The sequence below is a fragment of the Nicotiana tabacum genome, chromosome 17 (assembly GCF_000715075.1).
Source record: "Nicotiana tabacum cultivar K326 chromosome 17, ASM71507v2, whole genome shotgun sequence".
Lineage (NCBI taxonomy): Eukaryota > Viridiplantae > Streptophyta > Magnoliopsida > Solanales > Solanaceae > Nicotiana > Nicotiana tabacum.
In genome coordinates this window covers 57,666,543-57,738,631 of record NC_134096.1, presented here as the reverse complement: position 1 = coordinate 57,738,631, position 72,089 = coordinate 57,666,543, and the positions used below count along the sequence as shown (strand labels likewise).

The 72,089-nt window shown below is 37.6% G+C and overlaps 2 protein-coding genes across 2 annotated transcripts; both read left to right on the top strand.

Annotated features, from left to right (window-relative positions):
- The first annotated feature begins 13,201 nt into the window (after nt 1–13,201).
- Nucleotides 13,202–14,705, top strand: LOC107817539 (mitogen-activated protein kinase kinase kinase 20-like). The gene has a single exon (XM_016643390.2). It carries the CDS (start codon nt 13,363–13,365, stop codon nt 14,431–14,433), a length of 1,071 nt encoding a protein of 356 aa, XP_016498876.2. The 5' UTR covers nt 13,202–13,362; the 3' UTR covers nt 14,434–14,705.
- Nucleotides 14,706–60,893: 46,188 nt separating this feature from the next.
- On the top strand, nt 60,894–62,948 carry LOC107763843 (uncharacterized). Its single transcript, XM_075235570.1, has 3 exons — nt 60,894–61,117; nt 61,906–62,053; nt 62,688–62,948. The coding sequence occupies exons 1-3, from the start codon at nt 60,894–60,896 to the stop codon at nt 62,946–62,948; spliced, it is 633 nt and encodes a 210-aa protein (XP_075091671.1).
- Nucleotides 62,949–72,089: the final 9,141 nt, after the last annotated feature.

The window sequence follows — 72,089 nt, the reverse complement described above, 5'->3', positions numbered from 1 at the left end:
TTAATTTTATTATGTGTGGAACTACTCTCTATCTTTGGTGTGTGGGCACATGATTTGCGAAGGAAATGTATGTCTTTGGCCTCTGTGTTAGATTAAGTGAGCAGGCTTTTGGAAAATACGTGATGCTTTTGAGTCGAGTCTTAAGGCTAGGATGTTATGATAGGGGTGCTTAGTCTGCTTTAAATATTCTTGGCATGAAGCGTTAGGGAAGTTGTCTTATGGGAAGGTCGTCTCTATGTGAAGTGCAGTTTTATTGCTCGAGGACGAGCAATGGTTTAAGTGTGGGGTGTTGATGGTAGGCTAGAAACCTGTATTTTAGTCATAGTTTGCACTCTAATTACTGCATTTTACTTGCGTTTGAGCTTAAATGATAGTGAATTGCACGCATTATGTATTTTATGTCTTGCAGGAAGTGATTCCAAGTTAAAAAGATAATTAGGAGCTAAGTCGAACAAGTTGAACTTTGAAGTTTGAGTAAAAGCCCAATAAATTAAACCGGAATCGCGTTAGGGGGTCGAATACCAAGTCTGGATATCAAAAATTGAAGAAACAAAAATACTCTATAAAAAATACACAGCCACGCTACATGGGGCGCCACTGGGCAAGGCGCGGCTGTGTAAGCTTGCCAACTTTGTCAGAAACTAGCCTCTGTAAAAGTCCACTGGCGTGGCGCCTCATGGGGCGACGCGCCCTACGCCGTGCTAGTGTGTCTTTCTCAGAGTATTGTCCTAGTTCGTCTTGGAAAGGATAGTTTCGTCCGTGCCTGTTCCTACATGGTATAAATATATCAAAAACATGATTTTTAGAGGACTTTTGACCTACGGAAGATTGGAATAGCATTGGAGACTCAAAGCACAAAGATTCATCATTCTTTCCTCAACTCAACACCCGAGTTTGATTGAATTCATATTTTCTTATTATTCAACTTTATTTGTGATGACTTCCTCCATGATTATGGAATAGTTTCCCTTAGGGTTTGATACCCTAGGGTGTTTTTATTAATATTTGTGAATTTTAACTCTAGTTCTTTGCTTGAATTCTTTTATGGAGCTTTGAATTATTTGCAACTTTATTCACTAATTTATTTAATCGAAAGGGGAATATCGTGGTAAGTATCTTGCATTATTTTGTTTGGTTTAATTCAGTGATTTTGTTAAGTAACCGAAAAATCATGATGATTTGTTGATTAAATAAAGTTAGGAGAATATTCGAGAGACGTTTTCCTGAAGACTAATCCATTAACGTATGCTTGCATATTTTTACAATACTATATCATTTCACCTCGTAGAGTTAAGATTTAATCGAGAGAGGAGTCTTAACTATACGTTTGAACTAATCATCGAGTGAATTCGTGAGAATCATTAGAATATTAGAGTGAATTGAACTAGAGTTAGGTCTTAAATAACTATTTTGCACCTATATTGTCAACCCTTATTTCTCCCATTGATATTTCAGTGTTGCTCAACTCTTTTCTTCTACTGATCAATTGTCAATTGCTTTAGTTTCATAGTTAATGTTAGATATAAATCATCCCAACCAATGTGTTAATCATCCTGAATACTGTTAAGCTAGAAATTACTTGAACATTGCTTAAATCCAATCCTTGTGGAGACGATAATCATAACTATACTATCTTTGGCTAGCGAGCATAAAATTCGTGTTGTATTTGCGCTCGTCAGTTATGTTTTGGTACTGATTGGTGTGATTGGACGAGGTCCCGGTGACCTCGGTTGTGTTTCAAATGGGTTGCGAGCCATTTCCTCGTGTTTAGAACTGCTGGTTCTGATATCGGATTTTCTTCATCGTGCGTAGTGTACCTTGGTGGCTGGCAGCTTCTCTTCTTCACGTTCGCAGAGGTTTGGTCATTATCGCGGACCCGCGGAGTACTGACTCATCGAGTTCACATTTAGAGGTCGTGATCGCGGAGTGGTTGGTCATGCTGTATAGGCCAGGTTCTTTGGTTTTCACATTCGCGGTATAGCCATGCGTTCGCCTAAGCTTAGATGCCTGATTCATCACATTCCCGTCCTTGATATCACATTCGCGAAGTTCATTTTACAGGGCAGTGTTGTTTCTTCATCGCGACCGCGATGTAATTTCAACGATCGCGATGTGTTTCACTAGGCGGAATGTATAAAGCACTCTATTTCGAGGGCTTTTGTTATTTTTTCATATTTTGAGTTAGAGAGCTCGATTTTAGGCAATTTTGGAGGGAATTTTCACGATTTGGATCGGGGTAAGTGTTTTTTACTCAGATTTGTCCATTATTCATGATTCCGTTTTTATTTTTATCATTTAATTGGTGATTTTAATTGGAAAAATTAGGAATTTACTAAAAACTTTTCTAAAACATAAATTGATGATTTAAAGGACAGAATTAGATGATTTTGGTATGGTTGGACTCGTATCAGAATGGGTGTTCGAATTTTGTGAGTTTTGTTGGGTTTTAAAGTGCGAGCCCGGGGTTGACTTTTTGATTCTTTTTCAAGATCGAAGCTTTATTATCCAAAATTATTTCATATAGCTTTTATTTATGATATTAAGTTATTTTGGCTAGATTCGAGCCGTCCAGAGGTTGTTTCACGCGAGTAAGACTTCATAAAATATTGATTTAGCTTCTTTGAGGTAAGTATCTTGCCTACCTTTGTGTGAGAGAACTATTCCTTAGGATTGAATTTGATTGCACTATTTGAATTATGTGAAATATGTGTACATGAGGTGACGAGTATGTACACGGGCTTATATGTGAAACTGACCAGTTTAGACTCTTAGGTTACTTATAAATATTTAATTGAAGTTATTATTAATTGTTCTATCTTTCGTTGCCAGGTTTATTCTTACATGCTTTGATTGAAGTTGTTATTTTATGTTCTAGTTTTCATTTTCGAGTTTTCCCTTATATGAATTTATTAGTAGTTGTTGTTATATGCTAGTATTTTCATTGTTGAGTTATTCTCATGCAATTAGTCGTAGTTGCTAATTCATGCTACCTCTTTTATTGTTAAGCTTATGTTATGCATTATAATTTAAAAGATGTCATTTCACGGAAATACCTTCATTGTTGAGTTATTGGAGTTGTAATTGTTAAAAGCTATTAACACAGTTGTGGTTGAAATTGTTGGTTATCAGAGTGCCTTTCCTTGTTGAGCTATTTCTCGTTCATTTTGTTGTTATTGAGATTCTGCACATATTTTGATTGAGCTCTGGGCTATGGATTGTGGTAATATTGGTATTGTTGATTTTGGCAATATTGTGGCATATGGGCACGTGTGGTACGAGTTGATATGTCGTGTTGTTGTGATGTTGGCATGTGTGGATTTGTTATGTGAATTGATTGGTGATATGCGGAGCATAAGGGTGGCATTTCACTGTTGTTGATTGTGTGGAGTGATAGGGGTGGCTACTGATATATTCTTTGGGCAGAGCGATACGGGTAGCTATTGTATTTATTGTCTGGGCAGAGCGATACAGATGGCTATTATGATATTGTCAGTGTGGTGGGATAAGAATGGCTATGTTAGGGATGATATGTTATGGCCTAGGGGCATATTATTGATAATATTCGTGTGATGGTGTGATTTTCCTTGTGTGTGTCATACACATTACGTAACTTGTTGTGTTGTTTTCAATGAGCTACTCGACGTCTTTGATAGTACTTGTTGACTTAGACTGTAATAGTACACTTGTACATACATACACTCTAACATGTAATTTATACCAGTTTAGGAGATATGAAACTTGATATTCATTGATCATGCACATGTATCATTGTATATCTGCTTTCATTATGATATTGAGTCAGTGACCATACCGGGTGAATTGTGATATCGAGCTTGTGACCACGTCAGGTGGATTGTGATAGAGAGCGTGCGATCATGCCGGACGGATTGTGGTGTACTTATGATACGCTTCTACATATTTGTTTTGTGCAGATCCAGGTGTTGGAGGCTGTGGGCCCAAGCAATATTTGCTTCTTTGATCGCGAGAATTCAAGGTAGAGCAGCTCGATCACCGCATTCCTTTGGAGTCCTTTCCTTACATTATTACTGTCAATTCTTTATCCGAACAATATTATATTTTGAGTAATTTTTATGTATTCAGTAGATTTTGTGACTCTATACTAACTAGTCTTGGGAGGATTATTATGATTATTGTCGCGCAGGCTTGTATCACCTATATTTCAGTATTTATATTAAACTCTAATTTAAAAACATCATGTTAATTAGTTTAACTGTTGTAAGTGACCGGCTTACCTAATTTTGGAGATTAGGTGTCATCGCGATCTTTAAGGTGGGATTTTGGGTCGTGACAAGACTCAAGAAGAACACTGACTTTTAGTACACATTAATGATCAACTTGAGTGTTAAATGGAAATACGGTGTTCTTCAGTTGATATGCAAAAGGATAATCTTCTCAGTCCATAAGGAAAGTATTTAACTTCCCAGTATTTCATATCTTTGAGAGTCCTACACGTAGTCAACTTCTTGTTTGGCAGCAATCCTAAAGTTTCACGAACTTCACAAATCTTGTGACTCTTGTCTATCAACTATGCATGCATATATTCTTGGCAACAGTCCTTATCGCATCAAAAGTCCTCTCCATCAATATCGGACTACAGTAACTCTGTGTAAAAGTTACTGCCTTGTAAGAATCTTCAGCAGCTACCTTGAGGACCTGGTTCTTAACACACGTTCACTGAACGCATGTTCACTGAACACACTTGTTAATCATCAAAACCACAATTCTCAACAAGAGGAAAATTGGGATTCTGTGGGCGGCCTCATCTTTAAAATGAGAAATCAACCAGACTCTTTTTCAGCAAGATTCTGAGTTTGGTTAGGATTTGAGGACCAAACTTAAAACATACATGTAAGAGAAATATTGGTTCTTGTGATGTTTTATTGCTTCTAATTAATTTCAAACAATTGACATAATTCTATTATCATTGTTACTATTAGGCCGAATAGCCTAACTGATACATATGATTTTGGGTTTTGATATTTCGGTCTCTTTACTAATTCAATGGGTTTTCTAAAAACTGAAAAAAATAAAAATATTTTTTTTTCAAGTTTTTACCAAAAATTGCTTTAAAAAAACTAAAAAATATTTTCTAAAACAATATTTTTGTAAAAACTGGAAAAAAATACTGAAAAGAAATTTTCTAAAATAATTAAAAATTTAAAAAAACTAAAATATTTTTATTTAAAAACTGAAAAAAAAATTGTTTTTTCAGTTTTTACAAAAACACTTTTTTTAGAAATTTGCTTTTTAGTTTTTTTTCAGTTTTTACAAAAATATTATTTTAGAAAATATTTTTTAGATTTTTTTAAAGCAGTTTTTTTGTAAAAACTCGAAAAAAAATATTTTTGTTTTTTTTCAATTTTTAGTAAAAATATTTCAGTTTTTACAAAAAATATTGCTTTAGAAAATTGATTTTCAGCTTTTTGTTTCAGTTTTTTCAAAAATATTGTTTTAGAAAATATTTTTCAGTTTTTTCTAAAGCAACTTTTTTGTAAAAACTGAAAAAAAAAAAATCATTTTTTTCAGTTTTTAGTAAAAATAATTTCAGTTTTTTTCAGTTTTTACAAAAAAATTGCTTTAAAAAATTATTTTTCGGGTATTATTAATGGGTCTTTTTAATTAATTAGAAGATATTTAGAATTGACCAACAGGACGATGACACGTGTCCCTCCGTTTAAATGAGGGGTATATTTGAACCCAAAGTATGACAGCAGGGGTATAGATTACCCAATAGTATAACGAGGGATATTTTTAAACCATTTTCGAAAATAAAAAGGTATATTTGACCATTTGCCGTTTATATCAGTTGCATAATCATTGGCCATGATCTATGGTCCCACTTTCATCTTTTCCACATCCTTTACTCTTTTTATAATTTTCTGTTTTGCTTCTCTGCGTCAAATTTATATGTTCGAAATTCTAGTACTTTTAAGTTATTGAGTTTTAAATTAGATAAAATGGCCTCCGGGACACTTAAACTTGTATCCGTTTGTCAACCCGGTAAATTAACTTACAAGTTTTCCATTTAAACACTTGTACTTGACGGAATGAGTACCATAAATACCTCTGACCATTGACCAAGCATATGTGACAATAATACGTGTGATGTGGCAGTAGTATGTGCATATCACGCAAATTAGACGTGTGAAAGCAATTTATTTGAGTAATTAAAAATTTAAAGAAAAGATAAAAAGTAAAAAAAAAATCACAAAAACCCACCCGACACCCCATCTCCCATCCCCTTTCCCTTTTTTTTTCTTTCTTTCCCCTGAAATGAAAAATCCTTCTGTTTCTCTTTCTTCTTTTTTTCCATCTCCATTAGAGGCTTTGAAGCTCTTCACTGTATAGTAATGGTGGATCTATGCTCCAAAACAATACCTCAAAAAAATCAATGGTCTGACTTTCCAAACATCACAATTTCTCTTAGACCTACTAACTTTTGTCTCCTTCCCCATTAAAACTGCTTGAAAAATACCCCAAAAACACATCATCCTTAGGAATCAAAATCGACAGCCATTTCTTTTCACTAAAAGTTTCACTGTAAAAAATTAAAATGAATATCATCTTTAATTTTTTCTTGTTTGAGGGATTGTCCATGGAAAAATCACAACTTAAATGGGTTTGATCTTGAAATGGAGAGATGAGAGAGAACATAAAACACTTGAGGTCCTGAACAAGATAATAGAAGATACGAAGTCCGACAGGATCTTTACTGGTCTGCACATCCATCAGTAAACCAATCTTAGATGTAGTGAATGATATGTGCTCATTCCCCGTCACTATCTCAAGCTCATGCCTCCCAACTCTATCAGGTTCAGGCCAGATGTTATGATATAAAAGGTCTTTTGAGATGAAGATTTTTAAGATGAAGAGAATAAAAATAAATATTAATGATGGCCGAGTATTGAATATGGTGGAAAGGTGATGGATTGGCAGGAGTTTTGACAAAAAATAATTTTTTAAAGAGGAGGAGAATAAAAATTTAGTAAAATGATTTTTCTTTTAAAGTAAGACCCACAAATTATACATGTCAAAGAATAAAAGGCTTAGTATATGACATGTCAGTCATGTCACAGCTAGTAAAGAGCATGTTAAGTCGGACGTATTTATTAGTATTCAGTTCATCAAGTAGAGATGTCCAAATAAAAAAAATAAAAGTTTATATACCGTGTTAACAAACGGGTACAAGTTTAAGTGGTCCGGAGGCCATTTTGCTTTAATAGTATAACTTTTAAGTATTGACTCATCGATAAAAAATAAATACTCCATCAGATTCAATTTATGTGAACTCATTTGACTGGATACGGAATTTAAGAAAAAAGAAAAGACTTTTGAACTTGTGATGTAAAATGAGGCACATATTTTGTGTGACTGTAAATCATTACATAAAAATAAATTATTTTCAAATAAAGAAATGAGTCATTTTTTTGACACGGACTAAAAAAAAATTACATAAATTAAAACGAAAAAAATATATAATTTAGACTAAAGTTACTAATTCGACCAAACCTGGTGCCACAAGGCTAACTCCTCCCCTGTTAAAAAGGAAAAGGAAAATATGAGCCACAACATTTAAACAATACTATTTGCTTTTAATTGGAACGTGAATATTTGATGCTAAAATCGAAAAAGGATACAATTTAGTACTGTAACCTCTTGATTAACCTTGCTTCATCCTATTCCCGATTTATCTTATGTTATTTGCTACTCCCTCCGTTTTAATTTATTTGAACATGTTTGACTTGACACGAAATTTAAGAAAAAATGAAATTTTTGGAACTTGTGGTCCTAAATAAGTCAAAAAGGGGTTCAGAGTATTTGTGTGGTTATAAAAATATCTCATTAAGGATATAATTAAAAATTTAAGCTAAATTGTTTCCAAATTTAGAAAAAGGATCGTTCTTTTTGGAACGGATAAAAAAAAAATAAGTTCACATAAACTGAAACGGATGGAATATATTGTATCTGGTAGGAACGAAAGAACCATAATCCAAACAAAGGTATTTACTAAAACGAAGTCTTTAAACTAGCATGAAGTTAAATCTAATCAATCTCTGTATTTCAGAACACACGAAAATGACCATTTCTTATATCAAGAAAACGAATTCTATTTCCTTTTTTCTTTTTTTTGAATGAAAACAAGGTAAACCAAAATCTAGAATGAGGACGACCAAATTATTTGCCTACAACACCTTTCACAACGCGTTCACTGGCTTCATCAAATTAAGGTGTTGCTGTTACGCGCTAAAAATTAGTCCAACTTTAAATGAGTTGAGATAGATTGGATTAAAATGAACATTCAATAAATGAGCGGGTTAATAACTAGATCAATCTTGGGTTGGGCTTGGGTCAAATGTAACAGCCCTAGCGCTAAGCGTGGCCTACATACACTTCACTCTTTTTCTTTACTTTTGCTGGGTTGGTATCCTTGTATAAGCAACGTTAATAAATTAACAATGCTTAAGTATACGCATCCAATTAAAGATGTGTTCTATTAACCGATAGATTGAGATTAAAATTATTGGAGACCACAGTAGAGTAGAGATAAAAAAATATTGGGCAATTTGTTTTTATCTGCCTCAATTGAACCACGGGAGCAGTATTTTGTGCTGATAGGAGGCTAGAGTATCAAATAGTATTCAATAAAACAGGCGAAATATGGATAAAGTATATGGTAACACTACAATTACCGAGCAAACGTATCCAACTCCATTATACACTAAAAATTAAAATAAGAATATACCCACTATACTCCAAACACAAGTTATTCCTAATATCAATAACAAACCCCACAGCAAATCAAAGCTCCTCGATTAATGCACTCACACGGGTTCCTTGCTTTTATTTTCGTTGAAGACAAGCAATCCCGCGGTGTTTTAAAAGCGTAAGCGTAAAGTTGAGAAACGTTTTACATATGCCTCGGCGAGGCATAAGCCCCGTAGATATTTAATTTTTAATATTTCATAAGCTCCGTGGATCTTTAAAATTTTTAATTTATAAATTAATAAAATAATATAATAACACAAAAAATATAAAATATAAATTAAAAGTTAAAAATTAAAGAAATTCATAGAAAAAAAATATCTAGCATGATTCTTAAGTATAACTAATGCATACAAATCACGTATAACGTCTTAACTTTCAAATAATTAAAAACATACAATTTTTTAAAAAATGAATGATCAAACTCCACATTTTATCTTCCTAAAAGTAAATAATTAATAAAATCTTATTAGTACGATAATTAAAATATTACTCCTTCATGAATAAATACCAATTAGTTTAAGATATCAAATTAATAAAAGTGTATAACAAGGAGGGACAAATGAACTAAGACACGACCAATAACAAGTGAAGATATAAATTCGCAATAATATGTCTCATTATTAGAGTTATGCTCAATCTTCATATTTCTATCGATGAATAGAACTTTTATCATTAATTTGTTAAAATTTTTTGAAGGTAAACGATATTAATTAGGAAATTCGACATGTTATTTGCATTAGAACTGTTAGGCGAGCCCCGAGGGTTGGGCGTTAGACGTGTTTAGGGCTGACGGCCGGGCGCTTGGGACGTAATCCTCACAGAACTAAGCCTCATACATGAGCCCCAAGGCGTTTTGCAAGTGTCCCGGAGTCTCATAAATGCCTTTTAAAACACAATCCCATTTACGTTTGTTTCGCACCATTGCATGTTTTCCCTTTATTGCTTTCCTTCTCCATCCATGGAATTCATTATTCTTATCATAATTGCAATACCATCAAAAAGTTTGGTTGGATTTATGTGATCCCAAATATCTGAGCTTTAAAATTTGAGAAACCCCCGGTAGGAGCACTTCCTCATTAAATAAAAAAACAGAATTACAACAGATCATTCAATCACGGCTGTGGCTGTATCCTCTTCCCTCTGTCCAAGTCATCTTTAGTTTCCTTATAATCTGGTTAAACTTCGCTCATCCAACCTACAACCGGGCCCCATGTTTTATTCTCTTCTTTTTGTCTATATTGCTTCAAAAATCTTCCAAGAGATTTACAGAATACAATATGCCAAGTAGTTTTGTCATAACAAGGTCCCCATTTGAAATGGATTTATTATTTGATTTTATTATACTAACATATATATAGTCAGATCCGTATAGAGTTGTTTTATTTTCAAAATATTAGAATTTTATTTAAAATTTCTACTTTTCTTTTTATGTGAAAGGTGTATGATCTGGTTACGATTCTGACAGTAACTAGTATTATTCGTTAATCTAAATTCTAAATGAAGCTACTTTTATAATAAGCTGTAGGTGTGAGTCAAATCCAATAATACTTTAGTCAATATAAAGGTATTAGGTATCAATTGTTTAATCAAAAACAGATTATGGACTAGGTATTAGGTACTGGAAGAAAATGTGCTCCATCAGAGACAAATTTGCTGGAGGTTTTGTGAATAATGGTTGGTTGAAACAAGATGGCAAATACTATGTGAGAAGTGGATACCAATGGAGCAAAGGAGATGTAGAGGAAAAACCATGGTATCGAGGAGTATGGTGTAGGCTTGCCATGCCTACAAATGCTATTGAAGTGGGTGCAGAGAGGTACAACAAGACATGATCTCAAGGGAATTTGGCGAAGGTCAATAGGAGAGATCAAAGGGAAGAAATGCAGAGAGTTCATCACAGCAATGACAGCAGCTCTAATATGGTGGGCAAGAAATGAAGCACTATGGAACCAAAGAGTGCCTACACCAAGGGTCATCTGCGCACAAGTCCAAGAATGCAAGATTAGAGTAATTCATTCTTTAAACAGGAAATGTAGTAGGAATTACAGGGAATGGATAGACCATTTCTATAGGAAACAATAACAACAACAACAATCCAGTAAAATTTTACTAATGGGGTCTGGGGAGGGTAGTGTGTACGCAGACCTTACCCCTACTCCGAAGGAGTAGAGAGTTTGTTTCCGAAAGACCCTCGGCTCAAGAAAACAAAAAGACAAAAGGACAAAAAGAGACAATATTAGTAACACCACAACAATCATAGGAAAAATAGGAACACCATGAAATCCAGAAGAAAGATGCAAAGCAAAGGAAGACAATATTAGTATCATCACAGCAATCATAAGAAAAATAGGAATATCATGAAATCCAGAAGAAAGATGCAAAGCAAAAGCGATAGCTAGTAAATAGGACCTGCACTGAAAAGCGAAATAGTAAGACATAACATTTCCACTAGCTATCTTAGATAAAAACCCTACATGACTAGTCCTACAATGGTACAAAGTAAGGCACGCCTCAACTACCTCATAACATACAACCCTAATACTCAACCTCCACATCTTCCTATCAAGTGTCATGTCCTCGAAAATCTAGAGTCTCGCCATATCCTGCCTGATCACCTTTCCCCAATACTTCTTAGGCTGCCCTCAACCTCTTCTCGTGCCCTCCACAACCAGCCGCTCATACCTCCGTACCGGAGCATCTGGGCTTCTCTTCTGAACATGTCCAAACCATCTAAGCCTCGCTTAACGTATCTTGTCATCAATGGGAGCCACATGCACCTTCTCCCGAATATCATCATTCCTAATCTTATCTATCCTAGTGTGCCCGCACATCCACCGCAACATCTTCATTTATGCTACTTTCATCTTCTGGATATGAGAGTTCTTAACGGGCCAACACTCAGCCCCATACATCATGGCCGGTCTAACCACCGCTTTATAGAACTTACCTTTGAGTATCGGTGGCATTCTTTTGTCACACATGACTCCATATGATAACCTCCACTTCATCCATCCTACTCCAATACGGTGTGTCATCCTCATCAATCTCCCCTCCCCCCACCCTCTAGATAACCGAACCAAGGTACTTGAAACTGCCTCTACTCAGGATGACCTGCGAATCAAGCCTCACATCCACACCCACTTCCCTTGGCTCGATGCTGAACTTACACTCCAGGTATTCCGTCTTCGTCCTGCTCAGCTTGAAACCCTTAGACTCAAGAGCATGTCTCCAAACCTCTAACCTCTCGTTAATACCGGCTCGCGACTCATCAATCAGAACTATGTCATCGACGAGTAGCATGCACCATGGCACATCCCCTTGAATATGGTGTGTTAACGTGTCCATCACCAGGGCGAATAAGAATGGACTGAGCGCAGAACCTTGGTGTAACCCCATTACAATCGGAAAATGCTCAGAGTCGCCTCCTACTGTCCTAACCCGAGTCTTAGCCCCATCATACATGTCCTTAATCACCATAATGTAGGGAACCGACACACCTTTTGCCTTCAGGCATCTCCAGAGAACTTCTCTAGGAACCTTGCCATACGTTTCTCTAGGTCAATAAACACCATGTGCAGATCCTTTTTTCTCTCTCTGTATAGTTCCACCAACCTTCTAACAAGGTGTATGTATCTTGTTAGAAGGTATAGGAACAAGCATAATTCAGAAAAAAATTTAAATAAATATTTCTTCAGAAATGGAGCTGCTGAAGAACATTTAAATAAATTTTTAATATTACTAAAAAAAGTAATACAAGAATATATTCATAATAATTAGAACTATTTACCTCGAAAATAAAGCATACAACCTGCTAGCTATAGTATGTTAAAACATAATTCAGAAAATTCACTCTTGAAAAAATATAGTGAAGGTAAGAATCTCAATTTATAAGTATCCAAAATATTTTCCTCAAAAAAATGATTAGCCAAATATATATAGCAAGAAAAATATTAATTATGATAAATGGGTTACCTTTTCTTCAAGAAAGAAAAAAAATGAAATATGGTAACAACTAATAACTCGCGTCGATTAGTTTTTTTTTTTTACTTATAAAAGAAATTAGAAAGCAAATTGTAAAATTGGAACCACGGAACAAGCAGGAGAATCCTAATTCACGTAGGAGTGATTATAAGGAAATTTACCATATTTTTTGAGAATATTTTAGGAAAGTTCCCCGCGTGGGTCCTTCCAAGTTCTTTTTTCAATTTTCTTTTATTTAATGCATTCCCACCTTAACAGCCACGTTTCTATAAACTTAGGTACGCCGTTTCTATTCAGCCAATTTAGGAAGTAGTATGTATTTGCAAAAAACACGTGCTTTTTTTATAACATTACTGCCACTTCCGCACTCAACACCCACATATTTATTTCATCACGACTCATGGGAACATTATTAATTGGCCTATAAACTAAAACCAAACAAAAATAGGAAAACTATCCCATTCCCAACCCCTATATATATAAATAACATGGATTAAACAGAGTTCGTTGTGAGTTGCGGCCTACTCTGTTCTCTCACATTCTTCTTCCTATTCTACCCAAACAAAAGCCTAAAATTTTACCAAATTTCATCTCATGGATTGGGTTCGTGGTGAAGCTGTTGGTCAAGGAAGTTTTGGAAAAGTCAGTTTTGCAATACCCACAAAGCAGACTACTCAAATTCTTCCATTGATGGTAGTAAAGTCATCTTGGGTTTCCCACTCTGCTACCCTCAGGAATGAGAAGAAAATTTTGGATGAACTTAAAAGTTTTCCTGAAATCATCCGCTGCTTTGGTGATAGTTATTCATGCGAAAACGGCGAAAATTTGTACAATGTTTTGTTAGAGTATGCTTCTGGAGGATCCTTAGCAGATAAACTCAAGAATTCAGAAAATCAAAGGTTGTCTGAATTTGAAGTTAAAGGATACACAAAGGGTATGCTCAGAGGGCTAAATTATATTCATAAAAGTGCCTATGTGCATTGCGATATAAAGCTTCAAAATATTCTTTTAGGTCAAGATGGTAAAGTGAAAATTGCTGATTTTGGATTAGCAAAGAGAGTTGGAACCAAGAAAGAGGATAATTTGCGATGTGAATTGAGAGGTACCCCATTGTACATGTCGCCGGAGATGGTCACTGGCGGCGAACAGGGTACGGCGGCGGACATATGGGCACTTGGGTGTGTGGTGGCTGAGATGGTTACCGGAGTTCCAGCGTGGAGATGCACTGATGTTACAGAATTGTTAATGGCAATTGGAGTTAAAAATCAGTTGCCTCAAATCCCAGAGAAATTATCAGAAGAAGGAAAAGATTTTTTAGAAAAGTGCTTTGTGAAAGATCCGAGTAAGAGATGGACGGCTGAGATGCTTTTAAATCATCCCTTTGTGGCTGATCATGATTATTATGGCACTGTTACATTGAATGAAGAAAATAAGAGTGAAATTCCATCAACATCTCCTAAATGTCCATTTGATTTCCCAGATTGGGTTTCTGATCAATTACCGGAAACATGTTCAATTACTTGTCTGCCTTCGTCGGAAAATCAAGAAAAGCTGAATTTGAGCAGTGGGTCATGGTACAATTCAACGGCGGAGAGGCTCCGAGGACTAGTGAGTGAAATTAGACCTGAATGGTCGTCTGCTGATGATTGGGTCAATGTTAGGTGATTTTTTATATAAGAGAAAAGCCAGAGGCAGAGGCAGTTTTTCCAAATTTTTTGAGGATATGTTTAGGCCTCTGGTTTTATTTTTATTTTTTACCCTTTAGTGATTAGTCAGTTAGGCTAGTCCAATTCTTTTTTATTTTTATTGTACATGAAATTGGTTTCCACATACAATACAATAGGTTCTGAATTTTTATCAAGACAACTGATTTGCACTCGACAAAGTGTACAGTGTTGGATTATAATCGTATTGAATAGTGACTGATTTTTCGGAATGGGAATTGCAGAATGGCAGTGGTGCATTTGTGATTTGTGCTTTGGATTTGATTGGATATTTGTATGTGTTTGTATTTTTTGGTGCGGCAATCATAAACTATGGCATACGCAATGATTCCGATTATCTCTTGCAAGTAAATCAAGGCTCAGAACTCCAAAAATGAATAAAAAAATTGGTATCTCCTTAATCAGTGGATCCTAATATCTGCAAACTAGCTTTATCCAGTAGGGTATCCCAGGGGATCCGGACACTAAACATCCTGTATTTACGTAGGATCCTAAAAACGGAAAAAGATCGCTTCCCAAGATAGTGTGATATTGGCAGTCTATGCTGATAGAAGCATGGTTGATTCCACCTTCATTTGCACAAAGAAAAAGTATTGAAAAATGGTAGAAGTGAATCCATTATTTTAGGTTAAGAGGTATGAGTATATATGTATGATTTTTGTGCAAGCAATATTAGTGTTGTCACAATTCAGCTTGTAAGAGGATTTAGGTCTACTATTACGATGATTTAGATATTTTACTTCCTCTTCAAAATTAATCTTTACCTTGTACTACTTTCGAACAGTGTCAATCTATAGTATACATACCTAATTTTCATTTTTAGACAAATTTCAATGTCCGCCACTAGTATCACCACATTTATCATGTATTTGTGACAATAGTATTAGTATGCCTATTCAAGGCAGTGTGAGCTATCCTCAACTATATCAAAAATCTCTTTTGATATTCCCACGGGTATTAAGGACAAAATATATCAAATTCCTAAGCCTCTAAAAAATGGAAATAATGATACACCAATCTGGAACCTGAACACCAATGGTTGTTTCACCAGCAAATCTTGTCTCACAATCATCAATACTACCACAAAAGCTCAATACGACTTCATGTGGATATGGAAACTGAAATGCCCCAACAAAATTAAATATTTCCTTTGGCAATGTCTCCACAACAGACTATCTTGCCGAAAATACCTTCACCACATTGGCATCAATATTGACAGCAAATGCCCTATGTGCCACAAAGAAGAAGAATCCATAGTTCATATCTTTATTCAATGTCCACCAGTACAACCTCTATGGGAAAAAGTAGGAATCATAAACCTACCCTCAACTGTGACACACCACTGGCTCATCCACATCAAAAGTTTGAGTCCCAAAATTGAGTCACCCTACATGGAATGGTCTGATCTCTGCCCTTTTTAATTTGGGGAATCTGGATCAACAGAAATTATAATAACACCAACAATACCAATCTACACCCATCCTTGAAAAACGTTTTTAATCATGCACTAGAATTTCACTTCATGACATCTAGAAACACTCCCTTACAGACCAGCAAAACCATTCAAATTAATTGGCATGCCCCACAAAAAGGATGGACAAAGCTTAATATAGATGGAGCATCTGATAATGCAAAAGGAGGTATAGGAGGAGTGTTTAGGGACAGTACGGGGAAATGGATTTTAGGCTTCCACAAATACTATAATGCTCTATTTCCGTTACACATTGAATTGCAGGCTCTCCAAGAGGGGCTACAGTTGGCTTCAAGATTTGATCTATACCCATTGGAAGTGGAAACAGACTCAACAGAAGTGACCAACGCTATTAACAATGGCCATACAATACTAGCTTATTTGATCTACTCTTGCAGGTCATTAATGCACCAGGAGAGGGGCCTTCTACTGCGACATAATTTCAGGCAAGGGAATGCAGTAGCTGATGTTGAAATTGTCAAAAGTCTCACATCGGTGGATGACAATTTTGAATGGGAATTTCACCCTATAAAAGGAGGCCTAATGTTTAGAATTTAAGTACACCTCTCATTTACCTTTTTTATCTTCTTAAGGCATTTGTATCTTCTCTCTTTAGTATTATTTCACTTGTCATTTTGGAGTGGAATAAAATATTGATTATGTCCGAGGAAGTAGGCAAAATTGGCTGAACCTCGTAAATTCTGGTGTTCTTTTATTGTTGTTTTATTGTCTTGTTTATTATTTAGTGGTTGTCATAATTTTAATATAGTAGTTGTGACTCATTCACACTATATACATTTGGCTTCCGCAATAGCTGGCAAGGAAGCAAAAAACAAAAAACAACAATCAATATAATCCCGGAAGAACAAAACTGTTTGCTCAACCGCCGATTTTTGTGCAACAACTTCTAACCAACGACATGAGCGGGAAATGCAACTCGTCAAAACAACTACCTATCTCTTTATGTAATATGTTTCGAACTCTAGGAAATCAAAATATTGTGAGTGACAATAGTTGTTTGTCTGAGGGGATACACAACCCCAATGTCACTTTGCCATGTAATATGCAAAACTCTATCTAGTACGTAATATATAAATCCTTTTTACTACTCAAAAAAAAAAAAGGCAGTGTGAGCTGAATAAGAGAAAAGAAGGAAAGTCTAAATGCACGGATTTATCAACCGAATTTGTTGCCAGTGGGAAATGCAATTCTGCCGAAAGGTTTTTATTCTTTTATCTAAATGCATAGATTTACTGGATAAAGCTAGTAGTTTTTAGAATTTAGATATCAGGATCCGCAGACTATATTATCTAATCTTTGGAAGGGAAATTCATTACTTTATGGGCATAGGCCAGGCAATGGGAGATGCAAGTGGCTGAGGATCTTTATCAACTTTTGGTCTTATATGGTTTTATCTTTTAGGTGCAAAGCAAGTTACGTGATTTAAGGTTTGTATAGCTCATCAATCCATATTCCATAATTCTAAGTCTCGCACTGGCCCATAGCCATAAGTATCCAAAAATTGTGATAGCTAAACAAGTGGTTGAAACCGTTATTAGTCAGATTTTATCTCTTAATAAAGACTAAGCTAATTTAAAACCAAGTGAACTCACCGCTTTCCAAGTTGCACCACCTCCCTTAACCTTGGCTATGAGCATCCTTTCACATGCCTAACTCCCTATAAAACTTTTACTCTTTTTGAACGTCCCAACTGGCTAAGCCCCATAGCCTAAAAGAAAGCTAAATCGAATCGGAATAGGATAAAGAACGCACGAAGGATCAGAGAGAAAGAGCATTCTATTTGGAAGTAGCAGTAAGATCTCTATCTTCAACCTGGGACCTGTACTCCCCAACTTGGGAACTCAGCTTATAGCGAAGGGAAGGAGCCGCTTTTTATGCGACACTACTATGGTGAAGAGTGAACCGAGACTCTTTTTATTAAAATTTCTCCCGGGTTTCTGCTTCAATCAAGTCTTAATTCAAGGAAAGACAAGTTCTTATCATCCCGATCGGGATAGACGAGCCTGCCTCTCTGCGGGTCTGCACCTCGACTCTCTTTCTGCTTTCTATCACACCAGAAAGCTGACACCCACAGCACCAACAAAACTGGACGACATACGATCGGTTAGAGTTTATTAGGTTTTATAGATTTAAACCATTACATCACTTAATGGGTTAAACCGTTAAAGTACATTGACCGTAAACAATCTCCTAATATAATACTTCATCAATTTATGTTGACCTGTTTGACTAGGCACGAAATTTAAAAAAAAATAAGATTTTTGAAATTTATGGTCCTAAACAAGTAAAAAATGAGTCTAGATTATTTGTGTGGTTATAAAAGCTTCTCATTAAGAATAAAATTGGAAGTTTAAGCTAAATTGTTTCCAAATTTAGAAGGAAATTATTTTTTTTGTAACGGATAAAAAAAAAAACAAGTTCACATAAATTGAAACGGAGGGAGTAATACTCCTAACTTAGATAAGAATAAGATACTCGATCTGTCGATCATTACAACGGCTTGAAAGAGAAAGTACTTCACTCAACTATTATTTGAAAGCATTACAAAAATTATTCCTCAAGTACAATGTGGATTCTTGTAGAACTGACCCTTAACATGGGCTTTAGGCATGGACCTAACTGACCAACTCAAACAAGTAAAAATTAAACGGGACGCCATATTTGGTCGCCCTCATTTAACTCGTACCCACTTTTTAAAATTATTTAAATTAGTACCCTAACTTTAAACAACTTCAAGCATTTTCTCCTCTTTCTTCTTCTTCTTGCGATAATTATTTTATATAGTATTTATGAATATATTTTAAGGTAGTTTATGATATTTTACAGTAGTGAGCTGATGTAACGCTTTATTTTTTACTATTTCTTAGGGTTTCTTCTTCTTCTTCTTAATTGCAAAATGCGTTCGTTAGATTTATTGTTGTTTTGATAAATTGATGATTGGGGTTTATTCTTGATGATATTTGGAGGTTATGCTTCAAATTTGAGCTTATTTGGAGTAGATTTAGGTGTTAAATTGTATATTGGATTGTTAAAATTCGAAGAACAAATTTCTGTTTTTGTGCAATTTGCACTTCAGGCCAATTTGGCCTTAAGTGCATGAAAACGCTGGTTGCACTTCAGACCTAATTGGCCTTAAGTGCATATGAAGTATAATTTTTTCACTTCAGACTTATTGGCCTTAAGTGCATGAAACCATTGGTTGCACTTCAGACTTATTTCGCTTTAAATGCATCTGAAGTGTGATGGTAGGCTAGAAACCCGTGTTTTAATCATAGTTTGCACTCCAATTACTGTATTTTGCTTGTGTTTGAGCTTAAATGTTAGTGTATTACACTTATTATGCGTTTTATACCTTGCAGAAAGTAATTCCGAGCTATTAAGATAATTTGGAGCTAATTTGAACAAGTTGAAGTTTTGAAGTCTGAGTAAAAGCTCAAGAAATTCGGGGGTCGAGGACCAAGTATGGATATCAAAAAGTGATAAAGAAAAAAAGATTACTCTAAGAAAAATACACTACCGTGACTGGGGGCTCAGGGCGCTAGTGCAAAATTCCTGCAGAGTAAAAAAAATCAACTCTCTGAAGATCCTCACTAATGCGGCGCATGGGGCGTCGCTTCAGTGTATTTTTGTGTTTCAATTGTCCAACATCGGCTTGAAAAGGGTAGTTTCGTTCAAGCTCGTTCCTATATGGTATAAATACACCAAAAATATAATTTTAGAGGACTTTTGACCAACGGAATATTGAAAGAGCATGGGAGACTCAAGGCACAAAGATTCATCATTCTTTCCTCAACTCAACACCCGAGTTTGGATTGAATTCATATTTTCTTCTTATTCAAATTTATTTGCGATGAATTTCTCCATAAATATGGAGTAGTTTCCCTTAGGTTTTTACGGATATGGTATTTTGATTGATATTTGTGGATTTTAATTCTAGTTCTTTGCTTGAATTCGTTTATGGAGCTTTGAATTGTTTGCAACTTTATTCATCAGTTTATTTAATCGAAAAAGAAATATTGTGGTGATTATCTTGCATTATTTTATTTGGTTTAATTCAGTGATTCTCTTAAATAATCGAAAGAAATTGTTGAATTGTTGCTTAAATCAAGTTAGGAGAATATTCGAGAGATATTTTTCTGAAGACTAATCCATAAACGCATGCTTGCATATTTTCACAGTGCATGTATTAGTGTAACGACCCGACCGGTCGTTTTGAGTATCACAATCTCGTTCCCCATTTACTACTCAATTAATGCCTTACAATTGATTTATGACTTATCGGGTTAGTTGGTTCAGATCCGGAAGGATTTCGGAGTGAAATGAGACACTTAGTCTCATAATTAAAACCTTAAGTTGGAAAAGTCGACTGGATGTCGAGTATATATAAACGACCTCGAATTCAAATTCTGGTGATTCCAATAGCTCCGTATGGTGATTTTGGACTTAGAAGCATGTCCGAAAAATTATTTGGATGGTCTGTAGTGGAATTAGGCTTGAAATGACGAAAGTCAAATTTTTGGAAAGTTTGACCAGGGAGTTGACTTTTTGATGTCGGGGTTGAAATATGATTCTGATAGGTTTGATAGGTTTCGGCGTTGTTTGTGGAAATTTAAAATTTCAAAGTTCGTTAGGCTTGAATTGGGGTATGATTCGTGTTTTTAGTGTTGTTGGATGTGATTTGAAGACTCGACTAAGTTAGTATGATATTTTAGGAATTTTTAATGTATTTGTTGAGGTCCCGAGGGCCTCAGGTGAGTTTCGGATGGTTAACAGATCAATTTTTAGACTTGGAATTTTGTTGGAATTTTCTGATATCTGTATCTAGTTTCCTTCTACGCGATCGCGTGAGAAGGTCTGCGATCGCGTAGGGTTAATTGGGGGATAATGAGTTTTGTTGTATGTGATCGCGTCGAGACGACCGCGATCACGTAGCTCAAAAGAAGGAATACATCGCTAGCACGTGGATCAAGTCGCGTTCTCGAAGAGGAGATGACGCAACTGGGGTTCTCTAGCATTGTTCTATGCGAACTCGTGGGCTGTCCGTGATCGCGTAGGCCTGGGAAACTCGTGCTTCGCGTTCGCATGTGTTATGATGCGGTCGCGTAGAGAAATTTTGGGGGCAGTGTATTTTGGTCTTCGCGATCGCATAGCTTTGTACGCGATCGCATATGTTATTTTGGGCAGTGAAAATATTATGCTTCGCGATCGCGGAACTTGGACCGCGATCATATAGAAGAAATGACTGGGGAGAGAGTTTAAGTTTTGAACATTTTTACCGATTTGGAGCTCGGGAAGAGGCGATTTTTGGGAGATTTTCAAGAAAAATAACGGGGTAAGTGTTCTTAACTTAATATTGGTCAAATTACCCGAATCCATGGTTGTTTTTAACATTTAATTGGTGAATTAAGTTGAAAGATTGTGAAAACTATCTTGGTTTAATTTGGAGATTTGAGGGTCGAGTTGATGTCGAATTTGATTAAAATTTTTATGGTTGGACTTGTGGTTGAATGGGCGTTCATATTTTATAACTTTTGTCGGGTTCCGAGATGTGGGCCCCACGGGCAATTTTTTAGTATAATTTCAGATTTTGTGGAAAAATTAGTATTGTAATATGGAATTAATTCATATAATTGTGTGGACTGAATCAAATTTATTGTGGCTAGATTCGAGCCATTCGGAAGTTGTTACGCGCAAAATGGAATCTCTGGAGCATTGTTTAGCTTGCTCGGCATTGGATTCGTCTTGTTCGAGGTAAGTAACTCTTCTAATCTTGGAGCTAAGGGTATGTATCCTGAATATATGTATTATGTGAATCGTTTGGAGGTGACGCACATGCTAGGTAATGGGAGTGTGGGCGTGCACTATAGAAATTGTGACGTAATTGGTTCCATGAAATTTTGTAGTCAAATAATCTTGGCATTTTCTATGTAGTTTTATGTGTTAAAGAAATTAAGTTGAGAATCATGCTGAGGCTATGTGCCAGTATTATTGAGACCCACAGAGGTCATATTGTTGTTAAATTATTTGTTAAAAATGAAATTTCATATTCAGTCATGTTCATTCATTTCATATCATCACTTAATCTTTGTTGCTATTTATTGATACATCATATCATCATTTTTGGGCTGATTTTTATGACATTGTGAGCCCGAGAGACTGGAGAGATTGATGACTGAGTGAGGCCGAGGGCTTGATTGTGAGGATAATTATGAGATGGGTTGCACGTCGCAGCAGGCCAGATTGGCTTATTATAGCACGTGAGTTTTTCGTGCAGTACGTGAGTTATCGTGCGAATCCAGATATACGTGAGTTGTCCTTGCAACACGTGAGTTATCCATGCGGATCTAGATATTGATATTATAACACGTGATTTGTCCGTGCAGATTATAGCGCTTGGCCTGAAGGAGTCCCTCTGGAGTCTGTACACACCCACAGTGAGCGCATATACCTACTTAGCGCGAGTGCCGAGTGATTTGGGAGGATTGAGTGGCTGGGAGTAATGAGTGATTGGGAGGACTAAGTAAAATGATACTATGAGAGTATGTATATGATTTTATCACTAAGTTGCATCGTATTGACATGCACACATGACATACATGCATATATATGGATTTTTCCTCATGATGTACGATATTACATCATTCATGATTTCTTACACATGTTGACAGATGGGCATAGTGATGCATTTGTTTTACACAGGTTATCTGAAAAGAAAATGAAACATATCATTTATTATTGAAAGGACTTCGGGAAAATTATTGTTTCCAAACTTATTCATATTTTTGGTAACTTCGGTAAACGATTTGGGTTTTTACTGATGTACTTGAAAGGAAGAATTATTATTTTTGAAATCATGATTTAGCTAAGCATTTTATCTCTGAGTTACTTCTTGTATTATTTGCTTTACGTGGTTATGGACTGCTTTTAACCAAAGATTAGGTTTGTTACTTACTTAGTACATAGGGTCGGTTGTACTGCTACTACACTTATGCACCTTGTAGGCAGATGTTGGTTGTTGATGTTGTTGTGTTCGATGGGAGCTGAATTTGAAGATGTATCTGCGTTCCGGTTGTAGCTGCCTCTTGTTCATGGTAGCCTTAGATTCATAAAACTCTGTTTATGTACTTTTCAAACAGATGATGTATTTATTTCATACCAGTTTTGTATACTCTATTCTTAGAAGCTCATGATTTGTACTACCAGTTCTTGGGGAATGTATAAGATTTAGTTATTTTCTTTTACTTGATTATTTTGTTAAATTACATTGGAATTGGATAGTGAATAGTTGGCTTACCTAACAGATTAGGTTAGGTGCCATCACGACTAGTTGAATTTTGGGTCGTGACAATTAGTCACCTCGTAGAGTTAAGATTTAATCGAGAAATGAGTCTTGACTACACGTTTGAACTAATCATCGAGTGAATTCGTGAGAATCATTAGAACATTAGAGTGAATTGAACTGGAGTTGGATCTCAATTAGCTATCTTTCACCTATCCTGTCACGGCCCTTATTTCTCCCATTGATATTTCAATGTTGCTCAACTCTTGTCTTCTAGTGATTAATTGTTTATTATTTTAGTTTCATAGTTAATTTTAGTTATTAATTATCCCAACCAACATGCTTATCATCCTGAATAGCGTTAAGTTAGAAATTACTTGAACATTGTTTAAATCTAATCCATGTGGAGGCGATAATTTAACTATACTATATTTGGGTAGCGAGCATTAATTTTGGTATTTTATTTTGCGCTCGTCAAAGTGTAATTTTTTCACTTCAGACTTTTTTTCCTTAAGTGTATGAAACCATTGGTTGCACTTCAGACCTATTTGGCCTTAAGTGCATCTGAAGTGCAATTTTTCACTTCAGACGTTTTGGCCTTAAGTTCATGAAACCATTGGTTGCACTCAAACCTATTTGACTTTAAGTGCATCTTAAGTATAATTTTTGTACGTTTGACTTAATTAGCCTTAAGTGCATTGCACTTTAGACTAAGTTTTTTAACTTCAGACCTGATAAGTTTGAAATTGATCGTAAAGTGGGTAGGCTTGCAAATATTTTAGTAAAGTAAGTATAACGTCAGTTGTGACCCCAAAACTGGGTATAGATACAAAAAAACCCTCAAACAAGGGCTACATGCTAGAAAATGGGCCATTGACTCGTCATTATTACTTCTATGAAGCAGGAAATTATGCTAGGTGGACATCTTTAAGACCACCATTTATATTTTGACTCCATTAAGAAAATTTTAGCTTTTTTAGTCTTCTGATGTCCTTTATAACATCTCGTTGCTGGAAATAATGGTTTTTCTGACGCCACTTCCTCCTCCTTCTAATTCAAACACCGCCTCTTCTCCTCCTTTTTCTCTTCCTCCTCCTCTTCTTCTTCATTAGATTCAAATGCCACAAAAAATTCCCTTTCCATATATATATTTAATGTAAAAATATTAAAGATTCATTACTTATTTGTGGTTAGAATTGAGTAGATAATATTTTATTGAGGTTAAATTGTCTATCTTTAATGATTTGGATTGGATTAATTAGAGATAAAAAAACACCCTTATTTTTGTTTGAGCTTGAAAAAAGGTTATTAAAATAGACAAGCTGGGTCTATTGATTGATGAAGGTTTAAGTTGAATTGAACAACTAAATATTATTGAAATTGATATTAAAATATTGTATATCAAATTTGAAGTCATTTAGAGTTGATTTAGGTCAATTTTAGAAGTAGAACATGATGGTAAAAAAATCGTAATAGTTATGGCAATGGTCAGAATTGGTCAATTATGATGATTTGCCTGAATTGTTGTAATTCAGTTATCATAGTTGTTAGAATTTATTGTCAATCATGACCATTTCCAGGATTTTTGCAAATCAATTTTGTCGATGTTCAGAATTTGTGGCCAGTTATGATATTGTCACGATCCAAAATCCCACTAAGTCAAGATGATACCTAACACAACTCGTTAGATAAGTCAAACAATATAAGTTACAACTAAACTGTGAAATCAATAATATATGTATATATATATATAATAGAAATCACAACTGAATACAATACAACTACCCCATGAACTGATAGTACAAGTCATGAGCCTCTATGATATATATTTACAAACTGAAATGAAGAATAAGAACAATATTTGTTTGAAATTTACATAAACAGAGTTTAAGTTCTAAACTACCATGAACTAGAGGTAGCTTGAATCTGGAACGCTGGAATGTCTGCAGTGCAGGGTTCCGTCTTCCACATCTACACAACTCCAAGATCTGCATACAAGGTGCAAAAGTATAGCATGAGTATAACCGACCTCGTGTATTCAGTAATTATCTCAACTAACCTCGGTGAAGTAGTGACGATACTTTTTAGTTAAACTATACTCACTAATATAGCCTATGCAGTAGATTTGCAATAGAAACCATACTAGAACTAACGGAGAAGAGTACAAGAACAAATATGCGAAGTAGTAAATGTTTACTAAAGGAAACCACTATCAGTTTTCGCAATATCACAACCAATCCTTTTCTTTAAGCGATAATCACCAAACAACATAGTAAATCCATGAATCTTCATAGTATGAGGAATGTATTCAAGATATCAAGTCAAAATGGCATGGCAACACCTTCATGCATTTATTTGTTCCTCACCAAATATATGAATGTATGTCAAATTAATTGGCACGGCAACACCCTTCGTGTATTTATCTCATCCTCACCAAGCATATGTATAACAGTACTAACCTGGTAAAAGAAATGCCATTAACAGTAAAGTTGAAAATACACAGGTAGAAATAACGAACAAGGCAAAGCATATGGACAACAATAACATACATAGTGGGAAGCAAAGAAGTAATAATAGCAATTAAGGTAGGAGAACATAAATTTCACTATCTAGTAAAGTAGAAGGTTTAGATGAGAGAACAACAAACGAGGAAGTGCATAGAAGTAAATATAACAACTAAGAAGGTAGACATGAACGTAACAATAATTAACAAATAGAAGGCACAGATAGTACAATAGCAAATAAGAAAAAGGCAAAGACGGGACAACCACGAGCATCATAGAAAATATAGGTTCAACAGTAGCAACTTAAGATAAAGACATAAATATATATGCAAGGAAACGATATCACAATATAATTCATGTATCTCATCCTCACCTGCATGGAAACACCATTCATGCCATGAACACATGATAATATAAAAGTAATGGCACGACATCACTCTTCGTACTTTTACTCTTGTCCTCACATGATATTGTAAATGCAATGGCACGGCATCACCCTTCGTGCTTTTACTCTCGTCCTCACATGATAATGTCCTTGAAATGGCACGACATTATCCTTCGTGCATAATAATGTATATGAAATGGCACGACATCACCCTCGTATTTTACACTCTTCCTCACATGATAATGTATAACAATAACATGACATCACCCTTCGTGCTTTACACTCTTCTTCATCGAGCATATATACATCAACAACAAGCAAGGTAGGAAGCATAGATAACTTCAAGAAAAGTGGATAAGCAAAATATACCACGTGAATGGGCATCACAATTCTTGCACAATTAAGCAATTCAATAGACTTCAAGAACCTCATTGCTCAAGTATCTGAACAAATCCCAAAAGTAATCTTCATCTCCAATATGGAACCCAAGTATTTCAAGAATAATGGTTTCAAGCTTTGAAATTCGTACTCATATTATCACACGAATCAAGTAAAACCTAAGGCAATAGAATCACAAAGTTCATCAATGCACAAATGAGCATACAAAATTTCCCCCTCCCGAGTATAAAAACCCCGATATATGCATATACGCTCATCACCTCGCATATACATCACCCCCCATGTAGCAAACAATATCATTTTATTTGAAAACATAACCTCAACAAAGCTAGATAAGACACTTACCTCAAAGAAGTAAATCAATACTTAAGAAGCTTTTCCCGCGTGAAAAAACCTCCGGATGACTAATCTAGCCAAAATAACTTAATATCTTAAATAAAATCCATAAAAAGCGATTTCGAATAATAGAGCTTCGATCTTTAACTAAAATATAAATAAATAAATAAAAAGTCAACCCCGGGACCGCACCTCGAAATCCTACAAAACTTAAAAATTCCAAACACTCGTTCCGATACGAGGCCTACTATATTAATTTCATCTAATTTCGACCTCAAATCGGCCTTCAAACTATCAATTTATATTTTAAATTTTGTTTTACTAATATTCTCAATTTCTTCAATTTGATTCATAAAAAATCGCTAAATTCAAGGTTGGAATCATGAAATATAAATAAATCCGAGTAAAAAATACTTACCCTAATCCATATTGGAAACTCCCCTCCAAAATCGACAAATCCGAGCTCCAAAATCAAGCGAGATAAAGAGACTAAATTTTGGAACAAGAAACAAATGCAGCAGCTATTATAGCTCGAATCAGATCCAAGATGATCCATAAACTCATATTTGAAAAGCCTAACATAATCGTTTTGAGATTACACCCAAGATTAACTTTTAAATCACCCCATTTGGCCTTAAAATGAGGGAGCTATGATCTTTTAAAGTTTTAAAGGAAGTTTGAAAATTTCAGGGACATAAATGGCATTTTCATAATTATTTACACCAGAAAATAAAACCAGCAATAAGAAAATCTTCGTTTTAGCACCAAAAACTCATTCGGAACCTCCCGGACGCAAATCATATATGCATTTCAATCATAAAATACGTTATGAACCTGCTCGTGCACTCAAAACACCGAAAAGATATCATATTGACCCGATATTAACCATGGTCAAACTCCAAATTCTTAACTTAACTAGTTTCTCAACCAATGATCCAAAACACAGCTGAGCCCCTCGGGACCCCACCCAATCATACCAACACATACAAATACATTATCCAAACTTATCCAAAGCCTGAAAACAACCACGGGAATATCACAACAAAGAATCAAGACTCAAGCCGAATAGAATTTCTCATAAGTTGTTAAATCTTCATTCTTTCAAAAGAGTGTCCGAAACATATTTAAACACTTCGGATTACATTCAAATTCTCCACACAATTTCAATTAAATTGTATAGACCTATCCAAAGTCTCAGAACACTAATTAGAGTTCAATAACATCAAAGTCAACTATTGGTCAAACTTATGAACTCTTAAGTTCTTCAAATTGCCAACATTCGACGAATAGTGTTGAATCCTTCTAGAAACCTATAAAGTCAAATAAAACACACGTACAAGTCCAAAATTATCATACAAACCTAACAGAACCATAAAACTCAATTTCGAGTCCGTTTACCCAAAAGTTAAACATTGATCAACTCTTCCAACTTAAAGTTTCCAAATCGAGAATCATTCTTCCAAATCAATCATGAAACACTCAAAAACCAAAACCGACCATACACGCAAGTCATAATACATCATATAAAGCTACTCAAAGTCTCAATCCATTAATGGAACGCTAAATCTCAAAACGACTGATCGGGTCGTTACAGATTTCTGACCGTGGAAAAAGATTAGAAATTCTAACTAGCATACTTCAAAATTCTAACTTGTCATGACCTCAATTCCCTTTCGTAGGATGTCATGACGACACCTAATCTCTAACACTAGGTAATCTTAACAATATGCGAAAACATTAAATAAGAGATTAAAACTTGAACATCCCAACATTTTCATAAATAGAATCTACCAAATTATAATACGTAAAATCTCAAAACCTAGTGAGATATAAATCACAAGCTCTAGATACAGTACCGAACAATCAGATACATCATTGTCTATCATATGTAAGGAAATAAGACAAGAACAGGATAGAAGGGGACTCTAAGGCCTGCATATGCGGACAGGTATACCTTGAAGTCTCCGATAAGCAAGTCACTCCATAAACTAACACCAAGGCTCATAAGATGTACCTAGATCTGTACAAAACATGTGCAGAAGCATAATATGACTACACCGCAACAGTACCCAGTAAGTGTCAAGCCTAACCTCGATAGAGTAGTGACGAGATCGGGTCAAGGCCCTATTAGAGATAAGAACAAACAAGACAGACATAATATGATATAATGAAAATGACTAAGTGAACAATAAAGAATTTATGAAAAATAACAACAACGAACCAAGGAAAAATTAATACAACACGAAAAGAAATCATGAATTTTACATGTTAAAGAAAACAAGAACCAAACAATATAGCAAATAAAGAATATCAATAGGGGCACTCCCGAGGTACCACCTCATAGTCCCAAATCGTAAAAACAAATCATAGTCTTTCCTTATATCACCACGAGAGCCTTTATATTCTGTTTTTGAAAATTATTTTTTAGAAATAGCATCCCGCGTTTTAGCCCACCTTATCACACCGCATTGCTTCTACTAGTTCCCCTACTAGCCACGCGTATTAAACTCACATTATCTCACCACATGCGTTTCAACACCCATACTTTATACCAAAGCATGCGTATCAATAATCAAAATGGAACGGCAGAAACCTCGTGCAACAATAATAACCGCACGGTAGAAACCTCTTACAAACAATAACAACCGCACGACAGAAACCTCGTGCAAACAACCAAACAATCACCTCAATAATAACACGAAAGCCAAAACACAACAATGAAATAAATGATATTCCAAGGATAGCAATTTCAAGTAAAGAATTTATATAGCTAAGTAATGAACACGGAAATCAAGAAAAATAAGTAATTCAACTAAACATGTGATACAAGTTGCAAATAGGAGATACGACAAACAAACATGTGAAATTAGGCTAAACATGATGACTATAATGTGCTAAAGCAACTCAATTAAGGCATGAAAAGGAAACTACATAGCAAAACCCGAAATTTTAACATTTAGCTCGTGTACGCACTCGTCACCTTGCGTACACGACCTTCACATATCACAAGTTATCACCAAAATACCAAATCCTAAGGAGATTTTCCCCCACACAAGGTTAGACAAGTCACTTACCTTAAACCACACTCAATCAATCAATTAGAAGGCCTTTCCCTCGATTTTCCAACTCCGAACGGCTCGAATCTAGCCAAAACAATTTCATACTATAAATATAACTATAGAAAACTAATTTAAATAATGAAATAATGATTTTAGCTAAGAATTAAAAAATCGCTCCAAAAAGTCGACTCGGACCCACATCTCGGAACTCAACAAAAGTCATAAAATATGAAAGCCCATTCAACCACGAATCTAACCATACCAAATTCATAAAAATCTGACACCAAATCGTCACTTAAATCCCCAATTTAAACTCTCCAAATCCCTAACCTCAAACTCTAAAATTATACCTCAAAACCACACAATCTAGGTGGGAAACATCAATATGGAAACATAATTATTGAGTAAAAATAACCACAAGTGACTTACCTCAAGAATCCCTTTAAAAAATTGCATAATCTGAGCTTGAAATGTCCAAAATGATGAAAAATCACAAAACCCTCGATTTTAATACACTGCCCAGTCTTACTCACACTACAGCTTCTGTGGAGCCAGCTCCCTTTTCGCAGGTGCGGACAAAGATCTTAGCACCTGCGAGCACTACCCAGTTCCACTCCTGGCCGCTTCTGCGATGGCTGGTGCGCACATGCGGCTTCGCATCTGCTATCAAAACCTTCGCAGGAGCGATTGCACCAGACCTAATGCTTCAGCAATCTCCCAAACTCCAAATGAGGTCCGCTAAGTATCTGAAACCACCCTGAGTCCCCCAGGATCTCAACTGAATATACCAACAACTCCTAAAACACGATACGAACTTAGTCAAACCTTCAAATCACATCAAACAACGCCAAAACCACGAATTGTGTATCGATTCAAGCCTAATGAACTTTTGAACTTCTAACTTCCACATCCGATGCTAAAACGTATCAAATCATGTCCGATTGACCTCAAATTTTACACACAAGTAATTAAATTACATTACAGACCTATTCCAACTTCCGAAAACAAAGTCCGACTTTCCAACTTCTACCAATTTATGCTGAAACGGCCTACGGGCCTCCAAATCTACATCCGGACATGCTCGTAAGACCAAAATCACCATACAAAGCTATTGTAATCGTCAAAACTCCATTCCAGAGTCGTCTTCAGTCAAGTCAAACTACAGTCAACTCCTACGACTTAAACTTCCATTTTAGGGACTATATGCCCCATTTCATCTGAAACCAAAGAATAAACCTCCCGGTAAGTCACGTAACCACAGTATAACACATAGAAAGAAAGAAATAGGGGGGTTGGGGCTAATAGACTCAAAACAACTGGCCGGGTCATTACATCCTCCCCCCCTTAAAACAAACGTTCGTCCTCAAACATGTATATTGACATACCTGAAGTGGTAAAAAGATGAGGATAATGGATGTGCATATCATACTCGGTCTCCCAAGTCGCCTCCTCGACTAGCTTACCCCTCCACTAGACCTTAATTGAAGCAATGTTCTTCTACCTCAAGTTTCGGACCTGCCTGTCCAAAATGGCCATCGGCTCCTCAACATAAGATAGATCCTTGTCCAACTGAACTGATCTGAAGTCTAACACATGAGTCGGATCGCCGTGATAATTCCTGAGCATAGAAACATGGAACACTTGATGAACTGCAGCTAGACTAGGTGGTAGTGAAAGTTTGTACGCCACCTCTCCAACCCTCTCAAGAATCTCAAAAGGTTCGATATATCTAGGTCTCAGCTTGCCCTTCTTCCCGAACCTCATAACACCCTTCATGGGCAAAACTCAGAGCAAGATCCGCTCCCCAACCATGAATGTAACGTCGCGAACCTTTCGATCCGCATAACTCTTCTTTCTAGATTGGGATGTACGAAGTCGATCCTAAATTAGTTTACCCTTTTACAATGCATCCTGAACCAAGTTTGTACCCAATAGCCTAGCCTCACCTAGCTCATACCAACCCACCGGAGACCGGAATCACCTACCATACAAAGCCTCATACGGGGCCATTTGAATGCTCGACTGATAATTTTTGGTGTGGGCAAACTGTGCAAGCAGCAAGAACTAATCCCAAGAACCCCTAAATTCTATCACACACGCACGAAATATATCCTCCAATATCTAATAGTGTGCTGGGATTGTCTGTCTGTCTGAGGGTGAAATAATGTACTCAACTCCACCCGAGTACCTAACTCATGTTATACGGCTCTCTAGAACCGCGATGTAAACTTCATACCCCGATTAGAGATGATAGATACCGGCATACCATGAAGCATGACAATCTCGCGAATCTAAATCTGAGCCAGCTGCTCCGAAGAGTAAGTAGTCACCATTGGAATGAAATGAGCCGACTTGGTCAGCCTCTCCACAATCACCCAAAGAGCATCAAACTTTCTCTAAGTCTGTGGGAGTCCAACAACAAAATCCATAGTGATCCGCTCCCATTTCCACTCTGGGATCTCTAGCTTCTGAAGCAATCCACCTGGCCGCTGATGCTCATACTTCACCTACTGGAAATTTAGGCACCGAGATACAAACACCACTATGCCCTTCTTTATTTTCCTCTACCAATAATGCTTCCCCAGGTCCTGATACATCTTCGTAGAACCTGGATGAATGGAGTACCGTGAACTGTGAGCCTCCTAGAGAATCAACTCATGCAAACCATCTACATTAGGCACACATAACATGCCATGCATACGTAATACACCGTCATCTCTAATAGTGACCTCATTGGCATCACTGTGCTGAACCGTGTCCTTGAGGACAAGCAGATGGGGGTCATTATACTGACGCTCTCTGATATGATCATAAAGAGAGGACCAAGAAACAACACAAGCCAAAACTCGGCTCGGCTCAGAAACATCCAATCTAACAAACTGGTTGGCCAAGGCCTGAACATCCAAGGCTAATGGCCACTCTTCTACCAGTAGATATGCTTAGATGCCCAAACTCTCCGCCTTGCGACTCAAGGCATCGACCACCACATTGGACTTCTCGGGATAATATAGAATGATGATATCATAGTCCTTAAGCAAATCTAATTACCGCCGCTGCTGCAAGTTAAGATCCTTCTATTTGAACAGATGTTGTAGACTCCGATGATCGGTATAGACCTCACAAGGGACATTGTACATATAGTGTTGCCAAATCTTCATGTCATAAACAATAGCTGCTAACTCGAGGTCATTGACAAGATAGTTCTTCTCATGTACCTTCAGTTGTCTAGACGTGTAGGCAATCACCATACCATCCTGAATCAACATCGTGTCGAGACCAATGCGCGATACATCATAATATACAGTATAAGACTCTGAACCTGTAGGCAATACCAACATTGGGGATGTAGTCAAAGTAGTCTTGAGCTTTTGAAAGCTCTCCTCACACTCCTCGGTCCACCTGAATGGAGCACCCTTTTGGGTCATCCTGGTCATAGGTGCTGCAATATATGAGAAACTCTTTACGAATCGATGGTAATACCCCACCAAACCAAGAAAACTCCGGATCTCCGTAGCTGAGGACGGTCTAGGCCAACTTTGCACTGCTTCAGTATTCTTCGGATATACCTTGATCCCCGTACTCGACACTACATGGCCCAAAAATTCTTGCATATAACTTCTTTTCTCTCAAGTTCTGAAGCACAGTCCTCAGGTGTTGCTCATGATCCTTCCGACTCTGGGAGTACACTAAAATGTCGTCAATAAACACAATGATGAACGAGTCAAGATAGAGTTGAAACACAATGTTCATCAAGGGCATGAATGTTTTTGGGGCATTGGTCAACCCAAAAGGCGTCACAAGGAACTCGTAATGTCTATACCGAGTCCTGAATGCAATCTTCAGGATATCTGGCTCTCGAATCTTCAACTGATGATAGCTTGAACGCAAGTCGATCTTTGAGAACACTTTGGAACCCTGTAACTGATCAAATAAGTCATTAATATGTGGCAATGGATACATGTTCTTCATCGTAACCTTGTTCAACTGGCGATAATCAATACACATACGCATAAAACCATCTTTCTTTTTTACAAATAAGAATGGACCACCCTAAGTTGACACACTGGACCGAATGAATCCCTTATCAAGCATCTCCTGCAATTGTTCCTTTAACTTTTTCAACTCTGTTGGGGCCATACGATAGGGTGGAATAGAAATGGGTTGCGTGCTCGGTAATAAATCAATACCAAAGTCGATATCTTTGTCGGGCAGCATGCCCGGAAGATCCGTCGAGAATACATCTAGATAATTCCTCACTGTCGAAACGGACTCGGTGGTAGGAGTATCAACACTGACATCTCTCAGATATGCCAGATACGCTACATACCCCTTCTCAACTATCCACTCAGCCTTTAAAAATGAAATAACCCAGTAGGAACATAATCTAAAGCACCTCTCCACACTATTTGTGGTAATCGTGGCATAGCCAGCGTCACGGTCTTGGCGTGACAATCAAGGATAACATGATAGGGAGACAACAAGTCTATGCCCAAAATAATATCAAAGTCTACCAAACTGAGCAATAATAAATTGGCTCTGGTCTCAAAACCACTAAGAATAACATAACACGACCAATACATATGGTCAACAACAATAGAATCTCCCATAAGTATAGACACATAGACAGGCGAACTCAAAGAATTACGGGATACACCCAAATACGGAGCAAAATAAGATGACACATGGAATAAGTTGAGCCTAGGTTAAATAAGATTGATGCATCTCGATAACATACCAGAACAATACTTGTGATGACAGAGTCGGATGCAACTGCCTACGTCCTAGAAGGAAGAGCATAATATCTTGTTTGTCCTCTCCCTCTAGGGCAACCTCTACCTGCCTGACCTCCACCTCAAGGATGGATGTGTAGGTGGAGTGGTAGCTGGTGCAGCGATCATGGACTGAGAAGCCTGAGGGCCTGGTGGAATATGTGGATCCTGCATAGTCTGTGGAGGTGCACCCCTCCTGAATCTAGGGCAATCCCTAGCCATATGACGAGTGTCACCACACTTAAAACAAGCTTCGGTGGACATGGTTGTTGTGTCTGGATCAGGCCTGATCGGCTGGATTGACCAATGAAAGCACCCTGTGCAGGAGGTGTACTAGATAATGGCGATGCATAATAAGGAACCTGAGGTCTGGGAATAGCCAGAATACCGCTGGAAGCTGGAAGTGCGGAATGAACAGGGTGACTCACATAGCCCCAACCATGACTAGCTACAGCTGTGGCACGTGTACCACTATATGTGCCAGACTCTCGAGACCTCTTGGCCTCCCTCTCTTCTCTCTCTCTCTCTCTCTCTCGTCAACATACCCTCTAATCTCCTAGCAATCCCCACTACATACTGGTATGCGATGTCTATCTCCAACTCTCGAGCCATGCTAAATCTGATTTTGGGGTTGAGCTCCTCGATAAATCGACGGACCCGCTCTCTAACAGTAGCAACCAAGGCTGGTGCATGCCTAGCCAAACCACTGAACCGGACCACATACTCAGACACAGTCATAGAACCCTGACGCAACTGCTCAAACTCTGTGCGCCATGTATCTCTGAGACTCTAGGGAACATACTCCCTCAAGAACATGTCCGAGAATTGAGTCCAAGTGAGTGAAGCTCCCTCGGTCGGACTACCCAATGCATATTCTCGTCACCACTGATATGTCGTTCCCCTAAGCTGGAACACAGTGAAAGCAACCCCACTAGACTCCGCAATACCCATAGTACAGAGGATATGGTGGAACTCCTCAAGAAAACCTTGGGCCTCCTCTGATGACAAGCCATTTAAAGTAGGAGAGTAGTACTTCTTGTACCTCTCGACCCTGAGTTGCTCCTACTCAGAAGTTGTTGCCCTGGCCTCGGGTTGAACTAGGGCTACCGACTGCACTAATATGACCTCTAGGACCTGGTCAACCTAGACCTGCTGCTCTGGGGTACGGGCGGTAGAAGTTTGTGCTCCTCCCCTGGACTAAGATGTGGCAGGAGCAGCCTTCCTGAGCTAAAGTGTCGAACATGCTCAGAAACTGGGCGAGAGTCTCCTGGAGAGCTGGTATAGTAACATGCATCTCAGGTGCCTACCCTCCAACTGGAGATACTGGTGGCTCATTTGTAGCATCTCGTGCGGGTGCTCTGGCGGCACCACATGGACTTCCTCAGCCTCTACCCTGGTCTCGACCTCTCACGGCTCTAGCAGGGGGTGCGGGTGTCTGGTCATCTGATCCAGTTGTACGTGTCCTCACCATATATGAGAGAATAGAAAGACAGAAATTTAGAATCCAAAGTCAAAGATTTCGCACGATAAGGAATCAAAGAAGTGAAACTTTTCTTAACAGTTCCACAGTCTCCCGAATATAAGTACAAACGTCTAGTACAGATCCGCGAGACTCTACTAAACCTGCTTGTGACACATAACACCTATGAACCTAGATCTCTAATACCAACTTGTCACAACTCCAATTTCCCTCTGTAGAATGTCGTGACGGCACCTAGTCTCTAAGACTAGGTAAGCCTAACAATATGCGAAAACATTAAATAAGAGATTAAAACTTGAACATCCCAACATTTTCATAAATAGAATCTACCAATACTCAATACGTACAATCCCAAAACCTGGTGAGATATAAGTCACAAGTTCTAGATACAGTACCGAACAATCCTATACATCATTGTCAATCAAATGTAAGGAAATAAGAAAAGAATATGATAGAAGGGGACTCTGAGGCCTGCGGACGCGGGCATGTGTACCTTAAAGTCTCTGATAAACAAGTCACTCCACACACTAACACCGAAGTTGATAAGATGTACTTGGATTTGCGCAAAACATGTGCAGAAGCATAGTATGAGTACACCACAATGGTTCCCAGTAAGTGCCAAGCCTAACCTCGGCAGAGTAGTGACGAGGTCGGGTCAAGGCCCTACTGGAAATAATAAGAAACACGACAGAGATAATATGATATAATGAAAATGACAGGGAAGTGAACAATAAAGAATTTACGAAAAATAACAACACCAAACCAAGGAAAAACTAATACAACAAGAAAGGAAATCAAGAATTTTACATGTTAAGGAAAACAAGAACCAAACAATACAGCAAATAAAGAATATCAACAGGGGCACTCCCGAGGTACCGCTTCGTAGTCCTAAATCATGAAAATAAATCACAGTCTTTCCTTATATCACCGCGGGAGCCTGTATATTTGGTTTTTGAAAATCAATTTTCCGAAATAGCATCCCGCGTTTTAGCCAACCATATCACACCACATGACTTCTAGTAGTTCCCCTACTAGCCGCGATTTATCTCACCGCATGCGTTTCAACACCTAGACCTTATACCACTGCATGTGTATCAATAATCACAACGGTACGACAGAAACCTCGTGCAACAATAACAATCGCACGACAGAAAATTCATGCAAACAATAACAACCTCACGGTAGAAAACCTCGTGCAAACAACCAAACAATCACCTCAACAATAACACGAAAGCCAAAAAACACAACAACTGAACAAATGATATTCCAAGGATAGCAATTTCAAGTAAAGAATTTCCACAGTTAAGTAATGAACACGAAAATCAAGAAAAATAAGTAATTCAATTAAACATGTGATATAAGTTGCAAATATGAGATAAGACAAGTATACATGTGAAATTAGGCTAAACATGATGACTATAACGTACTAAAGTAACTCAATTAAGGCATGAAAAGGAAACTACTTAGCAAAACCTGGAATTTCAACATTTAGCCCGTGTGCACACTCGTCACCTTGCGTACACGGCTTTCACATATCACAATTATCACCAAAATACCAAATCCTAAGAGAAATTTTCCCCACACAAGGTTAGACAAGTCACTTGCCTCAAACCAAGCTCAATCAATCAATTAGAAGGCCTTACCCTCGATTTTTCAACTCTGAACGGCTCGAATCTAGCCAAAGTAATTTCATACTATAAATGTAACTATAGGAAACTAAATTAAATAATGAAATAATTATTTTAGCTAATAATTGAAAAATTGCTCCAAAAAGTCTACCTGGGCACACATCTCGGAACCCAACAAAATTCACAAAAATTTGAAGCCGATTCAACCACGAATCTAACCATAAAAATTTACCAAAATCCGACACCAAATCATCACTCAAATCCCTAATTTAAACTCTCCAAATCCCTAGCCTCAAACTCCAAAATTCCACCTCAAAAATCACACAATCTAGTTGGAAAAAATCAACGGGGAAACATAATTATTGAGTAAAAATAGCCACAAGTGACTTACCTAAAAAATCCCTCTCAAAACCTATTCCCGAGCTTGAAATGCCCAAAATGATGAAAAATCATGGAATCCTCGATCTTCATACACTATCCAGGCTTTCCGCACTTGCGACAACTTACCCGCACCTGCGGCTTCGCGGGTGCGACAAGACAACCGCTCATGCGATTGTCTTTATGCATGCAGACCAAAATTCCGCTCTTGCGAACCCGCGTCTGCGAGCACAATGTCGCTTCTGCGGAGCCAGCTCACTTTCCCATTTTCTCTTCTGCATTCATCACTTTACACCTGCGACCTCGTAGGTTCGGGCAAGCTCTTCGCACCTACGAGCACTGCCTAGTTCTACTCCTGACTGCTTATGCGATGGTCGGTCGCACAGGCGGCTTCGCACCTTCGATCAAAACCTTCGCAGGTGCGATTGCACTAGACCTGGTGCTTCAGCAATATCCTAAACTCCAAATTCGGTCCGCTAACCATCCGAAACCACTCCGACGCCCCAGGGACCTCAACCGAATATGCCAACAAGTCCTAAACACATGATACGAACTTCATCGAGCCTTCAAATTATATCAAACAATGCTAAAACCATGAATTGTGCATCGATTCAAGCCTAATGAAGTTTTGAATTTCTAACTTCCACATCCGATGTCAAAACTTATCAATTCACGTCTGATTGACCTCAAATTTTGCACACAAGTCTTAAATGACATTACAAACCTATTCCAACTTCCGGAATCGATGTCCGACTCTGATATAAAAAAGTCCACTCCCAGTCAAACATCAAAAATCTTCCAACTTTCGCCAATTTACGCTAAAACGGCCTACGGACCTCCAAATCAATATCCGGACACGCTCCTAAGACAAAAATCACCATACGGAGCTATTGGAACCGTCAATACTCCATTGCGGGGTCGTCTTCACTAAAGTCAAATTACGGTCAACTCATAAAACTTAAACTTTCAATTTTAGGGACTATGTGCCCCATTTCACTCTGAAACCAAAAACCAAACCTCTTGGCTAGTCACGTAACCACAGTATAACACAAAGAAAGCAATAAATAGGAAATCGGGGCTAATACACTCAAAACGACCGGTGGGGTCGTTACATAACTAGTAATTAAGAATTTTCTTAATGGGGTTAACTTTTAATATTTTATTTGTGCAAATTACCCTATATGATGAGTGGGTTTATCTTGAGTTGTATATAGGGATAAGTTCACAAATACCTATCCAACATAGATAATTTACCCATATCTATCCAAACCAAACTATTTACCCGGTCTATATGTTCCATGGAACATAAAACGCTTATTTATGATTAGCAACATTTGTGGGTTCTTATTTTGCTTTGTATTTTCTAATTATTATTATTTTCCCTACTTAAGTTGTGACGTGTATGGTGCAATGGTGGACCTCACTAAAGAAATTTATCTTGTTCCATTAATAGTTAAGTTCTCATTCTTCAATTCTAGAGCTTATATCCATGTTTGATTTGGAAGAGTTGTTCTAATATTACCACCAAATTATTCTCTAATTTTATTCATTTTTAAATTTGTTTATCCATAACCTATTTTCTTGCACTCTTTTGATCCTTTCTTTATTTTTTATCCCTTTGTTATATAATAAAAAAATAACTGATAGAGTTATATTTTCCTTCATTGTTTCATATTTTTATTTTTCTCCATATCAATTATCAAAAAAACAACCTATTGTCACACCTCCTTTTTTCGTCGTGGCGATAGGGATAGGGGAGTTTTTTCAATTTAAGTGACATTAATCGAAATGAGATTATTTATTTATATCAGAGTCGCCACTTGGAATAATTTATGGTGTCCCAAGTCACCAGTTTATTTTAAATCCCAAATCGAGGAAATTTGACTCTATTTATGGTCCGCGAACACAGAAGACCGAGTAAGAAATTATGTTAACTCGAGAGAAGGTGTGAGGCATTCCCGAGTTCTGTGATTTTAGCATGGTCGCTCAACTGTAATAATTCGCCTAATTGTCTAATTTAATACATATTTGAAACCTATTGTGTATTTTTAACTTTCTAATCACTTTTAATTAAATATTGCTTTTAGGATTTATGGAATCATTTCTTGAATAAGTTACGATGTCGTACACTTGTCGTTTTGGCACATATTGCAAACCGCGCCACGTGAAACGCACCCACAATTTACAACATGTTTATGTTTTATTATTATTAGAAGTTGTGGTCGGGTCACATGAAATGTACACCCAAATTGAGGTTTGTGTATCATGACTATGCCACGGGAACCGTACCCATAATCACTATGATTCATTTAAACGCGCCTAAAGCAAAACTACGTATATTCATGGTTTGACTATCCTAAAGTTCGAGATTGCATGTGAGGTACAAACGTTACGGAGATACACTGTGAGAGCCAGATCATTCTTTTCTAAGTGTTCTGAACTATTCAAGATGACATTTAATTTCCAGAAGCAAACATTATATGGAATTATAAACCAACATGTTATCAACTCAATTTAAATCATGAGATAATCGACAGCCAGCCAAGAAAATGATTGAACTTGACTCAAATTTACAGCACAAGTACATTCTAAATTTGCAACACTAGTATACTAGCACTACAGCTACACCAGCTTTGAACAAATATATGATCGGGCCATATTATTGGGTTCTATACCCCAGGCCCAATGGCCTGAGGTCCAGACTCGTTCAAATGACTCCCAGCTGGTCCAAGTTACAAGTCTGGCCCATTTATGAAATCCCTGTTAAGACAAAATTTGGAGAAGAACATCATGCGTTCAAATTTTGAAATCATGTGTAAAGCTAAATTGGAGATTAAATTTACAAAGATAGCCTACTCCATAGCTATTAATTACAGTAGTTGAATTCATGAATTATTACAAAAAAAATCATTTCAAACTAATCTTATACAAATCGTTCATCAGCAAGCAATCCTCAAACTTAACATTACAGAAAACTTAACTATTGTTATCAAGGGCACTTTGCTTATGACCCTTTATTACACAACATAATGCCTAATATGATTCTGAGCTCTCCACCTGAGAGCTTCTTCTTCCAACTACTTCCCAAATTTACAAAGATATAGCCATTGGGCAATTCTTCATAAACTGTTTGGCGAATCAAATGGCCCATATGTTTAGGTTTGATTAGGATAATACTGGTTGTCTCATCTGAACAAAGTTAATTTCTTGACAATGTATATTAAAATCAGTAGGAAGAAAAGAAAAGGCAATACGAATGGTCAATCCAAGAAAAACAACTTAAACAACATTTATAGCTAACAAGCTAGACATACACGGCTAAAACACACAATATGTCACTATGACCTTACTAAATCTGCCTTAAAGAAGGATTCAGCAGTAAGAAACCATTTAGCTACATTAGGATTTAAGTCAATATATTGAAAACACAATGATAAGTCAACAAAAGACAATTAGCAATCATTTTTGAAACATAACCATTGTATAGAATTGTGATAAATACCTAACAACAGATGGACCAGCTGAAAAGCCAAATAAAGGCTAAGAGAGAAATAAATGAACCAGCAAAACTGAGCAGCAACAAAGAAAACCAAGCAATAATCTTAGCTTTAAAGCTGAACCTCAAGCACAGCTAGTCAACACCAGCAGCAGCAAACTAGAGAAAAACAACCTTAAATCTTGGAATTTTCAGTATTCTCTTAGAAGAAAGCAGTCTTAGAAAATGAAAAGAAGATCCAATTTCAGAGAATTCGTTCTAAAATATGTCTATTCTTCATTGTCTTTGAGAGGAATGAAGCTGAGTATCCACCTCTGTGTGAGGAGTGTAGAGCCCCTTTTATAGAATGTGAGCATGTGCTCATGATAGGGAACGAGAGAGAGATTGAGGGAATCTGCCAGCCTCCCCTTAAAATCTGGGAACTAGCATCTTTTTAATAACAGAAAATGGACATTTGTTCACTTTTGATATATTTTATCTCATTTTCAGCATCTTTCTTAACAAATTAGGACAACTGTCTATTGTCTAGAAACTTCTTATATGACTACTCACAATGCCCTGATTTCTTTCCAATTAAACCCTTTAGAATTCTATTTTTACCACCCCTTTTATCCTCTTTTAATTTAATCCTAAACCTCGATATTCAAATACGGAATCCCTAAATTAATTAAACAAAATTAGTGAATCAACTTTACATGTTCTAATGCCAAAACAGAATCAACGCTATTGAATCTCAATATGCCAGTAAGTAAAGTAAATAGACAATAAGGATTAAATTTATGCAAAATAGAGAATCAAATTATGCTAAACAAGTGAAACAAACAGTTTTAAAACTTTGTGAAACAAAAGAGAAGGAAACAGAAAAAGAATGAAAAATTATCTAAAACAACAACAAGAAGGTTTTCTGACAACTTTAATCGAACATCGACTTTTCAAAATGAACCAAAAATTAAATAACACCACGAGAACAACCGATTAGTGTAAATTTCAAGACGAATCGAATCTCGAAACTTCAAGAATTGAAAAAGAGTGAAACTAGGTTGTATGAGGGTTTTCGGATCTGGAATTCAAGGGTTTTGGGGAGGTTTCTGGAGAATTTGATGGGGGATTAGGGATTAGGAGGGTATGAGGGTTATAGAGTGTGAATTTGAGGGGATTTGGAGGTGAGGCGGTCGGTGAGAAAAGTGAGGGATTTAGCGGGGGCTAAGGTTTTCTTGAGAGTAGAGAGAAATGGGAGGGGTTTGAGGGGTTTGGGGGCGGCTAGGGTTTTTTCTTAAGTGAGAGAGAGAGAAGAGAAATGAGAGGGGTCTCAGGGGTTTGGGGGGGGGTCTCCGACAGATATAAGGGGTTAGAAGGGGAGTTATGGGCTGCTTGATCAAAGGAAATCAACGGCTAAGATCGCCGTTACTGAAACGACGTCGTTTTGGTTAAGTGATGGGGTTGGACCGGGTGAGGGGGTTTGGGCTTGGGGCGAGTTGGATTTGGAGATGAATTGGGGAAATTGGGCCACTGAGAATGTTTGTGGCCCAATCCGGAATTAAGTAAGTTTTTCATTTCTTTCCTTGAATTTTAGCTTAATAAATTTAATAATAATTTAAAAAGCAAATCCTAAACTAAGTCCTACATCAAATTCAATTTGTAAAATTAAATTAATTATCTATTTCTAACATAAAAATAATTAATTAAGACTAAATGAAAGAAAATTACTAATTTGCAACTGAAAGCTAAAAATGTAAAAATGTCCAACATTTCTGATTTTTTGTTTAATAATGCAATTAACTTATGTAATTAAATTCTAAGTGCAATTAAGACCTAAAATGTTATGCATGAAATACTTTAGACATTTTGGTATTTTTATTATGATTTTAAAATGTTAAATATGCAACTAAATGCAAGCAACAATTAACCAAAATTCCTACAAATTCTATAAAAACTAAAACAATTAAGAAAAACTCTATTTGTGAATTTTTGTAGGAATATTTTAGTCGGGCCAAAATTACATGCTCACAGCTGCCCCTCTTTGCTAGGAAACACGAAGAGTTTTCGGGCAAATATACATTGAGCAAATACGAGCGATTTTTGCCCGTTTGGATACTCCATGGGAAGCATTTTTAAAACGTTTGACCGAACCTTGCTTCGGAGGTTGCCTACATATCCTTGGCTATAAAGGAATCAGGTCAGTGTAGTTCTGGAAGTTTCGGTAGCTGGGCCTACCGAGAAACGGTGATTTCACTTTTGTTGCTGCTGCTATAGCTTGCTGAACTCCTTATTACACCAAAATCAAGATGAAAAGAAACTAAGAAAGTCTATCAGTTATGCGTTACAAGATTCCAATCTATAGATCTTTAGGAACTTGATCTTGAATCTTCTATAGTTCTGTTTTGCATCTCGAACTATCGACTCGCATTTTTGGGCGAACTTCTGCTACCTCTCACTTGAACCTGAAATTAATTCCCTTCTTCTCCATGTGGGTGCTTAATACTTTAAATAAATTCCCTCATTCTCGGGTGGGTGCCTGATGACTTAAAACTAAAATAAATTCCCTCGTTCTCCAGGTGGGCACCTACTGTTAAATTAAAACTTGAAATAAATTCCCTCGTTTTCCAGGTGGGTGCCTGATGCTGGCTTAAAACTTTGAAATAAGTTCCATCGTTTTCCAGGTGGGTGCCTGATGACTCAAAACTGAAATAAGCTCCCTCATTCTCCAGATGGGCGCCTGTTGACTTAAAACTTAAAATAAATTCCCTCATTTTCCAGGTGGGCGCCTGATGACTTAAAACTTGAAATAAATTCCCTCATTCTCCAAGTGGGCGCCTAATGACTCAAAACTGAAATAAGTTCCCTCGTTCTCCAAGTGGGCGCCTGTTGAGTTAAAACTTGAAATAAATTCCCTCGTTTTCCAGGTGGGTGCCTGATGCTGGCTTAAAACTTGAAATGAGTTCCCTCATTTTTCAGGTGGGTGCCTGATGACTTAAAACTTGAAATAAATTCCCTCATTCTCCAGGTGGGTGCATGTGCTAACTTAAAACAGAAATTAATTCCCTCGTTCTCCAGGTGGGCGCCTGATGACTTAAAACTTGAAATAAATTCCCTCGTTCTCCAGGTGGGCGCCTGATGACTTGAAACTTGAAATAATTCCCTCATTCTCCAGGTGGTGCCTGTGCTGACTTAAAACTAAAATGAATTCCCTCATTCTCCAAGCGAGCGCCTGATGTTGACTTAAAACTTGAAATGAACTCCCTCATTCTCCGGGTGGGCGCCTGATGTTGACTTAAAACTTGAAATGAATTCCCTCATTCTCCAGGTGGGCGCCTGTGCTGACTTAAAACAGAAATTAATTCCCTCATTCTCCAGGTGGGCGCCTGATAACTTAAAACTTAAAATTAATTCCCTCGTTCTCCAGGTGGGCGCCTGATGTTGACTTAAAACTTGAAATGAATTCCCTCATTCTCCAGGTGAGCGCCTGTGCTGACTTAAAACAGAAATTAATTCCTTCGTTCTCCAGGTTGGCGCCTGATGACTTAAAACTTGAAATAAATTCTCTCATTCTCCAGGTAGGCGCCTGTACTGACTTAAAACTAAAATAAATTCCCTCATTCTCCAGGTGGGCGCCTGATGTTGACTTAAAACTTGAAATAAATTCCCTCGTTCTCCAGGTGGGCGCTTGATAACTTAAAACTTGAAATAAATTCCCTCGTTCTCCAGGTGGGCGCCTGATGACTTAAAACTTGAAATGAATTCCCTCATTCTCCAGGTGGGCGCATGTGCTAACTTAAAACAGAAATTAATTTCCTCGTTCTCCAGGTGGGCGCCTGATGACTTAAAACTTGAAATAAATTCCCTCATTCTCCAGGTGGGCGCCTGTTGACTTAAAACTTGAAATAAATTCCTTCTTTCTCCAGGTGGGCGCCTGTGCTGACTTAAAACTAAAATGAATTCCCTCATTCTCTAGGTAGGCGCCTGATGTTGACTTAAAACTTGAAATGAATTCCCTCGTTCTCCAGGTGGGCGCCTGATGTTGACTTAAAAGTTGAAATAAAATTCCTCGTTCTCCAGGTGGGCGCCTGATAACTTAAAACTTAAAATAAATTCCCTCGTTCTCCAGGTGGGCGCCTGCAATCATGACAACACAGACAAAACAGAGAAAAATTTCTTCCCCAGTTAATGCCAGGAACATTCTTGAGTGTTAGTTGAATCCCATTATCTAGGAGGGTCCTGAAAATTTAAAACTAGATTCCATTATCCAGGAGGGTCCTGAAAACTTGAAATTAAATCCCATTATCCAGGAGGGTCCTAAAACTTAAAACTAAACTTATTTGGAACATGCTTTCCTCATGGGGATTCCTGGCAAAGAGAACAAGATTTCTTGCCTCTGCTTAAAACAAAGAAAATTTTGTCAGTTTGAAAATGTGGCGGTTAGTTTGTGGCATCCTTGCTGAAAGTGTCTGCTTCTGCCACTACCCCGCTTCATTTTGATTAGCTGCTTCGGGCTACAAAGAATTGTTTGACCTTTCAATCGGACCTCGACCACAAAAACTCTGAATGACTTGAATCCCTTACACTCAACTCGACGTATGACACTTTCATTCTGACAACTGTTGAACCTTTGCATTTCCTACAAATTCACGAATCACTTGACCACATGAACTTCAGCTACCACCGCATTGCTCATTCTAAATCATGTCACTTGTGATATGCCTAGCCGAATTTTGCTTGGTGCAAATAAAAAGCTGGTAATGAGCTTTGAAGTCCTTTCTTGCTTGCTTAACAAAAGACTAATTTGACAGAGACTTAGAAAAATATACCCAAAAGAAACGAAGCGAAGTGAAGAAAAGAAAAAATAGAGATGACTATTTGAAGAAAAATGGAAAAGAGACTTATCTGAATGAAGCAACTGGCTCCAATGATCATGACATGCATTTCGGACTGATCAGCCTAATCCATCCAACTAATCACATTTCAGTTCATGCCATGTCTTCATACTTCAAAACCGGGTTTTCCATAATTCAATTTCTTTGTAAAGTCATGAACCTGATTCAGCTTGTAATGCCCCGAGGGGTTTTCACCAGCAAACCTCTCTCATTTGCTCCTCTCTCAACTCATTGTCGCCTTACAGTGCCCGTAAGGGTTTTCACCAATAAGACTCTCTCATTTGAATTTTCTCTCGACTCACCATCGCCCTATGGTGCCCGTGAGGGTTTTCACCAATAAGACTCTCTCATTTGAATTTTCTCTTGACTCACCATCGCCCTATGGTGCCCGTGAGGGTTTTCACCAATAAGACTCTCTCATTTATTCATTTTTCCTTGTGCCCATGAACCAAGGTGCCCGTGAGGGTTTTCACCAATAAGACTCTCATTTATTCACTTTTTCTTGTGCCCATGAACAAAGGTGCTACCCATGATGTAAATCGTACCTCTATCTCACTTGACTTGGCATCCTCAAAGTTAATCAGAAGGTCTTTCTTTGGACTGTAGTGTAGGTTTTGGACAGGGTTAGAAAGAAAGGGTGGCATGCAGGCTCAAAATAATTTAAGATTAAAGGGTTCAAAATTACAACTTTTGGAATCAGATCTTTTTTACAAAGCTAAAACTTCTGCCCCAGTTTCTTCGAATCTGGGGAATTTTGGATTTTTATTTTGATGGGACCGAACCGTGTAAGGCTACCTACGTATCCTTAAAAGGAATCAGGCCAAACGTAGTTCAAACTAGTAAAAGTTGTTTTGTTTTTACTTTTATTTTTATTTTTCTCCTTTCTTTTCTCTTTTCTCTTTTCTTTCTTTTGATTTTCTCTTTTCCTTCTCTTTTTTCTTTTGCTTTTATCTTTTCCTTCTTCTTTTATTCTTTTTTTTCTGTTCTTTTCTTTTATATTTCTAACTCTACTTCTGATTCCAAAAGAGGGGTATGAAAGAAAATAAATAAGGCTCAAAAAAGGGTAACAAATGATAAAAGTGTTTGGGATAGCAGAATAAAATGCCTTCATCATTCCAACTTTGAACATTCCTAGTAGAAAATGTGATTGAAGATAAGCAAAGAAATCATACATAATATCTCTTGACTGCATCAGAATTGATAGCCATATCCACACATTTACCTTATATGTCTGTTAAATACAAAGCACCATTGGGCAACACCTTTGTCACAATGAACGGCCCCTGCCAGTTCGGGACGAACTTGCCTTTAGCTTCAACCTGATGTGGAAGGATGTGTTTCAACACCAGCTGACCCACCTCAAATTTCCGGGGGCGCACCTTCTTGTTGTATGCTCTTGCCATTCTTTTCTGATACAATTGACCGTGACATACTGCTGCCAATCCATTTTCATCATTCAAACTCAATTGCTCTAGCCGGGTCGTGACCCACTCATCATCATCAATTTCATCTTCGGCAACGATCCGCAGGGATGGAATCTCAACTTCCGTAGGTATAACTGCCTCGGTTCCATATACCAGCAAATAGGGAGTTGCACTTATTGAAGCGCGAACAGTAGTGCGATAACCCAGTAAAGCAAAAGATAACTTTTCATGCCATTGCCTGGAACCTTGCACCATCTTACGAAGTATCTTCTTTATGTTCTTGTTAGCAGCCTCAACGGCTTTGTTTGCCTTAGGACGATACGGGGTGAAGTTTCGATGCATAATCTTGAACTGTTGTCATACCTCTTTCATCAAATGACTGTTGAGGTTAGCAGCATTATCTGTGATGATTACCTTAGGAATTCCGAACTGGCAAATGATGTTTGAATGAACAAAATCTACCACCGCTTTCTTGGTCACGGACTTGAAAGTTACAGCTTCGACCCACTTGGTAAAGTAATCAATAGCCACCAGAATAAACCTATTCCTGTTTGACGCTACCATCTTAATTGGTCAAATGACATCCATGCCCCAAACAACGAAGGGCCAAGGCACAGATATTGTGTGCAACTCAGATGGCAGGGAATGAATCAAATCACCATGCACCTGGCATTGATGACATTTGCAAACGAAGCTGATGCAATCTCGTTCCATGGTGAGCCAATAATAACCTGCTCAAAGAATATTCTTTGACAATACATACCCACTCATATGCGGCCCGCAAACTCCGGAATGCACTTCGGCCATGATAGTCGAAGCTTGTTTAGCATCTAGGCACCTTAGTAATCCTAGATCTGGAGTTCTCTTGTACAATATTCTCCCACTTAAGAAAAATCCACTAGCCAGACGTCAAATGGTTCTCTTTTGATCACCTATGGCATGTACCGGATATACCCCCGATTTGATGTATTCCTTGACATCATGGAACCAAGTCTCACCATCAGGTTCCTCCTCAACCACATTTTAATAGGCATGTTGATCACGGATTTGGATATGCAGAGGGTCGACATAAGTCTTATCCGGATGGTGTAACATTGACGCCAGAGAAGCCAAGGCATTGGCAATCTCATTATGAATCCTGGGAATATGCTTGAATTCTACCGACCTAAATCGTTGACAAAGATCATGCAAACATTGTCGATACGGTATAAGCTTCAAATTCCCGAGTCTCCCATTCTCCCTGAATCTGGTGGAATAACAAATCTGAATCTCCCAAAACCAATATTTCTTGAACTCCCATTTCTATAGCTAGCCTAAAACCCAGAATGCATGCCTCGTATTCAGCCATGTTGTTAGTGCAATAAAATCGAAGCTTAGCTGTTACGGGGTAGTGATGCCTTATTTTAGAAATGAGTACAGCCCCAATTCCGACACCTTTCATATTAGCAGCTCCATCAAAGAAGAGTTTCCAATCTGGCTTTTCATCATGATCAACCTCGTCAACATACATCACTTCTTCATCAGGAAAATAAGTCTTCAGTGGCTCATATTCTTCATTCACCGGATTCTCGGCCAAGTGATCGGCCAGGGCTTGGGCTTTCATTGCGGTCCGAGTTACATAGATGATGTCAAACTCTGTGAGTAAAATCTTCCACTTTGCCAATCTTCCTATGGGCATAGGCTTCTGAAAGCTATACTTTAAAGGATCCATACGAGAAATGAGGTAAGTAGTGTAGGATGACAGATAAACTTAAAGAAGAGTATACTTAAACTCATAAGAAGTGAACTTCTTGCTGAGATAATAAATGGCTCGCTCTTTCTTGCCCGTGATGTCGTGTTGACCCAACACACAACCGAAAGAATTATCCAATACCGTCAAATAGAGAATTAAAGGTCTCCCAGGTTCTGGCGGGACCAGCACAAGTGGGTTTGACAGGTAACTCTTGATCTTATCAAATGCTTCCTGACACTCAGCAGTCCACTTAACCGCAGCATTCTTCTTCAGCAACTTAAAGATGGGCTCACAAGTTGTCGTGAGTTGAGCAATAAACCTACTGATGTAGTTTAACCTTTCGAGAAGGCTCATTACCTCGGTTTTGTTCTTTGGCAGTGGTAATTCTTGGATGGATTTGATCTTTGATGGGTCCAACTCAATACCACGTAGACTGACTATGAATCCCAACAGTTTTCCGGACGGGACACCAAATGCACATTTTGCCGGATTGAGCTAGAGGTTGTACCTGCGGAGCCTTTGGAAGAACTTTCTCAAGTCTCCAACATGGTCGGAATGCTTCTTTGACTTTATGATCACATCATCTACATAAACCTCAATTTCCTTGTGTATCATGTCATGAAATATGGTAGTCATTGCCCTCATATAAGTTGCCCCAGCATTCTTCAAACCAAATGGCATTACCCGATAGCAGTATGTCCCCCATGGTGTGATGAACGATGTCTTTTCTTCATCTTCCTCATCCATCAGGATCTGGTGATATCCCTCTTAGCAATCCACAAAAGACCCAATCTCATGCTTGGCACAATTGTCGATCAGAATAAGGATGTTCGGCAATGGAAAGTTATATTTTGGACTTGCCTTATTGAGATCATGATAATCAACACAGACCCTGGTCTTACCATCCTTCTTTGGTACTGGCACGACATTAGCTAACCAAGTGGGATATCGAGTGACCCGAATGACCTTTGCGTCAAGATGCTTTGTGATTTCTTCTTTGATCTTCACACTCATGTCAATCTTGAACTTCCTTAACTTTTGCTTGACTGGAGGGAATGCCGGATCAGTTGTCAATTTATGAACTACCAAATCAGTACCCAAACCCGACATGTCGTCATACGACCATGCAAAAACATATTTATATTCAAACAGTGCTTTGATTATTTCTTCCTTGATTTGTGGTTCCAGATGCAAACTTATCTTGGTTTCCCTAATATTATCTTGATCTCCTAAATTAATTGCTTCAGTTTCATTCAAATTAGGCTTGGGTTTTTCTTCAAAGTAATTTAGTTCTCTACTGATTTCCTGAAATATTGCTTCTTCATCATATTCTGTTTTATCATCACGCTCTACTTCTTGGATTGTTGTTTCAGAATTAGATTGGCTTTTAAGATTTGGCTGAAAATTCCTCATGCATGTCATATCATTGAAACCAGCATATAAAGAACTGTACAGAAAAAAGAAACAAAACAAAAATGAAACGTTATCAGGAATAATGGAAAACGGGAAATTGTATTTCATTGAAAATAAAGGATAGAAGGGTTTGTACATCAAAACAAGCAAAAAAAATAAAAAATCTGGATTACAACCCTGGAATAACCCAAATAACAGAAAGGAAAACAAAGCAAACTACCAACACTCCTTCCAGGTAGGGAAAGGAGTAGCTTTCCAATTGCTAAGCTTCACATTTGGCCTAACGAGCTGCACATCGGCATTACTGGAACCTTCCCCGATTTCCACCATGTTAACCTCATCAAACAAACTCTAGAACCTCTTGATCAGCTCTTCATCAAAGTCGACCACAGGTTTTGGGACCGCTGATATTGGGCATTTTGCGACCCCTGGCTTGACAAAAGACTTGGAGATATGTGGAACAGGCTTAGGAATGCCAAACCAAATGTACCAAAACTTTTTCATGTCCTTCCCTGTGAGTGTGAATGCCAAACCAAATGTACCAAAACTTTCACGTGGACACACCGGATGTGCAATACCCTGTAGAGACGAACCCAGGCCTTTGCCCGGCACAAAACCATTCTTCAACATTTCATTTGCTACCATGACGGACGCGTAGGGTAGCTTTGGACATGGAATGCATTCTCCTTCAAGAATCTTCTCAACAGACACTGTTTCAAATGTTTGGTACACCCAAGGCCCTTTATCATCTTCAACTTCAATAAATGGAACAATTGTGTCATTGTAAGCAGATAAGTTCTCATCACCGTGCACAACTATTTCCTGCATGACTCATTCGAACTTTACCATTTGATGCAGAGAAGACGGGATTGTCTTGGCAGCATGTATCCATGGTCTGTCCAACAACAAGTTGTAGGAGACAGCCACATCTAGCACTTGGAACTCCATAGTGAACTCAACTAGCCCTATTGACAATTCGAGCATTATATCACCAACAGAATCTTTCCCTCCTCCATTAAAGCCTCGAACACATACATTGTTCATGTGGATCCTTTTAGTGCCGATCTTTATCTTTTGCAAAGTGGACAGAGGGTAGATATTTGCACTAGAACCGTTATCAACCAATACCCTTGAGACAGTAGAGTCCTTGCACTTCACTGTGAGATAAAGAGCTCGGTTGTGCTCTGTACCCTCCATAGGAAGTTCATCATCTGAGAAAGTGATCATGTTTGCTTCGAAAATCTTGCTAGCAATATTTTCCAAGTGGTTTACCATGATCTTATCAGGAACATGGGCCTCATTTAAAATCTTCATCAGGGCTTTGCGGTGTTCATCTGAATGTATCAGCAAAGACAAAAGAGAGATTTGAGCTGGTGTTTTCCTTAACTGCTCTACAATGGAATAGTCTTGCATTTTCATCTTTTCCAGGAACTCTTCAGCCTCTTCTTCGGTGACCGGCTTCTTTACTGGGATGTAGTCATCCTTGAATGGCTTGGCTTTCCATAGTTCTTTTGGGGTAAAACATCTCCCAGAACGAGTCAGTCCTCCGATTTTCATTGACTTCTTCCTCTACTTCTTTCCCTTTATACGTTACTATCACCTGTTTGTAATTCCACGGGACGTCCTTTGTGTCAACCATTGGTAACTGGGTCAGTAGCTTAATAATAACGGGGGTAATATGAGCCCCTTCCACAATTACAACAGGATTGCCCGGGACCCCTGGCATGACCACTTTTTGCTTTTCCTGGTTCGCTTCAACATCAATCAGAGGACTTTTCACAACCAATACAGATGGCTTCGCGTTAAGCATGCTTAGCTTCTCTGACACCCCTTCAACTATCAACAGCATTGCTTTTGCAGAATCTGGAGCTTTAACTGGATTACTTTTGCTAGCCCGGATCATCATGACAGACTTGGAAGAATTCTTGGGCTCCCCATCCTTATGAACTATCTCAATCATATGTGTCTCTGCATGGGCCGGGAAAGGATTTTGGTTGATGTTTGGTGCCTGCGGGTTCTGGACCACAATTTGATTTGTATCAATAAGCTCTTAGATCGCCCTCTTCAAATGCCAACACTTCTCTGTGTCGTGCCCTGGGGCATCAGAACAATATGCACATCTAAGGGAATAATCAAGGTTCCTTGGAGGTGGATTTGGTGTCTTTGGCTCAATCGGCCTCAAAACGTCCAACTGCCTCAACCTTTGAAACAAACTGGTATACGACTCCCCAATAGGGGTGAAGGTTTCTTTCCGCTGCTACCTCTCTTTTCTATAATCCGGCCTCGATCGAAAGCTTGGACCAGTAGGGTTTCAGTATGGTTGTGGGGTGGATAAGGATTTTGTGGATTTGGAGCACGCCATTGCGGGTAAGGAGAGGGTTGCACATATGACTGTGCGTGGTGAACATGGTATTGGGGTGGTCTGACTGAATATTGAGGGTCTTGTGGTGGGAAATAATGTTGGGATCGATTATATGGAGCTTGGGTGTAGGCTTGAGGTTGGGGGCGAGGTTTGGGTGTACTGGTGAGGCGAACCCCTTGGGCCACGCCCTGATCCAGAGACAAACATAGCGACATCATCTTTCTTCTTTTTGCCTAATAGGCTTCTGGTGCCACTTTGAATTGCCTGTGTGGTTGTTTTTATGGCGGAATAGCTCATGCTCTTGCTTGACTTGAGTCCCTCTTCCACCATTCCTCCCATCTTTACCACATCGTTGAAGGACTTACCTATGGCTAAGATCAAATGGCCAAAGTAAGTAGGTTCTAAGGCTTGAAAAAAGTACTCGACCATCTCGTATTCTTCCATTGAAGGATTGACCCGTGCAGCTTATTCTCTCCATCTGAAACCATATTCCCTAAAGCTCTCACTGGGCTTCTTCTCTACCTTGGTCAAAGATAGGCGATCCGGGATAATGTCTATATGGTACTGAAAGTGTCGAGCAAAGGCCTGAGCCAAGTCATCCCATATGTACCACCTGCTAGCGTCTTGGCGGGTGTACCATTCTAAAGCTGCCCCACTCAGACTCTGACTGAAATACGCCATTAATAATTCATCTTTCCCACCGGCGCCTCTCATATTGCTGCAAAAGCCTCTCAAATGGGCCACGGGATCTCCATGTCCATCGTACGGGTCAAACTTGGGCATCTTGAACCCAGCGGGCAGTTGGACATCCGGAAATAAGCATAAATCCTTGTAAGCCACACTTACTTGGCTTCCTATCCCTTGCATGTTCTTCAAAGATTGCTCTAGACTCTTCACTTTCCTGAATATCTCGTCCTGCTCCACGTTCCGGGATGGTTTCTCAGTTTCGACAGGAGGTTCAAAGTGAGGGGTGTGGGAATAAGGATTCGCGACTTTTGATATATTTTATCTCATTTTCAGCATCTTTCTTAACAAATTAAGACAGTTGTCTATTGTCTAGAAGCTTCTTATATGACTACTCACAATGCCCTGATTATTTTCCAATTAAACCCTTTAGAATTCTGTTTTTACCGCCCCTTCTATTCTCTTTTAATTTAATCCTAAACCTCGACATTCAAATAAGGAATCCCTAAATTAATTAAACAAAATTAGTGAATCAACTTTACATGTTCTCATGCCAAAACAGAATCAACGCTATTGAATCTCAATATGCTAGTAAGTAAAGTAAACAGACAATAAGGATTAAATTCATGCAAAACAGAGAATCAAATTATGCTAAACAAGTGAAACAAACAGTTTTAAAACTTTGTGAAACAAAAGAGAAGTAAACAGAAAAAGACTGGAAAATTATCTAAAACAACAACAAGAAGGTTTTCTGACAACTTTAATCGAACATCGACTTTTCGAAATGAACCGAAAATAAAATAACACCACGAGAACAACCGATTAGTGTAAATTTCAAGACGAATCGAATCTCGAAACTTCAAGAATTGAAAAAGAGTGAAACTAGGTTGTATGCTGGAATTCAAGCATTTTGGGGAGGTTTCTGGAGAAGTTGATAGGGAATTAGGGATTAGGAGGGTATGAGGGTTATAGGGTGTGAATTTGAGGGGATTTGGAGGTGAGGCCATCGGTGAGAAAAGTGAGGGATTTAGCGGCGGCTAAGGTTTTCTTGAGAGAAGAGAGAAATGGGAGGGGTCTTAGGGGTTTGGGGGCGGCTAGGGTTTTTTGTTGAGTGAGAGAGGAGAAATGAGAGGGGTCTCAGGGGTTTGGGGGGTCTCCGACAGATATAAGGGGTGAGAGGGGGAGATATGGGCCGCTCGATCAAAGAAATTCAACGGCTAAGATCGCCGTTACTGAAACGACGACGTTTTGGTTATGTGATGGGGCTGGACCGAGTGAGGGGGTTTGGGCTTGGGGCGAGTTGGATTTGGAGATGAATTGGGGCAATTGGTCCACTGAGAATGTTTGTGGCCCAATCCGGAATTAAGCAAGTTTTTCTTTTCTTTCCTTGAATTTTAGCTTAATAAATTTAATAATAATTTTAAAAAAAATCCTAAACTAAGTCCTACATCAAATTCAATTTGTAAAATTAAATTAATTATCTATTTCTAACATAAAAATAATTAATTAAGACTAAATGAAAGAAAATTACTAATTTGCAACTGAAAGCTAAAAATGTAAAAATGTCCAACATTTTTGATTTTTTGTTTAATAATGCAATTAACTTATGTAATTAAATATTATGTACAATTAAGACCTAAAATGTTATGCATGAAATACTTTAGACATTTTGGTATTTTTCTTATGATTTTAAAATGTTAAATATGCAACTAAATGCAAGCAACAATTAACCTAAATTCCTACAAATTCTATAAAAACTAAAACAATTAAGAAAAAATCTATTTGTGAAGTTTTGTAGGAATATTTTAGTCGGGAAAAAATCACGTGCTCACACTTATATAGTATATCTTATTTCTCTTTTTATTTTTTATCATTCATTTTTTTCTTTTTTAAAAATATATGTAATACTATAAATATTTCTAGCACATAGGATCCAAAATTATATATCATTATAATAAAATGATATATTAGTATAATAAAATGACATATTAGTATTTAATGTTATTATAAATTACTTGTCATAATAGTATACCTAAACTGCATATAAATATACCAAATAGATATATTATTATTTTATGTCTTTCGACACCTACTTCTTGTACAATGAATATTATTTTCATGGAACTCCATCAAAAAATTCATTTAAGAAAATATTTGCAAGGACCTAATTGGAAAAAAATTTAAAATTAAAAAATGACTTATTTATTACGGTATACTGTTATATTATATTGTATACTATAACAATATAATGTTACTATAACCATAACTTTATCGGTACACAATAGCACATAGATGATGCAACAAATAGCAGCCGAAGTATACTATTATGGTATATCGTATACTATTACAACATACTGTTGCAATATATTGCATATTATTACAATATATCATTGTAGTATATGTATACTATAACAGTAAATTGTTGCAGTATAGCTATATACTCCTACTGTATATTATATGTCGTAGCGGTATACTATTGGGTAACTATGTTCTTCTTCGATTTTTAGCTGAAAATTTGGATCTCAATCACCTCAAATCAGCTCAAGTTGTGATCAAATTTTAGGAACTTCGTGAAGGTACTATAAGCAATATTTAATAACACTCACTTTGAATCAAATAAGAAATCTTCAAAATAAAAAATTTAAATTCAAGAGTTTCAAGCCCAACAATGGTGGATATTCAAATACACACAAAAATTCAGATATAGGAAGCTTACTCGAAGGTACTATTAGCAATATTTTATATCAGCCACTTTGAATCAAAAAATAAATCTTCAAAATAAAATTTCAAACTCAGGAGCTTCAAGCTCAACAATTGTTGGTCTTCATACACACACAAAAATTAGATATGGAAAACTTAATATATTAAGTAATCGTATGTACTACTTTAAATAAAGAAAGACCAAATTATTTAGTTATTAGATTGTAATAGCTACTAAGTAAGTTTGCAAAAATAAAACTGGAAGTTTTAACATTCTGTACTTCAAATGGGAAGGCAAAATATGCACTGCAACATGTCCCAAAATATGCACTGCAACATGAGCGAAGATAGCTTATTGGATTATTGATTGGATTTCATACTTTTTCACAAAGAAAAAGTTAGGGGGATTAATTAAAAAGGAAAATGCACTGTTTGGTATGTTGGGTAAACTAAATTCCAAGGGAGAAAGAGGAATGGGTAGCCAGGAAATAAAGGTGGATCAAATGGGTAGAAATTATAAATAATTTTTAAATGGGCAAAAACTAGGCAGGCTGTGCTGTTTCCTTCCTCTTGTATATAATGGGGATGCTCAGCCCAAACACAACGATAGATATCTGATTTTTGAGGAGTGGACTGGACATAGAGCTGGGCTCAGCAATTTGTAATCTGAGCTCAAATTAATTCAAATAGTTTTTTATTCAACCGTTTAAATTAAAAATATCGACGGATGTATGATATAAATGTGGATCTTATGCATACTTGATGATTTTATATATGGCATATAACATGGAGTAAATTATTACATTGCATGAAATAAGTTTTTAATCGAGTTGTGTCAAAATCAAAAAAACAAAAAAGGTGAATACATTTCCCTGTAATATAACTTTGTTTTTCTGTGTTTGACGGACAAAAGGGAGAATTTAGCATGCTGTTGTTATACGTTTGACCAACAAAATCTCGATTAGGAATATTACATACTCTCTCTTTTTCAATGTATGGGTAGTGTTAATTTCCTTTTAGTATGTTTAAAAAAGAACCACACTTTTATATTTGGTTAAATTTTTAATTCTAGTATTTTGTTTTCCTATTATATGGGTAGGGAAAGAGAAAAATTGGGAAGGAAATTATAAGATCGGAAATCGAACTCATACAATAAGTTGAAAATTTGCGTAGTCAATCAACTATAAGATTTCCCTTTAATGACACTTTCTCAAAACATGGCACGTTAATTATCACAAATTCAATCGACATTTTAGTATGTTATCCTCTCATAATTTAAGACCACAAGATTTTATTTTATTTTTGTATTTCAAAACGTTATACTCGGTCAAGCTAGGAACGGAGGGAAGTAATCTTGTTTCCCTATCGTTATCTTGGTGTATTACAGAAGTGGTGCACTTGACATCATTTAATATAGTAATGAGAAAAGTACTAGTGCTTATCTTAATAAGGTCAGACCATAGTATTGTGAATTAATTAGGACCACCACCAAAGGAAAAAGAATGGCCCTAATAGATTGAGGTTGACATGCCACCTTCACCACTTTATCAATATAATATAAGATATAAGTTTCTTGAATCTTTCCAAACATAGAAAGTTTCAAAAGTAAACATCGGATGAGGAAAAAAGTTCTAATAATCGTGATTATGATTCCCAAAACTCTTTTAAATATTTTTCAGGAATTGAACCAATAACTTTATAAAAGTTTTTAACATCGTTGACCACTAGGCTATGATTTGAAATATGGTAACAAATTCAAAACATAATATATAAAGTTAAAATATAGATTTTGCATTATATATATATTGTAATTTTTCTAAATTCGCCCCTGACGTTGACATCTCCGTTTGAAAGTTAAATAATCTTAAATTTTGAAGGTTTACTCGGTCTTATCGTTTTTTTGGTTTTTTGTAAGCCAGTGCAGATATTTGTATATACTCCGTTTTGCCTATATAATAGTATTTCAGTATTTACAAATATTAAAATTTAGTATTTTCAAATATTGGTTTGCTCATCAATATTTGCAAATATTGAAATTTACTATTAGAAGTATTAGTGATATTTAAAAAAACTTGTTTGAGGAGCATTTCTAGTGCAATAATGATTTTCATTCACAGTATTTAACTCTTTCCATCTAATATAAAATTTATATCCAGACACATCTTAATTGGTAGATACTATTTTTCAACTTCAATTTTAAAAATATTGTCCAAATGCTACTTAGAAACTTGTTTGGTTTATCTTAAATATACTCACATGAGGGAGGCGGAGGCAAAGAGGTTGAAGAAAGTTTGGAGTTGATAGTGCCTATGGGTAAAAATTTACGTTGTTTACGCCAAGTAAATATATACATAATATGTGTCTGTATATATTTTAGTCATTTAATCATAATTAATTAATATATATTAGGTTATTACGTTATAGTTACTTAACCCTAGTATATTCATCTAATTTAGTATAACATCTAATACGAATAAGTTTTTATCATCATTATAAGTTGAAGACAATTAACAAGGTTTAACAAGGTTCCTGAGGAGTGATTGTCCGAAAGAGAAAAGCCCAAAGAAGACTTTCCCAAAATGGAAGTGTCATAATACCCACCATCATCCCATTCACTTTTCTTGATATAAAAGTAGACTTAATACGTACTACTTTGGGGAAAGTATGTACACTCTCCCTCTTTCAAATTATACGTGTTAATTTTATTTCTAGTATGTTTCAAAATAAATGATATATTTTTAAATTTAAAAATAATTTAATTTTAAATTTTTTATTTTACTCATTTTATCTTTAATGAAAAACTTTTATAATCACACAAATATCACGGTCCCACAAAACTTTTACTCCTTAAACTTTTAAGATCACAAATTTTAAAAGTCTTTTTTTTCTTTTTTTAAACTCCGTATCGAATCAAACTAACTCAATCAAGATTGAAATGAATAGAGTATAATTTACGAATGTCATGTAATAAAGGAAGTAGGTTTTAGAACACACGAAAGACAGGAAGAGAGAAAAGAGAAGAAAAGTAACTGAGAAATTAACGGGGTACAAGTACGTACTTCCGTCGTCCACAAGAAGGAAATGAAAAGGAAGGAAATATCATAATAAGTGCCAGCAGATTTATTTGTTAACTTCTCAACTTGGTGAATTATAATATGAATAAATAGATGAATGAATGACGAAAGTGATGTATCAAGAATTCAGTACAAGTGATTTTGTCCCCAAAGTAGGAAGTCACCATCACCTTTCTTTTTCCTTTCTTTTTTTCTATAGGAACATATTATTTTTACACTATTAATATTTTTTATATTATACGTAACAGATTATTTACCGTATTTTGCAAGTAATCAATTCATACTTGCAATGAAAATGTAATTGTTAGTGACTACTATTAAATAAAAATAATAGGGCAAAACTTCTTTAAGTTGAATACATAAAATTTTGAAACATTTCTCAATAGCTTTTAAGTCAAACACATAAAAGATTTTGTATAAATTATGAATTGTTAAAATAAAAGTTTACATAAAAAGAAAAAAAGAACATAGCATTACTATAAATTATTTTCTAAACAATTTTGGTTCTAGAAATTGTAAAGATGTACTTTAATTTTTTTGAGATGTTAAGCGAAAATATACTAGAGACTAATCAGGTTAGCCAAGGTTCGGGAAAGGAAGGCTCGGGACCTGGACCAAGTGAGGTGCATCAAAGACGAGGATGACAAGGTATTGGTGGAAGAGGCGTGCATTAGGCACAGGTGGCAGTCATACTTCCACAATCTCTTGAACGGGTAAGGGGACAGGAACATTGTTCTTGGCGAGTTGGAGAACTTAGAGAACCGACGCGATTTTAGGTTTTGTAGGCATATTAAGGTTGAGGAGGTAATGTGGAAGATGAGTAGAGGCAGGGCGACTAGGCCAAACGAGATCCCGGTAGAATTATGGAAGGTTGTGGGACGAGTAGGCTTAGAGTGGCTTACTGGACTGTTTAATCTCATTTTTAGGACTAAGAAGATGCCTGAAGAATGGAGGTTGAGTTTGATGGTCCCATTGTACAAGAACAAGGGTGATATCCAAAATTATAATAACTACAGGGGTATTAAGCAAGTGAGTCACACTATGAAAGTGTGGGAAAGGGTGGTGGAGAGGAGGGTGAGGAGGAGTGTGTCTATTTCGGAGAATCAGTTCGGTTTCATGCCGGGACGTTCGACCACAGAAGCCATTCATCTTGCGAGGAGGTTAGTGGAGCACTACCCGGAGAGGAAGAGGGACTTGCATATGGTGTTCATCGATTAGAAAAAGCTTACGATAAAGTCCCAGGTGAGGTTCTATGGAGATTTCTGGAGGTTAGTAGTGTTCCGGTAGCGTACATTAGGGTGATTAAGGATATGTACGATGGAGCGAAAACTCGGTGAGGACTATGGGAGGAGACTCGGACTATTTTCCTGTGATAATGGGGTTACATCAGGATTGAGCTCTTAGCCCATTTTTATTTGCCCTAGCGATGGTCGTGCTGACGAGCCACATTCAAGGGGAGGTGCCACGGTGTATGTTATTTGCATATTGCTAATCAGTGAGACGCGCTGCAGTTTGGTTCTAGAAATTGTAAAGATGTACTTTAATATTTTCGAGAAGTTAAGCAAAAATATACTAGAGACTGTTCAGGTTAGCCAAGGTTCGGGAAAGGAAGGCTCGGGACCTGGACCAAGTGAGGTGTATCAAATGTCGAGGATGACAAGGTATTGGTGGTAGAGGCGTGCATTAGGCGCAGGTGACAGTCATACTTCCACAATCTCTTGAACAGGGAAGGGGACAAGAACATTGTTCTTGGCAAGTTGGAGAACTCAGAGAACCGACGTGATTTTAGATTTTGTAGGCATATTAAAGTTGAGGAAGTTGAGGAGGTAACGCGGAAGATGAGTAGAGGCAAGGCGACTGGGCCAGACGAGATCCCGGTAGAATTATGGAAGGCTGTGGGACGGGTAGGCTTAGAGTGGCTTACTGGACTATTTAATATCATTTTTAGGACTAAGAAGATGCGTGAAGAATGGAGGTGGAGTTTGATGGTCCCGTTGTACAAGAACAAGGGTGATATCCAAAATTATAACAATTACAGGGGTATTAAGCTACTGAGTCACACTATGAAAGTGTGGGAAAGGGTGGTGGAGAGGAGGGTGAGGAGAAGTGTGTCTATTTCGAAGAATTAGTTCGGTTTTATGTCGAGGCGTTCGACCACAGAAGCCATTCATCTTGAGAGGAGGTTAGTGGAGCAGTACTGGGAGAGGAAGATTGACATGCATATGGTGTTCATCGATTAGAAAAGGCTTACAATAAAGTCCCAAGGGAGGTTCTATGGAGATTTCTGGAGGTTAGTGTGTTCCGGTAGCATACATTAGGGTGATAAAAGATATGTACGATGGAGAGAAGACTCAGGTGAAGACTATGGGCGGAGACTCGGACTATTTTCCTGTGATGATGGGGTTACATCAGGATTGAGCTCTTAGCCCTTTTTTTTTTGCTCTGGCGATGGATGTGCTGACGAACCACGTTCAGGGGGAGGTGCCACGGTGTATGTTATTTGCAGATGACATAGTGCTAATCGATGAGACATGTTGCGGGGTTAACGACTGGCTGGAGTTGTGAAGGCAGGCCCTGGAGTCTAAAGGTTTCAAATTGAGTAGGAGAAAAACTGAATAATTAGAGTGCAAGTTGAGTGTGGGGATGCACGAAACAGAAGTGGAGGTGAAACTTGATACACAAGTCATCCCCAAGAGAGATAGTTTCAAATATCTTGGGTTTGTTATTCAGGGGAACGGGGAGATTAACGAGGATATTACACATCATGTTGGAGCGGAGTGGATGAAATGGAGGCTTGCGTCTGGTGTTTTGTGTGATAGGAATGTGCCACCAAGATTTAAGGGCAAGTTCTACAAAGTGGCAGTGAGGCCGACTATGTTGTATAGAGCACAAGTGCTAGCCAGTCAAGAAATCTCATGTGCAAAAGATGATAGTAGCAGAGATGAGGATGTTGAGATGCATGTGTGGGCATACCAGGAAAGACCATATTAGGAATGAAGTTATTAAGGACAAGGTGTGTATGGCCCCTGTGGAAGACAAGATGCGGGAATCGAGGCTGAGATGGTTCGAGCATGTGAAGAGGAGATATACCGTTGTCCCGGTGAGGAGATGTGAGAGGTTGACCATAAAGGGGCAGAGGATAGGTAGAGGCAGGCCTCGAAAGTACTAGGGAGAGGTGATTATACAGTACATGGCACTACTTTAGCTTACCAAGTGACCTTCGATAGGGAGGTGTGAAGGTCGGGGATTAGGGTTGTGGGTTGACAGGTAGTCGAGAGTCTCTTCTAGTCGTACTAGTAGTAGTAGTACTAGTATTGTATTCTCTTATTCTGAGTTCCTTGTTATTAAACGATGTGGTATTATTATCGGTAGTTTTCGCATTTCTCTTTTTGCTTCGTATTCCTAGTTCCTTTGCTATTACAGGTTGTGTTATTTGTTTCTGGTATTTTATTTCCTTGTCATTGTTATTGTTTGTTTATTATGTCTTTTTCACTGTTCTTGAGCCGAGGGCCGTGATCAACAACCAATCCAGTTGTAGCCGACCGATCTCCACAATCCTATAAAAATCCATATCCTGGAGGCATCTGACTATACGGGGGTGGAGAGGGTGGTCCCTGAGAAAGCCTCATATATCGTCTACTCTCCTGGCGCGGAACGTCTGGGCCACTAACTGTCCCTCCCATATGTGGGACGACCTATGATCGCCCTGTAACAACAGTAGCTCTAGCCTGGCAGGTTCGGGAAGCAAAGGCGGAACCACCATGTCGTCTACTGTAAATTAAACAATATTAATTACATTATTTTACTTTAATATGTTAGTGTTATTATTTTACATGTTAGTTTTATTATTTTATATGTTTGTTTGTAAATTAAATAATTAATTTTTATAATTATACAAGATTTAATTATTAAATATTCACATATGGGTTCTAGGCTTAATATATGAGGCTCAGTAGTACCAAGGTATCCTAAATTCTTGTGTTTATGATGAGAAATTTTTTTCGATTTATCACTCAACATGTGTGTTATTTTAAATGTTAGTTTATTATTTATATGTTAGTTTATTATTGTATATGTTAGTTTTATTAATTTATATGTTAGTTTTATTATTTTATATGTTTGTTTATTACTCACTTATTTTTTACTATAATAAAATTATATAATTAATTTTTATAATTATACAAGATTTAATTATTAAATATTCACATATGGGTTCCGGGCTCGATATTTGAGGACCAGTAGCACCAAGGTATCCTGAATTCTTGTGTTCATGATGAGAAAATGTTCCCGATTTATCACTCAACACGTCTGTTATTTTAAATATTAGTTTATTATTTATATGTTAGTTTAATATTGTATATGTTAGTTTTATTAATTTATATGTTAGTTTTATTATTTTATATGTTAGTTTTATTATTATATATTTTTGTTTATGACTCACTTATTTTTTACTATAATAAAATTAAATAATTAATTTTCATAATTATACAAGATTTAATTATTAAATATTCACATATGGGTTCCGGGCTCGATATTTGAGGCCCAGTAGCACCAAGGTATCCTGAAAATATTATTGTTTTCTCATACTTAATCCGGAAAATATTATTGTTTTCTCATGTTATTTTCTTACGATCGTTGACTAGAATTGGACAGAGTTTGTATTTGAACTATCAGCTTTTTTGATGTATTGTTGGATATAAGAGATACTTAAATGATTAATTTCAATAACTACAAAGACACTACACTAAAGGGCACTATATTTTACTACGCTAAAAGGGTACTACATTACAAATACAAGCACTACATTAGGCCACAAGATACCACTAGAGGAAACTAAAGTTATCATTTATCTATTTTACTAGTCTTTAAGCAAATAAATAATCTAAATCGGATGAAAATAATAAATAAATTTAATCACAAAACATTCATGAAAATACATATACCACAGTAAAAAGTAACTAATTAATATTTTTTTTAACGACTAATAATAATTTCTCTATTTTTACTAATTTTTTTAGCACACTAATATCATAGTTCGGATAAAAATAACAAATTAGTTAAATCATAAAACAATCACATAACACATTAAAAACAACTAATATGCATTTTTTATACGAGTTTTAACAAAAACTAAGTTGAAATACCTCGATTTAAGATTTTTGGAAAGTAAAAGATTTGGTGATTTGGAGTCGAAACGAGCAACCCACTACGAGATAACACCTTAGCTAGGATTTGGAAACGAGAATCTTTATTTTTTGTGGGACGGGTGGGCTCCACTCGAGCTTTTTTCGTTGACAATGGGGGAGGGGGGACCGCTATAATTTTTTTGTTTTAATGGGGGAGGGGGGAGAGGGGAGTTCTGGTTTGGTCGGGAAGGGAAGGGGCCGTTTTTATATGGGTATAGCGCCGTTTATTAAGGCGCTATACTATAACGCGGTAATAAAAGGCGCTATACCTCCCGTCTTTTCAAATTCACTTATAACGCCCTTTTAAAGAGTGCTATACCTTAACGGGCAAACAACCGTTAAGATATAGCGCCCTTTAAAGAGGCGTTATACATATTTTGGTTACCATCTCTTTTTTTCACACATTTCGATCGTTTGAGTCTAAAAGATTATGGTTCCGGACTCCATTTACCTTATTCCATTTTAGTGATGTTTCCTTGTTCCACTTTCTTTTTTATGTTTCCTTGTTCCACTTTCATTTTTCCTCCTCACTATGTCGCCCACCGTTTTCACCAAATTCTTCAATTGAAACAACTTCGTCTAAAACTCTTTTAACTTTTCTTTTCTTTTCTACATTTTTCCACGTGACATGTTCATATAATTATACAAACAAAGTCGAGCCAATATATACTTATACTGTTATATAAGCCCTTCTGAACGGTGACTGTATAAGTGTTTACCCTCAAAATCGAATAACAATTAAATTTGTGAGTAGTTTTAAGGATATGCGGATTAATTCAATACAAAAATGATAAATTGAGTTAGAATAGACAAGTAAAGATACAGTAGATTCAAACCATGCGAGGAGGATGATTCCACCCTTAGTGAAACATTCACCCTCGATCCGGGATCACAGTGGACAATACTGATGAGAGAAAAAAGCTTATGATAACAGTGAAAATAGTAGTATATTACTTTGGAATGCTTGTTATAATATCCCTAATGAATTATTAGACTCCATTTATATAGTAGAGAAATCTTACTCTAAGTACAACTCTATAAAAGGTAAAACATCTTATGTTCAACTTATTATTGGTTCTTTATCGATACGTGCTGAGATCCACGCCGTGATATCCGGTAGGTCACGAATATTACGGCCTTCTGTTGGTCGTGCTTAATTGCTCGACGATGTTCTCCGAAGTCTTTCCGGATTTGGATCGATCTCGAATCATGACCCTGATATTCTTGAAGGCAGACAACGTGCCCCCGGATTCTGACTTGATGAGGCCTTTGCTTCGATTTCGATCATTTACAATCATATCTCGAGCTCGTTTTCTCCTATTGGAGGCCGGAGTGTATCATGAGCTTGGCTTTTACCCGTATACAGATAGTCCCCTTGTTCTCGGAGAGCAAGCTGACGAGAAACGACATGAGCACCTTGATTCCTTATTCAATATGCCGTGACATAAATGACAAAAATCCCGAAACGTCTCGTCAGTCATGTCATAATGGCATTAAATGCGCGTCAACCGCTGGTTGGCTGTCCCTGGAGGCGAAACGTCGCGAAACCACTATAAATAATTTCTCTTTTGTTCATTTTTTTATTTTATATTAAACCATCTACCCTCGTACCCTCAGTATTTCACTACTTTTTTCACATTCTACCATTTTTACCTTCGTTACTCGAGATTCCTTTGAAATATTTACTCATCATCCACTCAAGCCAACACATCTGAGCTTCCAGCCTCCAACATTTCTCTATATCCCTCAAGCTTTCCCCTATAACAATGGCAAAAACCTCAAAATCTGTTCCCCAAAAGGTCGCTTCTACCTCCCGAACGACTGTCGGAACCAACGAAACTACTTCCGATATGGTCGACCTCGGGAGATCCGCTGCTAACATGGTCATCGATGAACCAGCTCTTGAACCTCCCTTGAAGATGTTCATTCCCGGGGGTTGTTCATTGTTGACGACTTCAAGGTCAAGAAACCCTCATCGGTGCAGGGTCGGTGTGAGGAGGCATCGAGATTTATTTTCTCGATCACCGAAAACAATCTCCCCATAGTCCGAAAAGGACTGCAACTGGGCCAAAAAGGAGATAGTGGTCCCCGACTCTAAGGGGGTCATTACTACACACGTAGAGGGATACCTTAGTGTCTACACCTATCCCTTTACGCTGGGCCCAGTGGATCCGATCATCATAGAATTCGGTAAGAGGTACGAGGTATGTCTCGGTTAGATCCATCCATCATTATGGAGTATCCTAATCCTCCTCCGATTTTTTGTGAACAAGATCGACTCATATTGGTTCACCGTAAATCATCTACTCAGTTTGTATAGTCCCCAAATCTTCCGAGGGGGACTGATAAAGCTCGTGCGCTGGGCTAGTAAGGCCCCATTCTCAAGCATTGATGAAGGCCGGGATCGAGGGTGGCAGGGACATTTTGTCCGGGTGAGGACCTTGGACTTGATTCCGGCCGAATCTAGGCCATTCCCCGAGAAGTGGAATGTATCACGTAAGTACAACTTCTCTTTTAATTTTGATTTCATGCTCTTCTCCCTTTTTCCTCATTGGTGTTTGTGGTGGCGCAGTTGTTGCTCAAGTCCCGAATGTCGTTCCTCAGTTAAAGGAATGGGTCAAAGGCATTGTCTCACAGATGCCTTATTCCGAGAGCTCGTGGTGCAAACTTTCAAAGGGTCATTGGGAGGCCCGTTCCCATGGTAAGATCTCTTTCCCGAATTCGTTGCGGTAGGCTCTTTCTTCTAGCATCACGTTCTTACTATTTTTTCTTTACTTCTCTTTTGCAGGTTTGCCTAAGACCGTCGAGCTTAGGCCCCCGGTTGGGGACGAGGACTTACCTGTCGATTCTTTTGCTTCGGCAAAACCCGAAGCCACAACAGGGGAAAAGAAAAGAAAAAGGGTCCCGAGTTCCCCGAGCTTGGAAAAAAGAAAACGAGAAGGAGGCTGGTTCGTAAGCCGAAGGAAACCTCCAGCTCCAGAGTGCTTGACTCGAAATCACTCCTCCAGCTCAGAGACAAGCCCGATGAGGATGAAATCTTTGTGGTTCATGAGCCGTTTCTTCTCGAGGACCTGGTGGCAGCTGAGGAGGAAACGATGGCAGTTAATCGCCCTCAGGTTCGCGAGGCTAATACCGAAGTAAGGGTCGAGAACTCGTGAGACGCCGACCCTGCCCCACCCGGCATTATAGATATTTCGGGATCGCCTTTGTTCACAGAATTAATGATCGATGAATCCCCAACGACGAAGGAGCAATCCCATGAAGGGGTCAATGGAGCGAATGATCCTATCACGGCCCAATTCTGGTTTAGGCTGTGATGGCGCCTAGTACCATTGCTAGGTAAGCCGACAGTGAACAATCTAGTAATTTTCATTTTTTAATAAGTTTTTCAAACAGCTAACTTTCCTTAAATTTAAAGAATTTAACAAATAACAGAATTTAAAAATGAGCAAATAAATTCATAATGAATACAGCTAAATGAAATCATAACCGTAAGAATACAATCCCAATATCATAAGTCTACTAGTGTGTGCCAAGACCCTGTGTCACAAGTATATGGGCTACTACTATAATATACAAAAGAATTCTAATCTACTGTCTGAAAAGGGATAGACAGAACAAATAAACAAAGAAAAAGACTCTAACTGTTGCAGAACAGCTCGGAAGAGCAGCTCACCGTGTAGTCTTGTAGCGGGGATCAAATATGCACACCGGACTGGTAACCAGATGTACCTGCCTCAGATCCTGCACAATCAAGTGAAGAAGTGTAGCGTGAGTACATAAACAATATGTATCCAGTAAGTATCTAGTCTAATCTCGAAGAAGTAGTGACGAGGGGTCGACTTTGACACTTACTATGGGCCAACAATGATATATCCAATATATACTAAGCATGGATTTCATGAACAATACTGAATGCTCAATATCAGGAAATAGTAAATTCTTCTTTCGCAAGTATTAAATCCTAAGCTTAGTTTCATTATTTAACAGCTTGTAATTCAAGGCATTTTAAACAATGCAAATCATGAATAGTTCCAAAGATTTTCATGCGCATTTTATGCCGAGGTCGTATGGCCCAATCCAATATAATATTTAAACTGTGCACTTCCGAGGGTCGAACGTCACGAACCATAGATGCATCTATCTGCTACCGAGTCGTTCGGCCAGCTCCACAAATAGAAAACATTCCAAATAACACACAAATTCTCATTTATGATCAAGTGTTCCATTCGCAACTTTAAGTAAGTAACTTTAATCTTTTTTAATTTTTTTATCAACTTCCAATATGCCTTAATCAATTAAATCAACAAATGGGAGTGCAAACATTTCAAGTATAGCATAGTATAGGTCCTAGACTACCTGGACAATAGCATAATTAGTAGCTATGTACGGACTCTCGTCACCTCGTACGTACGTAGCAGCCACATGTAGGAGCACATATTAGTTATAATTTACTATGGGATTAATTCCCTCTTACAAGGTTAGAAAAGAGACTTACCTCGTCTCAAAGCCTACTTCCCAATTCAAGAATGCGCTCAAACCTCCAAATTTGATACCAAACGACTCAAAACTAGTCAAACATTACATAAATCAATCAATATATGCTCAAACGTTCATATCTCCACTATTAGACTGATTACCCAACCCAAATTACAAGATTCCTAAAATTTACCCTCGGGCCCACATATTCGGATTCCAAAATATTTTGAAGAAAGTTGTTACCCATAACCTTAGGAACATAGTTATATGGTTTTCACAAGTTTCATAATCATTTTTGTGGTAAAATCTCTTCTTCTTTTTTTATTAAACCCTAGGTTTTTCATCTAAACCCATGATTTCTACTGATTTTCATGTTGAAATCTACCCATAATCTATGTATTAAACTCATATTAAGGTAGGAATTACTTACCCTCAATAGCTAGGTTGAAGTCTCCCTTTTTGAAGCTCTAAATCACCCAAATGTGTGAAGAATGGGTGAAAAATGCCTAAGTCCCGTAATCAATGAAGTTCACTGCCTCCAGCGATTTGTCACCTGCGCCATCGCTTCTGCGGAACTCCCTTGGGTCGGCTGCGTTGCTTCTGCGTATGAGCTTTCGCTTCTGCGGAGGATGGGCCGCACCTGCACAATCTGGGCTGACCTTCCTTGGCCGCTTCTCCGAGGCTTGGCTCGCTCCTACGGCTAGCCAAGCGCAGGTGCGATTATGACAGACCTGATGCTTCAGTTGTTGCACCAAATTCTCATCTTGGTCCGAGCCTCGTCCAATTGACACTCGGGGGTCCCCGGGGCCTCGCTCGAATGTACCAACAAGTTTGGAATCATAAAACGGACTCGCTTGAACTCTCGGAATGCCTGAAACAACATTAAAACTAAGAATCGCACCCCAAAAGCAATTGAAATTACACTTAAGAACTTCAAGTTCTTCAATTTACTACCAATGTGCCGAAACGTACTTAAACTACTTGGAATGACCCCAAATTTTGCGTGCAAGTCTTAAATGTCATCAAGGAAATATTCCCAATATAGGAATTCCATTTAGACCTCGATATTACCAAAACCTACTCCAAATCAAATTTAAAGAACTTCAAGATTCTTCAAGGATCAACTTTCACTATTAGGCGCCAAAACGCTCTCGGGTCATCCAAAACCCAATCCGAACATACGCACAAGTCTGAAATCTTTATTCGAACCTATTGGAACTGTCAAATCCTGATTCTGAGGTCGTTTACTCAATATGTTGATTGAAGTTAAACTTGGTCTATTTAGCCAACCTTAAGGAACCAAGTGTTCCGATTTCAACCTGAACCCTTCCAAATCCCGAACCAACCATCCCCGCAAGTCATAAATTAATAAAAGCACATACGAAAAGTCTTATTTAGGGGAACGAGGTTCTAGAAAGTAAAACAACCGATCGGTTCATTACAGATCCCCTCCGAGGCTTTTTTAACAGCGTAGACTCATCCGACCTGGAGGATTTCACCGGATTGGGTGACTTAGAGGTGCCGAGGAAAACTCCACCCTCGGAGGCTGGCAGGTCGAACTTGAGCCCAAGATTGATCAGTCAGTTCCCCGCTCCGAGCACGAATCTTGCTCGGAAATGGTTCGTCATTATCACCGTTTCGGAGGATGCCCGGATTCTTTTCGCCCCCGTAGGGATAGCTAGTTACCTCCGGTGCCTGGTAACCGAAGAAGACCAGGAAAAAATGAATGAGGTAGATACGCCATGCCTGTTCAACGAAGCACAACAGACGCTAAACCGGGTAATTCTTCATAATTCTTGATAATTCTATTATCTCTTCTAATATTAGAATTAGTTCTTGGTGATTCTAATATCTCTTCTCATATTTGCAGGCCTCAGTGTTCCACCATGAAACCTTCCTCTAGTACCGGGATGAGCTGAACCAACTCGACTTCGAAGTCAAAGATCTTATTGAGAAGAGAGGCAATTATAACCTTCTCAGCGAGCAACGTGAAGGAGAAGTCAAAAGCATCTGAGCCGAGTTTGACGCGGCTCAGAAAGAATACACCGACCTACTGGAATAGGTTAAAATCTTTGAAGTTAGTGATGATGATCTAGACACGGTGTCTAACGGTCAGAATTCGCAAGTTCAACAGAACGTTGATCAAGTCGACCAGCTTCAGCTAAGATGGACGAAGTCAAGGCCATGGCCGATGAGTGGAAGGGTAAGATGGACCGATTATCTTCGAAAAAGGAGACTGCCCGGGAGCATCTGGCCTCGGCGGAGGCCCAACTTTGATCGAAGAAGGATAAAGTTGAAACTCGGTCCCAAAAAATCGAAGACCTCCAGTCTCAGCTGGGCTCCGCCGTTACCGCACGGGATACCCTTGCCAAGGATCTTGAAGTAGCCAAGTCATCGGCGAAAATAACCAAGGCCGACGTTAAAGAGATGGTGGCCCAGTACAAAGCTGATACTAAGGCAGCTCAGG

Coding starts and splice junctions, on each gene's coding strand:
- LOC107817539 (XM_016643390.2), top strand. CDS start 13,363: ATGGATTGGGTTCGTGGTGAAGCTGTTGGTCAAGGAAGTTTTGGAAAA.
- LOC107763843 (XM_075235570.1), top strand. CDS start 60,894: ATGCCTGAAGAATGGAGGTTGAGTTTGATGGTCCCATTGTACAAGAAC. Junction 61,118..61,905: donor GCCATTCATCTTGCGAGGAG/GTTAGTGGAGCA, acceptor TATCATTTTTAG/GACTAAGAAGATGCGTGAAG. Junction 62,054..62,687: donor AAAGGGTGGTGGAGAGGAGG/GTGAGGAGAAGT, acceptor TTTGTTATTCAG/GGGAACGGGGAGATTAACGA.